The sequence below is a fragment of the Thermobia domestica genome, chromosome 13 (assembly GCF_964235325.1).
Source record: "Thermobia domestica chromosome 13, izTheDome1.hap1.1, whole genome shotgun sequence".
Classification (NCBI taxonomy): Eukaryota; Metazoa; Arthropoda; class Insecta; order Zygentoma; family Lepismatidae; genus Thermobia; species Thermobia domestica.
This window is the reverse complement of record NC_137466.1, coordinates 119,799,748-119,871,836: the sequence shown is the minus strand read 5'-3', so window position 1 is coordinate 119,871,836 and position 72,089 is coordinate 119,799,748. Positions and strand designations below refer to the sequence as shown.

The 72,089-nt window shown below is 37.9% G+C and overlaps 14 pseudogenes; all 14 read left to right on the top strand.

The window, feature by feature from the left end:
• The first annotated feature begins 13,568 nt into the window (after positions 1-13,568).
• Positions 13,569-13,982, top strand: LOC145667738 (piwi-like protein Siwi pseudogene; annotated as a pseudogene).
• Positions 13,983-18,411: 4,429 nt separating this feature from the next.
• Positions 18,412-18,825, top strand: LOC145667737 (piwi-like protein Siwi pseudogene; annotated as a pseudogene).
• A 2,793-nt stretch (positions 18,826-21,618) lies between these two features.
• Positions 21,619-22,056, top strand: LOC145667736 (piwi-like protein Siwi pseudogene; annotated as a pseudogene).
• A 1,202-nt stretch (positions 22,057-23,258) lies between these two features.
• On the top strand, positions 23,259-23,672 carry LOC145667735 (piwi-like protein Siwi pseudogene; annotated as a pseudogene).
• Positions 23,673-26,489: 2,817 nt separating this feature from the next.
• On the top strand, positions 26,490-26,903 carry LOC145667734 (piwi-like protein Siwi pseudogene; annotated as a pseudogene).
• Positions 26,904-29,722: 2,819 nt separating this feature from the next.
• On the top strand, positions 29,723-30,136 carry LOC145667733 (piwi-like protein Siwi pseudogene; annotated as a pseudogene).
• Positions 30,137-32,953: 2,817 nt separating this feature from the next.
• LOC145667732 (piwi-like protein Siwi pseudogene) lies at positions 32,954-33,367 on the top strand (annotated as a pseudogene).
• A 2,793-nt stretch (positions 33,368-36,160) lies between these two features.
• LOC145667731 (piwi-like protein Siwi pseudogene) lies at positions 36,161-36,598 on the top strand (annotated as a pseudogene).
• Positions 36,599-37,800: 1,202 nt separating this feature from the next.
• LOC145667730 (piwi-like protein Siwi pseudogene) lies at positions 37,801-38,214 on the top strand (annotated as a pseudogene).
• A 2,817-nt stretch (positions 38,215-41,031) lies between these two features.
• LOC145667729 (piwi-like protein Siwi pseudogene) lies at positions 41,032-41,445 on the top strand (annotated as a pseudogene).
• Positions 41,446-44,263: 2,818 nt separating this feature from the next.
• Positions 44,264-44,677, top strand: LOC145667727 (piwi-like protein Siwi pseudogene; annotated as a pseudogene).
• A 2,817-nt stretch (positions 44,678-47,494) lies between these two features.
• Positions 47,495-47,908, top strand: LOC145667726 (piwi-like protein Siwi pseudogene; annotated as a pseudogene).
• Positions 47,909-50,725: 2,817 nt separating this feature from the next.
• Positions 50,726-51,139, top strand: LOC145667725 (piwi-like protein Siwi pseudogene; annotated as a pseudogene).
• Positions 51,140-53,957: 2,818 nt separating this feature from the next.
• On the top strand, positions 53,958-54,371 carry LOC145667724 (piwi-like protein Siwi pseudogene; annotated as a pseudogene).
• The last annotated feature ends 17,718 nt before the right edge of the window (positions 54,372-72,089 follow it).

Sequence of the window (72,089 nt, the reverse complement as noted above, 5' to 3'; positions counted from 1 at the left end):
AACGTGACCTATAAAGAAAACATAATATAAAAAATATAAACGCATTACTGCATATCTTGATATCAAGATTTGTACCACATTCTCTCTGTAGAATGAAGCAAGCGTTTTAAACAGCCACTGTGCTACAGTTGTATTGGAATAAATCCATGTTATCCACCAACACCCCCACTCATGCCATTTTGTTCTCTATTCCGTTCTTACTCTGTCATATTATATCTTCTCCCTTTTTAAGGATATATCTCCTATCCGTATACCACATAGCATTTTTCAAGGTATATTTTAATTGTATACTCCTACCAGTGTGCGACTTACCATGGAGGAGATCCCCCTCTGAAGAATTGGATGTATCCCATAAATTGTTAACTTCCCCATGTTAAATTTCTCGGATGTGCACTTTTCCCCCCTTAAATGTTCTTTAATTCGCATACTGACTCCTACCGGCTCCGGTGTTACTTCAGAGAACGCATAACGTCACAATAGAACTATTTAGGAAGACATTTTTGCGACTTATCCCCAATTTCCTCTCCACATGTCACGGAAAGATATACGTGATAACTATTGAAACGCTTGCTTCATTCTACAGAGAATGTGGTATAATTCTTGATATCAGTATATGTAGTAATGCATTTATATTTCTATATTATGTTCTCTTTATAGGTCAGGTCATAGGTTCGGTTTTGTATATATAGAACGTATTGATATACAACTTTTCTCCTCACACCTATTCTGTCTATCAAAATAAAACTTGGTGCACTCATTTCTTATTCTCTATAGTATTTTTCGAAATACATTTGGATTTCTTTAGTCTTTCTAGCTTTGGGGACCAAAAGTCATCATATTTTTTTCTTTGTCTTGACTTCTGGAATTGATTCCTCTATAGATTTCTTTGTGTTATGCAGATATTGTGCATAACAACTTCACTAGATTAAATTATATTATGACGTGCATTTTTCATTAGTAATACAGAATTAATAGACGTTAGATCATAATAAACCACTGTAGTGAACACAACGACTCATGAAGCCTGAACTCTACACGGTTCGTTGAACTACTTTCCCTCACGTAATGGTTCGGAAGAATTTTGTACGATTCGTGGAGCTGCCTTCCAAACGCATACTTGTGGAAAAGTGAAATAGCAGAAGTACACCAACAACGTTGTCAAACTTAAAGGACATGGCAAACGAGGAACTATAAAGGTAACCAAGAAAGTTCTATCGCTTTTTCACCCACCACCTTCGAACATCGATACGTCAACTAAGACGTACCTGGCAGACCTAAAATTGTCCCCATCAGCATCGACGACGTTCTACCAACGTTCTGGAAGGCTATGGATTCCACCGCCGCAGAATTTGGAAGGTCGTGAAGGGAAGAAGGTATCAAGCGTATTTTGCACCTCTACTAGAGATTTGAACTGGCGTCCTCTAAGGTGATTGTCCAAGGAATGGAACAGGTGATAATCGGACGGTGCAGCGTCCGGAGAGTATGACGGATGCAATAGTATTTCCCATCCAAGAGATAGAATGGTGTTCCAGGTCATCCTAGTCACGTGAGGCTTATCATTGTACTGTAACAGGAGGACCCCTCTGCGATTCAGAAGTGCTGGCTCCAGTACACAGTTGCTTCGATGCTCTGACCAGCTGGTAGTAGTTCCCGATGCTCGATGCCGCAAACAGTCTACCAAACATACAGGAGAACCTTCTTCTGGTGCAGTGCTTCTTTCGGTTGGTTTGGAATCAGTTCATGGGATACTAACCAATGACGACGGCGCTGTGGAGCTTCGTACACGACTCACTTCTCATCACATGTCAACAACCTGTCCAGAAATGGCCCCTCTCTCAGACAAGACAGCAAAGAAACACAGGTGTCTGTTCGTGTTCCCTTCTGGCCCGGAATCTGATCATGTGGGAGTCATCGACCAAATTTGTAGTATTTCCTAAGTTAATGGATGTGCTGCCGAATGGCTTCTCCACTTAAATGGGATTGTAATCCCAGTTCTACACGTCTCTGGTCACAGTTCGCCTCAATCGCTGCCTGAACATCTCCATTTAGTACATGTGTTGATCTGCCCGCACGTGGTGCGTCTTCGAGTGTTTCATCACCGTCCTTAAACTTGTTAAGTCACCGCTGCACTGTCCGCGTAGATATGATACCCTCACCAAAGGCCTGACATATCTTTCACCCCACTGCAGCGGCGTTTGACCCCAGTTTGAACTCATATACGCTCTTCTGACGCTCTGTGAAGGTCGCACGTTCATTCTGTCCTTACGCAAGTCCACGATGTAACCGAACTGCCACAAGAAGGAAGTATGTTGGATATTCCAACACCAACAACTGACCTTCGTCATATCTCCATTCGCATTCAACTCTCGGTGTGAGGGCCAATTGAACACAGACCTCCACAAGAAGTGACAGAACTTTCTTGGTTATAAATTATTACAGATAAGATAACGCGCTAAATATCGAACATGCACGATATCTGTGCAAGAACTGCCGTTCTTTCACATTTAGTTCGAACTTTTACGTTATGAAAGTGGAGACTCAATATTGTCAAATACCTCAATTTTATAGTTTCCTAATTAATATGATACAATGCTATGTCAATATTTGTTCCTTCCTTCATCCACTACACAATCAAGAAGCGTTTTATTTACCTGTATCAATTGCATCAAGGAAGATGAAAGAGAATTGAAGACATCCATTTCATGAGAAGTTCACTATTGGTCGAAAGTGTTTTGTTAGCTTATTTTTTTCTTTCTGAAAAGAGCAGAAATTGAATCACACTCGACGAATCTATAGAACTCTTTTATGTTCTAATTGGGTTTATATCTGTCGAATATAATATGTGACCTTAGCCAGTCATACCAGACATTAACATGAATATTTGGTTTATCGCATGAGGTTCAAACTGCAAAATGGTACCCGTATCTTCCCCAACAAATACCAATAAACCTTTAGTCGTTACATTAATGGCTATTGCTGCTATAAAGATGTTTGCATCAGCAACTGGTTGGTACACTTAGCACTCAGAAGGATTTTCAGAAGGCGCTTAAGAAGATTTATGAGGTTTGCTTCATTTGCGTGGCTTGAAAGGAAATTATTTTCAGGCATGAAAATTAGATCATTGTCTTTGACATTCTCCTTACTAGAACTATGTAATTTCATTGTTTATGAGTTGGTCATATCTTTTATGCTAGATCCTCCACTGGCCAGTATCCAAGGGGGATTTTGGGGAGCGCCCCCCTAAATTTTTTACTGATTCCCCTAAAATTTTCTCTGTAGGTTTGCAAATGAACTAAATATGGTTGGATTGGGCCCTCCTAACTTCTACCGGGCCCCACTACATTTTTGGGTCGGCTATCGGACTGAGTCCTCTATCGCACCCATCAAATGCTATTTGGCACCTTCAACGGAGCTCAATATTGTATTTCACCTATCACGTTAATACTGTACGTTCTTCAGGTTTTTGAGTGACTTTCAAAAACTAACAATACGTTGCTTATAACAGAAAAATAATTTTATAATATATTAACGATAAAATGATTTATTGAGCTTTCTGCTCGAAATGTCATACATAATGGTGGGTTGTGCTGCCAACTCATAAGACAAAAGGTATTTTGATTCTTCACCACTATCTGTAATACACAATATTGTGAACATATTTGTTTACTGTAGCAAAAGTCTTGATCTTGCACCGGAAATGAACTGTACTTAAAAGCTTACCAACAGCGTTTTCAAGAGAAGAAAGTCAAATTTTTATGACGAAACATTCGTTCAGTACATGTAAAATTCAATAGATGCTACTACTACTACTACTATTACAACAACAACAACAACTACTACTACTACTAGTACTACTACTACTACTACTACTACTACTACTACTACTACTACTACTACTAGTACTACTACTACTACTACTACTACTACTACTACTACTACTACTACTACTACTACTACTACTACTACTACTAATAATAATAATAATAATAATAATAATAATAATAATGTCGATAGCAGTGAAGTACGTTCTACACATGCACAGAGGGAGATATACCTTATTTCGTAATACGAAACAAACTATTCTTCACAGAAAAAGGTATGCATTATAGATAGAGTTACAGCGGTGCTCAAGAGAGGGCAGGAATACCGACATGTGGTGAAAAGATTTTTGCAGTGTCAACTGTTACCGTGCGGAGGTCACTTAGGATGTTGGCGCACAAGGTAGAAAGCGGTTCTCAGTCAAGTGACGTTCGAAGCCAAATATTTTATGTGTGTGCACGGTGTCATTTTGTAGCTGTTGTTACAGACGTTTGCTCTAAAAGTACTCTGGTTATCATTTTGCGTATAACCTTGAAACAGTAATGCAAATGCAAAGCAAGGGACGCTTATCAAATTGCATCATATTCTTATGCAATTGTGTGCCAGCGTGTCTCTAGTACAACTTAAGTGTTTGAAAAAAGACAGGAAAGTACAACAGGAAACGGGGCATGTCAACAAAAGAAGGCAGACCTATTCCAGAGACAGTGTTATTTAAGAGTGCTGTGCAAAACGTGTTAGAAGAAAAATCTACAAAACTGCCAAACACTTCTGTATTCCGTGGAGCATACTGAAAGACTACTTGAACCCTTGTGATTGGGACGAGGACAATGTGAACAGTGGAAAAATGGGACGACCATTTGCATTTTCAGCGGAATTTGAAATAAAATTAGTGAACTTCATTATCCAAATGCAGAAAATCGGGCTTGGTTTAACAGTGAGTCGAATTCGACGTCTGGCGTACAAAATTGCAAGAGAACAGTATGGTGAGAAAAGAAAATGTTTTCATTCAGTGACGACAAAACAAGTGCAGGCTGGAAATGATAGCGCGATTTAAGTCGTCGTTATAACTTATGCCTTCGAATGCCAGAAAATTTGTCCCACTACCGAGCCAACAATGCTACGCGTGAGACTTTAGATGATTTTTACCAAAAATTGAAGAAGTGCTAGGATACAATAGGACAAACAATCAAATCAGATATGGAACTGCGATGAGACGGGGCTTTGCTACGTCGTGAAATCTAGCAAAATTGTAACCAGGGTCGGCAAAAAGTAAATATACAATTGTGTAGTTGCTGACAAAGCAGAAACCCACACCGCGTTGCCTTCTGTCGGTGAATTTGGTCCCCTTCTGATTATTTTCAAAGGAGCGCGCTTGATCTACACACTGAAGAATTTTACACTTCTAATGCGCTTGTACCTGTGTCTCAGACTGGATGAATTAATTCGCAACTATTTCTACAATAGTTAAGTCATTTGTTAAGAATCTTGGCACAGAACGGCCTGCAATTTTGATCATGGGTTTCCATGCTAGTCACATGACTCCCGAGGTACTGGACGTCGCATCTCGAAACAATGTAATCATCGTAACTATACCAGATCATACCAGCTACATTTTGCAACCTCTGGAGATTTCCGTTTACAAACCCCTGAAATGGGCATGGCAGGAAACACTATGGGAATTTCAAGAAGGTATTCCCCTTTCAGGGGACCTGGTCGTTATGAATTTCACTCTCTTCAATCCTTTCTTTGTTAAAACATTTTCCGTAAATAATATCATATATGGTTTAACTAAATCGGGAATATTTCCTCTGAATCCTCACACAGTATCCAGTAAAGCACTTACAACTGCCCCAAGACGTCTCTATTCCTCCATGGACGAAACTAGGTCTGTATGCTCTGAGAATGAATCACTCACTTCGACCACTAGTTCTACATCACCGATGGATAGTCTTCTCCATGTATACCGAATTTAACTCTGCCTCACAAAAACAATACTGTTTCTAGCTGAAAAGCTCGACGAGACATGAAGGTGACAGTTCATCTTCCTGATCAGGGCACAACGGTAAATGTCACTACAATGCAACGTAATTCTCCAGCAGCTAAAAAGTGTGTCAGAGTAAGCAAACTCATGACTTGTGCGCTAGTTATAACGAGAGCTAAAGTTCGGGAAAGAATCGTAGCCCCTAGATATAGTGCTGCTTCTGTTTACAATTGGTTTCGTGAAACGTGCCTGAATCTTAATTCATCTGACATAACCATTTTCATGTGTAGCATATGTGCAGTAACAAATTACAGTGATACAGACGGTGACAATTAATGTAACGTGAGTACATTCGCGTATCAGGAATTTAGGTATACACCCTTACGGAATAAGGTATGCTATCACGAAATTAGGTAGGTTTACTATATATATATATCTATATCTATATCTATATCTATCTATCTATCTATCTATCTATCTATCTATCTATCTATCTATATATATATATATATATATATATATATATATATATATATATATATATATATATATATATATATATATATATATATATGATTACTGGTGACTCCTCTCGATCGTTAGCTTAGTCTTTCATTTTTTAATGGACAGTACATTCATGCCACCATTGACTGCTAACAGAGGAGATTCCCTTCTCTCCTACAAGTCACAGTAAAAAGCAGAAGAGAGATCACAACACAGCGCTTCTTTGCTATATTATTCACTTACGTAGCGACTATGTCAGATAGTCCAGGAGTTATTCATGTATATCAAGTTTAGATTATGAGTCTATGCAAACAACGAGAGAAACAGTTATGAGCTGCATATTTCAACAACGCTTTAAGTATCGTTGCTTATCACAAAATATTGCTATTTAACGTAAAATAATTATCTTTACTTCAAAATATTGTTGAAAGAAATCCTCCTCTAATGACTAATGTTTGTTACTAAAAGTGTAGTTACATTAGTTATCTATGTACAGGACAAAATAGTTGCTCTTCTTTCCTAAAAACGAAATAAAAATAAAATATTGCTTGACAGTAATTCCTGTTTCTTTCGGCAGTTGTTCCCTCAGAATTTTAGAAATGATATTGTTCTAGTGTGATTTACATTGCAGATCCTAAATAGTCGGCTTTTAGAACGGAAACAATTAAATTTTCTTGTATGTCTTCTGGTTCAAGTTTACCGGTTTTCTGGATTAATCAACACTGTTAGTTCCAATAGATACAAGTGTGCTTGACGCCTACGATTATTAACAAGCGAATTGCGATCGGTTACAATCATATAGAGCATATCTGTTTTAATTATTGTAGCGTACCTCTTACATTGTCTCGTATCTCTTACACAACAGAAAAAAAAGCTTCATACACTCGCACTGTCTCGCTCACATTCACTGGGTCACCCTGACCCCCCCACTCAACTCTAGCACACTCACACACCCCATTAAATGTTGCCTTCACCCTCACTCGCCCTTACCCCGAAACATTCATGCCTTTATCCCTACTCACACTCGCTCTCAATCGATTTCGTTACAATCACTCACCTTCACCCTCAAATAATATTTATGCCTTTACCCTCACTCCTACTCAACTCTTTTCAACTCCAACACCGTCACCCTCAAATGTCAATGACTGCATCCCCACTAAAACTCACTCTCAGTTAACAACATCCACTCACCCCCAAATTTTAATGCCCTCACCTTCAAATGCTAGGTAATATATATGCTTTTATCCTCACACACATTCACTCTTAATTAACTATCTCACACGTTCCCTTTACCCCCTCATTCTTACTCACAGTCACCCCTATTTAACTCCATCATACTTACCCTCAAATGTTGATGCCTTCATCCGTACTCACCCTCACCCTTGATCAATTTAACACGTTTTCCGTGACCCACAAATGTGGATACCCTCAACCTCACTCATAGTCACTTGCCGTCACCCTCAAAGAATATTCATGTTTTCATCCTCACTCAAACTCGCCCTCAATCGACTCTCTGACATTCACTCGCCTTCACCTCTAACCACTCACCTTTAGTTAATTGTTTCACACACATTCACTTTATCCTCCCTCATTCTTACATCAGTCTCATTCAACTCCATTATACTCACGCTCAAATGTTGATGCCTTCAATTTGATCACTCGGATTTACAGTCACTCGCATTCAAATAATACTTACGTCTTCACCTTCACTCATGTTCACTCTCAATCAACTCTCTTAGACTCATATTCACTTGCCCGCCCTCATCTTCACTCACACTACCCCTCACTCAATTACAGTACACTCACCTTCACTTTCAAATGTTGATACACTTACCCTTACTTACACTCACTCATTCAACTCCATCACACTCACCCTCAAATGTTGATGCCCCATCCTCACTCACCCTAACTCAACGACACACACGCCTCACCCTGAAATAATATTTATCCCTTCTCCCTCGCACACTTACTCTCAATCAACTATCTCACACTGACACTCACTCATCCACCTTTATCTTCATTCAATTCTATTACACTCACCCTCACTCCCAAATGTTGACGTTCTCACCTTCACTCACATTCACTCTCATTCAATTCATTCACATTCACTCGCCCTCACCCTTAAATAATATTTGTTTTCGCCCTCACACTCATCCTCAATCAACTCTCTCAAACTCACTCGGGTTCATCCTCAAATAATATTCATGCCCTCACTCTTACTCACCCTCAACCTCAATTAACTCTCACACTCACTCTCTTGGCCTCAAATATTATTGATGCCCTTAACCTCACTCACTCATTTTGTCCTCATCTTCATTCGACTCCCTCAAACTCATTTTCACTCTCAAATAATATTGATGCACTTTGTTAGTCACAGTTCTCCAGAAGAGAGTGTCGATATTTTATAGACTTGCATACAGAGAAGATTATAGGTAACTCCTTAGAATATATTTAGTTCAATCCAACAGCATGTAAAGTTCTGGTTACAGGTGCTGTACAATTCTAAAATTTGTAATAATTTCTTTATAGTCATACACAGTATGTCGGAAAAGTAACGGAGCACCTATTAAAGCAACATATCATCGGAAAGCTGGATATCTACTGAACAAAACAAGACCACAATCATGAGAATCGACTAACGGAGTGTTAAGTTATACCAAGAAACATGAGTGTATCTGGTGTTACCTCGTCACAGAAACACGATGGAGCAAAGAGCCAATATTTAATTTTGTTTCAAGCTAGGTAAAACATTTACGCAAACATTGGAAACGGTAAAACAAGTGTATGGTGATGTGTGGTTATCTCGTACATGCGTGTTCGAGTGGTACACACGATTCCGGGACGGTCAGGAGTCCTTGAAAGACAACCTAAAGCCAGGCAGACCGGAAAACAAAAATCGTGATGGTGGAACAAGTGGTGAATATTATCTGGATTTTATGTATTATGGAGCATTTGTAGAAGCGAATCGTTCACGTAAAGCTCGAGTATCGAGCGGAAGGCAGTTAGTCTTAACTGCACGACAACGCACCATGTCACAGAACCGTCGCAGGTCGTGACTTTTTGGCAAAAAAGAAAATCCGTTGGCTTCCACATTCACTGTATTCGCCTGATTTATCGCCATGTGAGTATTTCCTATTCCCAAAATTAAAATTGGCTATGAAAGGAACATTTTATAACAATGTTACGCACGTCAAGTCTGCCGTGACGAGGGTCATTGAGGCGATTCCGAAAAGTACATTCAAAATTCTGTGCTAGGATTGGTTGAACGTGCTCAGCGATGTATTGATGCTGAATTGATGCATTTCGAATAAAAAGAACTACACCTGGTAAAATACCTAATTCCCTTTTTTAATTCAAAAAGTTCCGTTATTATAATACTGTGTATAACGACTCTATGATATAAATTTAATTCTATTGACATAATTATGTCTTTTTTAGAGCTTCAATTTTTATGTATATAACGGCATTAAATATAAGAATGAAAATTTATTCTTACTTCTTCGACTTTTTGCTTGCCTTTCTGAGTTATATTGTTAGCTACTGTAGCGGAGATGACCATATTTCGAAGGTACTCATTAATTTGAGTCATAATAATTTATTCAGTACTACGTCGTTACGGATTCCAATTTTCGATTTTCTCGTTTCGAAAATAAAAATAAGAACAGCAAGACCACAACAATTTGTTAATTGATTAAAGGGTAAGGAAGAATCCAAATATAACAATTTATACCTGAGTACTTTTACTTTAATTAGTTGCAAAAGAACGATATTGTTAAAATAATTTCATACATTTTGACTTACATATTTGGTTCACTTCAATAATCATACTCTACATACAAAGTACTTTCAAATATATACACAATAATACATATTTTTATGGCAAAATGTATTAATACAGGTATATTAAATAGTTTTAAAATAATGTAAGTTGCTCATAGTACAATCAAATACATAGTACAAAGTATCTAAAACTATCTTTTCAACAAAACATAAAGTATACATAACTCAATATAACTCTATAAAAGGCAGCAAATGTGCTTTCCTATACTTAATTTCTTTTTTCCATTAATTTCGGAGTAAATTGTCACGGATTGCAGTAGCTTTAATAACACTAAGTTCTTTGTATGTCAGACAGTATTTCAATTTATGCAGAAGTTTTAAAGATATAGTCAAACATGAATAGGTGGTCATGCACATTTGCTGAGTGCTATACAAAGTATAATTTTATACAGAAGTAAAATATTACTTATATTACCAATACTAATATTGCTAATACTAACATTATTATTAATAACATTACTTTTGTTTTTCTACATTTTACAAGAAATCAGAATATAAAATTATATCACAAATAATCCAAACAACAAACACAATACGCAATTCACTGCTTACTTACACTAAGATGTTTGCATGCAATACATAATTTATAACTGATTCATTTACACGATTTATTTTCTAGACTGAAATAATATACACTGATTTATGATAAGATTTGAAATATAGTGTTCAAAAGAGCATCAGATCAGATCCGCTTAAGTGAAACGCAGGCACTTTGGAAATCAGAAAGGGACTATACTTAACAATGCTATCGGGGCCGTGTGGCTCAGAGGTAGAGCGTTCATCTTCGGTGCATGAGGTCCTTAGTCCGCAGCACTCGCCAAGTGAATTTTGTGGTGGACAAACACCGTGTACGTGGTTTTCTCGGGGTTCTCGAGGCTCACTTTTCATTCCACCATTTCATTAATTTCTCATCATCACCGTTTCCTTTAGGCTAGCTGGCATAACCGTGGGAAGTAAAATTTAAAGATTTCATTTCATATATTTTTTAACAATATTATTCCAGAATTTGCATAGTAGAACTGAGGAACGTACATGGGGAAATATTTCAACTGCAATATACTTTTAACTGTATTTCGGCGGTAAGCCAAATAAAAAGTCCTTCAATTGTTGGTTAAATGACCTCACAGTCTTGTGCTTTTTCCGTGACATATAAATACTTATAATCATTACATCGTGCCACCGTTCCTTCAAGATGATGTACTATAATTTATCGTTTACAAAATTCGACTTCAGAATTGCCGACTAAAATTATTCCGAATGAAGTATAATGTCCTTTCTTAATGGAAGCTGGTTCTCCCGTAGAAAATAAGAACTATTATAAAGCTATTTCTTCTAGTCTTCTTAACTTTCTTTTCGCAAGTTATCTATATTGATTTTTCCTATGTCTTCTGTTAATATCTAAATACAAACAGGATCACAATGACTTTTATCATTATATACGACCGTACTCTAATCTTTCCGTTTGCTTTTTTCTTTAGTTTTCACTGAGCAGACCCACCTGGTAAACTGGTGTTGAATGTTTCTTAATTGTCACGTTGAATAATTGAGAAATAACGTATTATAGAAGATATGCTGTGTTTCAAGAAGTGTGACAGCAATTGAGTAAAAAATACATTTATTGAACGAATATATCCATCACCTAAATTTAAACAATAGCTATAAAGCAAACGATATTTAAAAATTTACAAAAGCAAATCGTACAGTATAATGGTGGGGGTCTACATCAAACAGTCTGTCCTAGATGACTCTCGTGTGTTCTTATGAGTTTATGCAGTCCCTTCTATACTGTAAAGGAATCTGTGTGTTTGTGTTGAGGCCCACATTGAAGACTGTTGTGATTCATTTATTATCGATTTATTAATTTTATACATATTTTTGTTTTACCAGCGAACAATGATGTGGGCTACCTATTTGATTTGTGTTATTCGTGTCTTGTTTGTCAAAGCGCATTTTGGAAAAGAGCAGAGACCTTTCATTAGTGTTAATATTACGCTTTGAGAAATAAACGTGTTGTGGACTAGTGGTCTGAAGAGATGGTGACTGACTGATTTACCTTTCCCTGAAGTGTTGCGTGAATCGGGCAGTTCCAACGCAAGTTATTTTTGCCAGAAATCTTGTTTCGAAGATAGACACGGGAGAATGGAAAATTTCGTATGTGTTCCAACATGAAGTAGAAATTCTTAAGCAAAGTCTAAACAAAATGTACGGAGGCCCAGGAATCATATAGATGGCATTTATTGTTGTAACTAAGAGAACACCATATTTTCATGCATAAAATAAATCAACCTCCGGGGACAATGGCAGATGACTGTGTCACATTGTCAAAGAGGTACGACTTGTACTTCGTATCACAGTCAGTTCGTCAATGCACAATTAGTCCAACATCATACAATGTGTTGGGGCCCACATTGAAGACTGTAGTGATTGTGATTGATTTATTATCGATTTATTAATTTTATACATATTTGTTTTACCAGCGAACAATGATATGGGCTACCTACTTTGTTTGCGTTATTCGTATCTTGTGTGTTATAGTACATTTTGGAAAAGGACAGAGACTTTTCATTATGTGTTTACATTATGCTTTGAGAAATAAACGTGTTGTGGATTAGTGCTCTGAAGGGACGGCGACCGACTCATTTACCTTTCACCGAATAAGCATTTTATAATTGAGATGTGATTCATATAATTGTAATTATTGTTTTGTAATAAAATCATGAGAGACACCATCCTGACTCCTCCTACAACCTATTACCACACCTTCTGTGACGTTTGGTACTCGCTCTAAGGCTCACTTGTAATAGTCGCCGAGCCTTGCGCCCGAGCTTAAATATTACCGAAAACTTCCGCTTTGGGAAGACGAAGTCGAAGTCACGGTCAAAGAAGTAGGGGAGTTGCTGATGGACTCCTACCAATAGACTGGAGCTTCAAATGAGAGAGAGAGGAGCTTGTCGACGATGAGAACAGAGACATCGAGGTAGCCAGAGGAGTCGAGCCTTTAATGGCGGGGATCTTCATTAAACAGTCTGTACTAAATGATTTTCGTGTGTTCTCATAAGTTTATGCAGTCCCTTCTATACTGTAAAGGAATCTGTGTGTTTGTGTTGGGGCCCACATTGAAGAGTGTACTGATTGATTTATTATCGATTTATTAATTTTATACATATATGTTCTACCAGCGAACAATGATGTGGGCTAACTATTTTGTTTGTGTTATTCGTGTCTTGTGTGTCAAAGCGCATTTTGGAAAAGGACAAAGACCTTTCATTATGTGTTAATATTACGCTTTGAGAAATAAACGTGTTGTGGAGAAGTGGTTTGAAGAGATGGTGACCGACTAATTTACCTTTCGCTGAAATGTTGCGTGAATCGGGCAGTTCCAACACAAATTAATGTTGCGAGGAATCTTGCTTCGAAGAGAGACATGTGGATTGCAACGAAAGTTGCCATTCAGATAAATTGTAAGATCGGTGTTGCACCATGGAGTGTAGAAGTACCTCTCAGTGGTTTAATGGTTGTGGGATTTGATTTGTGTCATGGTACCAACGAGATGGAAAGATCAGTTGGTGCGTTGGTTGCGTCGTGGAATAAGTCATGCAGCAGATACTTTTTTGCTGTGTCCCCATACAACAATAGAGAAAAACTTTCAAATGAGTTTTCAGCCAACTTAACAAAAGTGTTACATAAATACAGGAATCTAAACAATGCATTGTCTCAGAGGATCATCATTTACCATGATGCTCCGGGAGAATGTCAACTTTCGTATGCGTTCCAACATGAAGTAGAAATTCTTAAGCAAAGTCTAAACAAAATGTACGGAGGACCAGGAATCATATAGATGGCATTTATTGTTGTAACTAAGAGAATTAACACCAGACTTTTCATGGATAAAATAATTCAACCTCCGGGGACAATGGCAGATGGCTGTGTCACATTGTCAGAGAGGTATGACTTCTACTTCGTATCACAGTCAGTTTGTCAGGGCACAATTAGTCCAACATCATACAATGTGTTGGGGCCCACATTGAAGACTGTAGTGATTGTGATTGATTTATTATCGATTTATTAATTTTATACATATTTGTTTTACCAGCGAACAATGATATGGACTACCTACTTTGTTTGTGTTATTCGTATCTTGTGTGTCATAGTACATTTTGGAAAAGGACAGATACTTTTCATCATGTGTTTACATTATGCTTTGAGAAATAAACGTGTTGTGGATTAGTGCTCTGAAGGGACGGCGACCGACTCATTAACCTTTCACTGAATAAGCATTTTATAATTGAGATGTGATTCATATAATTGTAATTATTGTTTTGTAATAAAATCATGAGAGAAACCATCCTGACTCCTCCTACAACCTATTACCACACCTTGTGTGACGTCTGGTTCTCGCTCTAAGGCTCACTTGCAATTGTCGCGGAGCCTTGCGACCGAGCTTAAATATTACCGAAAACTTCCGCTTTGGGAAGTCGAGTTCGAGTCACGGTAAAAGAAGTAGGGGAGTTGCTGATGGACTCCTACCAATAGACTGGAGCTTCACATGAGAGAGAGAGGAGCTTGCCGACGATGAGAACAGAGCCATCGGGGTAGCAAGAGGAGTCGATACTTTAATGGCTGGGGTCTTAACAAGCAGTCTGTACTAGAAGATTTTCGTGTGTTCTCATAAGTTTATGCAGTCCCTTCTATACTGTAAAGGAATCTGTGTGTTTGTGTTGGGTCCCACATTGAAGATTGTAGTGATTGATTTATTATCGATTTATTAATTTTATACATATTTTTGTTTTACCACCGAACAATGATGTTGGCTACCTGTTTGATTTGTGTTATTCGTGTCTTGTGTGTCAAAGCGCATTTTGGAAAAGAGCAGAGACCTTTCATTTGTGTTAATATTACGCTTTGAGAAATAAACGTGTTGTGGACTAGTCGTCTGAAGAGATGGTGACTGACTGATTTACCTTTCCCTGAAGTGTTGCTTGAATTGGACAGTTCCAACGCAAGTTATTGTTGCCAGAAATCTTGTTTCCAAGAGAGACATGTGGATTGCAACGAAAGTTGCCATTCAGATAAATTGTAAGATCGGTGGTGCACCGTGAAGTGTAGAAATACCTCTGTGGTTTAATGATTATTGGATTTGATTTCTGTCATGATACCAAAGAGATGGGAAAATCATTTGGTGCGTTGGTTGCGTCGAGGAATAAGTCATGCAGCAGATACTTTTCTGCTGTGTCCCCATACAACAATAGAGAAAAACTTTCAAATGAGTTTTCAGCCAACTTAACAAAAGTGTTACATAAATACAGGAATCTAAACAATGCATTGTCTCAGAGGATCATCATTTACCGTGATGGTACGGGAGAATGTCAAATTTCGTATGCGTTCCAACATGAAGTAGAAATTCCTAAGCAAAGTCTAAACAAAATTTACGGAGGCCCAGGAATCATATAGATGGCATTTATTGTTGTAACTCAGTGAATTAACACCAGACTTTTCATGGATAAAATAAATCAACCTCCGGGGACAATGGCAGATGACTGTGTCACATTGTCAAAGAGGTACGACTTGTACTTCGTATCACAGTCAGTTCGTCAATGCACAATTAGTCCAACATCATACAATGTGTTGGGGCCCACATTGAAGACTGTAGTGATTGTGATTGATTTATTATCGATTTATTAATTTTATACATATTTGTTTTACCAGCGAACAATGATATGGGCTACCTACTTTGTTTGTGTTATTCGTATCTTGTGTGTCATAGTACATTTTGGAAAAGGACAGAGACTTTTCATTATGTGTTTACATTATGCTTTGAGAATTAAACGTGTTGTGGATTAGTGCTCTGAAGGGACGGCGACCGACTCATTTACCTTTCAGTGAATAAGCATTTTATAATTGAGATGTGATTCATATAATTGTAATTATTGTTTTGTAATAAAATCATGAGAGACACCATCCTGACTCCTCCTACAACCTATTACCACACCTTGTGTGACGTCTGGTTCTCGCTCTAAGGCTCACTTGCAATTGTCGCCGAGCCTTGCGACCGAGCTTAAATATTACCGAAAACTTCCGCTTTGGGAAGTCGAGTTCGAGTCACGGTAAAAGAAGTAGGGGAGTTGCTGATGGACTCCTACCAATAGACCGGAGCTTCACATGAGAGAGAGAGGAGCTTGCCGACGATGAGAACAGAGCCATCGGGGTAGCAAGAGGAGTCGATACTTTAATGGCTGGGGTCTTCACAGACAGTCTGTACTAGATGATTTTCGTGTGTTCTCATAAGTTTATGCAGTCCCTTCTATACTGTAAAGGAATCTGTGTGTTTGTGTTGGGGCCCACATTGAAGACTGTAGTGATTGATTTATTATCGATTTATTAATTTTTACATATTTTTGTTTTACCACCGAACAATGATGTTGGCTACCTGTTTGATTTGTGTTATTCGTGTCTTGTGTGTCAAAGCGCATTTTGGAAAAGAGCAGAGACCTTTCATTTGTGTTAATATTACGCTTTGAGAAATAAACGTGTTGTGGACTAGTCGTCTGAAGAGATGGTGACTGACTGATTTACCTTTCCCTGAAGTGTTGCTTGAATTGGACAGTTCCAACGCAAGTTATTGTTGCCAGAAATCTTGTTTCCAAGAGAGACATGTGGATTGCAACGAAAGTTGCCATTCAGATAAATTGTAAGATCGGTGGTGCACCGTGAAGTGTAGAAATACCTCTCAGTGGTTTAATGATTATTGGATTTGATTTCTGTCATGATACGAACGAGATGGGAAAATCATTTGGTGCGTTGGTTGCGTCGAGGAATAAGTCATGCAGCAGATACTTTTCTGCTGTGTCCCCATACAACAATACAGAAAAACTTTCAAATGAGTTTTCAGCCAACTTAACAAAAGTGTTACATAAATACAGGAATCTAAACAATGCATTGTTTCAGAGGATCATCATTTACCGTGATGGTACGGGAGAATGTCAAATTTCGTATGCGTTCCAACATGAAGTAGAAATTCTTAAGCAAAGTCTAAACAAAATTTACGAAGGCCCAGGAATCATATAGATGGCATTTATTGTTGTAACTCAGAGAATTAACACCAGACTTTACATGGATAAAATAAATCAACCTCCGGAGACAATGGCAGATGACTGTGTCACATTGTCAAAGAGGTACGACTTGTACTTCGTATCACAGTCAATTCGTCAATGCACAATTAGTCCAACATCATACAATGTGTTGGGGCCCACATTGAAGACTGTAGTGATTGTGATTGATTTATTATCGATTTATTAATTTTATACATATTTGTTTTACCAGCGAACAATAATATGGGCTACCTACTTTGTTTGTGTTATTCGTATCTTGTGTGTCATAGTACATTTTGGAAAAGGACAGATACTTTTCATTATGTGTTTACATTATGCTTTGAGAAATAAACGTGTTGTGGATTAGTGCTCTGAAGGGACGGCGACCGACTCAATTACCTTTCAGTGAATAAGCATTTTATAATTGAGATGTGATTCATATAATTGTAATTATTGTTTTGTAATAAAATCATGAAAGACACCATCCTGACTCCTCCTACAACCTATTACCACACCTTCTGTGACGTTTGGTACTCGCTCTAAGGCTCACTTGTAATAGTCGTCGAGCCTTGCGCCCGAGCTTAAATATTACCGAAAACTTCCGCTTTGTTAAGACGAAGTCGAAGTCACGGTCAAAGAAGTAGGGGAGTTGCTGATGGACTCCTACCAATAGACTGGAGCTTCAAATGAGAGAGAGAGGAGCTTGCCGACGATGAGAACAGAGACATCGAGGTAGCCAGAGGAGTCGAGCCTTTAATGGCGGGGATCTTCATCAAACAGTCTGTACTAGATGATTTTCGTGTGTTCTCATAAGTTTATGCAGTCCCTTCTATACTGTAAAGGTATCTGTGTGTTTGTGTTGGAGCCCACACTGAAGAGTGTACTGATTGATTTATTATCGATTTATTAATTTTATACATATATGTTCTACCAGCGAACAATGATGTGGGCTAACTATTTTGTTTGTGTTATTCGTGTCTTGTGTGTCAAAGCGCATTTTGGAAAAGGAGAGAGACCTTTCATTATGTGTTAATATTACGCTTTGAGAAATAAACGTGTTGTGGAGAAGTGGTTTGAAGAGATGGTGACCGACTAATTTACCTTTCGCTGAAATGTTGCGTGAATCGGGCAGTTCCAACACAAATTAATGTTGCGAGGAATCTTGCTTCGAAGAGAGACATGTGGATTGCAACGAAAGTTGCCATTCAGATAAATTGTAAGATCGGTGTTGCACCATGGAGTGTAGAAGTACCTCTCAGTGGTTTAATGGTTGTGGGATTTGATTTGTGTCATGGTACCAACGAGATGGAAAGATCAGTTGGTGCGTTGGTTGCGTCGTGGAATAAGTCATGCAGCAGATACTTTTTTGCTGTGTCCCCATACAACAATAGAGAAAAACTTTCAAATGAGTTTTCAGCCAACTTAACAAAAGTGTTACATAAATACAGGAATCTAAACAATGCATTGTCTCCGAGGATCATCATTTACCATGATGCTCCGGGAGAATGTCAACTTTCGTATGCGTTCCAACATGAAGTAGAAATTCTTAAGCAAAGTCTAAACACAATGTACGGAGGACGAGGAATCATATAGATGGCATTTATTGTTGTAACTAAGAGAATTAACACCAGACTTTTAATGGATAAAATAATTCAACCTCCGGGGACAATGGCTGATGACTGTGTCACATTGTCAGAGAGGTATGACTTCTACTTCGTATCACAGTCAGTTTGTCAGGGCACAATTAGTGCAACATCATACAATGTGTTGAGGCCCACATTAAAGACTGTAGTGATTGTGATTGATTTATTATCGATTTATTAATTTTATATATATTTGTTTTACCAGCGAACAATGATATGGGCTACCTATGTTGTTTGTGTTATTCGTATCTTGTGTGTCATAGTACATTTTGGAAAAGGACAGATACTTTTCATTATGTGTTTACATTATGCCTTGAGAAAAAACGTGTTGTGGATTAGTGCTCTGAAGGGACGGCGACCGACTCATTAACCTTTCGCTGAATAAGCATTTTATAATTGTGATGTGATTCATATAATTGTAATTATTGTTTTGTAATAAAATCATGAGAGACACCATCCTGACTCCTCCTACAACCTATTACCACACCTTGTGTGACGTCTGGTTCTCGCTCTAAGGCTCACTTGCAATTGTCGCCGAGCCTTGCGACCGAGCTTAAATATTACCGAAAACTTGCGCTTTGGGAAGTCGAGGTCGAGTCACGGTCAAAGAAGTAGGGGAGTTGCTGATGGACTCCTACCAATAGACTGGAGCTTCAAATGAGAGAGAGACGAGCTTGCCGACGATGAGACCAGAGACATCGAGGTAGCCAGAGGAGTCGAGCCTTTAATGACGGGGATCTTCATCAAACAGTCTGTACTAGATGATTTTCGTGTGTTCTCATAAGTTTATGCAGTCCCTTCTATTGTGTAAAGGAATCTGTGTGTTTGTATTGGGGCCCACATTGAAGACTGTAGTGATTGATTTATTATCGATTTATTAATTTTATACATATTTTTGTTTTACCACCGAACAATGATGTTGGCTACCTGTTTGATTTGTGTTATTCGTGTCTTGTGTGTCAAAGCGCATTTTGGAAAAGAGCAGAGACCTTTCATTTGTGTTAATATTACGCTTCGAGAAATAAACGTGTTGTGCACTAGTCGTCTGAAGAGATGGCAACTGACTGATTTACCTTTCCCTGAAGTGTTGCTTGAATTGGACAGTTCCAACGCAAGTTATTGTTTCCAGAAATCTTGTTTCCAAGAGAGACATGTGGATTGCAACGAAAGTTGCCATTCAGATAAATTGTAAGATCGGTGGTGCACCGTGAAGTGTAGAAATACCTCTCAGTGGTTTAATGATTATTGGATTTGATTTCTGTCATGATACGAACGAGATGGGAAAATCATTTGGTGCGTTGGTTGCGTCGAGGAATAAGTCATGCAGCAGATACTTTTCTGCTGTGTCCCCATACAACAATAGAGAAAAACTTTCAAATGAGTTTTCAGCCAACTTAACAAAAGTGTTACATAAATACAGGAATCTAAACAATGCATTGTCTCAGAGGATCATCATTTACCGTGATGGTACGGGAGAATGTCAAATTTCGTATGCGTTCCAACATGAAGTAGAAATTCTTAAGCAAAGTCTAAACAAAATTTACGGAGGCCCAGGAATCATATAGATGGCATTTATTATTGTAACTCAGTGAATTAACACCAGACTTTACATGGATAAAATAAATCAACCTCCGGGGACAATGGCAGATGACTGTGTCACATTGTCAAAGAGGTACGACTTGTACTTCGTATCACAGTCAGTTCGTCAATGCACAATTAGTCCAACATCATACAATGTGTTGGGGCCCACATTGAAGACTGTAGTGATTGTGATTGATTTATTATCGATTTATTAATTTTATACATATGTGTTTTACCAGCGAACAATGATATGGACTACCTACTTTGTTTGTGTTATTCGTATCTTGTGTGTCATAGTACATTTTGGAAAAGGACAGATACTTTTCATTATGTGTTTACATTATGCTTTGAGAAATAAACGTGTTGTGGATTAGTGCTCTGAAGGGACGGCGACCGACTCAATTACCTTTCAGTGAATAAGCATTTTATAATTGAGATGTGATTCATATAATTGTAATTATTGTTTTGTAATAAAATCATAAGAGACACCATCCTGACTCCTCCTACAACCTATTACCACACCTTCTGTGACGTTTGGTACTCGCTCTAAGGCTCACTTGTAATAGTCGTCGAGCCTTGCGCCCGAGCTTAAATATTACCGAAAACTTCCGCTTTGGGAAGACGAAGTCGAAGTCACGGTCAAAGAAGTAGGGGAGTTGCTGATGGACTCCTACCAATAGACTGGAGCTTCAAATGAGAGAGAGACGAGCTTGCCGACGATGAGACCAGAGACATCGAGGTAGCCAGAGGAGTCGAGCCTTTAATGGCGGGGATCTTCATCAAACAGTCTGTACTAGATGATTTTCGTGTGTTCTCATAAGTTTATGCAGTCCCTTCTATACTGTAAAGGTATCTGTGTGTTTGTGTTGGAGCCCACACTGAAGAGTGTACTGATTGATTTATTATCGATTTATTAATTTTATACATATATGTTCTACCAGCGAACAATGATGTGGGCTAACTATTTTGTTTGTGTTATTCGTGTCTTGTGTGTCAAAGCGCATTTTGGAAAAGGACAGAGACCTTTCATTATGTGTTAATATTACGCTTTGAGAAATAAACGTGTTGTGGAGAAGTGGCTAGAAGAGATGGTGACCGACTAATTTACCTTTCGCTGAAATGTTGCGTGAATCGGGCAGTTCCAACACAAATTAATGTTGCGATGAATCTTGCTTCGAAGAGAGACATGTGGAATGCAACGAAAGTTGCCATTCAGATAAATTGTAAGATCGGTGTTGCACCATGGAGTGTAGAAGTACCTCTCAGTGGTTTAATGGTTGTGGGATTTGATTTGTGTCATGGTACCAACGAGATGGAAAGATCAGTTGGTGCGTTGGTTGCGTCGTGGAATAAGTCATGCAGCAGATACTTTTTTGCTGTGTCCCCATACAACAATAGAGAAAAACTTTCAAATGAGTTTTCAGCCAACTTAACAAAAGTGTTACATAAATACAGGAATCTAAACAATGCATTGTCTCAGAGGATCATCATTTACCATGATGCTCCGGGAGAATGTCAACTTTCGTATGCGTTCCAACATGAAGTAGAAATTCTTAAGCAAAGTCTAAACACAATGTACGGAGGACCAGGAATCATATAGATGGCATTTATTGTTGTAACTCAGTGAATTAACACCAGACTTTACATGGATAAAATAAATCAACCTCCGGGGACAATGGCAGATGACTGTGTCACATTGTCAAAGAGGTACGACTTGTACTTCGTATCACAGTCAGTTCGTCAATGCACAATTAGTCCAACATCATACAATGTGTTGGGGCCCACATTGAAGACTGTAGTGATTGTGATTGATTTATTATCGATTTATTAATTTTATACATATTTGTTTTACCAGCGAACAATGATATGGGCTACCTACTTTGTTTGTGTTATTCGTATCTTGTGTGTCATAGTACATTTTGGAAAAGGACAGATACTTTTCATTATGTGTTTACATTATGCTTTGAGAAATAAACGTGTTGTGGATTAGTGCTCTGAAGGGACGGCAACCGACTCAATTACCTTTCAGTGAATAAGCATTTTATAATTGAGATGTGATTCATATAATTGTAATTATTGTTTTGTAATAAAATCATGAGAGACACCATCCTGACTCCTCCTACAACCTATTACCACACCTTCTGTGACGTTTGGTACTCGCTCTAAGGCTCACTTGTAATAGTCGTCGAGCCTTGCGCCCGAGCTTAAATATTACCGAAAACTTCCGCTTTGTTAAGACGAAGTCGAAGTCACGGTCAAAGAAGTAGGGGAGTTGCTGATGGACTCCTACCAATAGACTGGAGCTTCAAATGAGAGAGAGACGAGCTTGCCGACGATGAGACCAGAGACATCGAGGTAGCCAGAGGAGTCGAGCCTTTAATGGCGGGGATCTTCATCAAACAGTCTGTACTAGATGATTTTCGTGTGTTCTCATAAGTTTATGCAGTCCCTTCTATACTGTAAAGGTATCTGTGTGTTTGTGTTGGGGCCCACACTGAAGAGTGTACTGATTGATTTATTATCGATTTATTAATTTTATACATATATGTTCTACCAGCGAACAATGATGTGGGCTAACTATTTTGTTTGTGTTATTCGTGTCTTGTGTGTCAAAGCGCATTTTGGAAAAGGACAGAGACCTTTCATTATGTGTTAATATTACGCTTTGAGAAATAAACGTGTTGTGGAGAAGTGGTTTGAAGAGATGGTGACCGACTAATTTACCTTTCGCTGAAATGTTGCGTGAATCGGGCAGTTCCAACACAAATTAATGTTGCGAGGAATCTTGCTTCGAAGAGAGACATGTGGATTGCAACGAAAGTTGCCATTCAGATAAATTGTAAGATCGGTGTTGCACCATGGAGTGTAGAAGTACCTCTCAGTGGTTTAATGGTTGTGGGATTTGATTTGTGTCATGGTACCAACGAGATGGAAAGATCAGTTGGTGCGTTGGTTGCGTCGTGGAATAAGTCATGCAGCAGATACTTTTTTGCTGTGTCCCCATACAACAATAGAGAAAAACTTTCAAATGAGTTTTCAGCCAACTTAACAAAAGTGTTACATAAATACAGGAATCTAAACAATGCATTGTCTCAGAGGATCATCATTTACCATGATGCTCCGGGAGAATGTCAACTTTCGTATGCGTTCCAACATGAAGTAGAAATTCTTAAGCAAAGTCTAAACAAAATGTACGGAGGACCAGGAATCATATAGATGGCATTTATTGTTGTAACTCAGTGAATTAACACCAGACTTTTCATGGATAAAATAATTCAACATCCGGGGACAATGGCAGATGACTGTGTCACATTGTCAGAGAGGTATGACTTCTACTTCGCATCACAGTCAGTTTGTCAGGGCACAATTAGTGCAACATCATACAATGTGTTGGGGCCCACATTAAAGACTGTAGTGATTGTGATTGATTTATTATCGATTTATTAATTTTATACATATTTGTTTTACCAGCGAACAATGATATGGGCTACCTATGTTGTTTGTGTTATTCGTATCTTGTGTGTCATAGTACATTTTGGAAAAGGACAGATACTTTTCATTATGTGTTTACATTATGCCTTGAGAAAAAAACGTGTTGTGGATTAGTGCTCTGAAGGGACGGCGACCGACTCATTAACCTTTCGCTGAATAAGCATTTTATAATTGTGATGTGATTCATATAATTGTAATTATTGTTTTGTAATAAAATCATGAGAGACACCATCCTGACTCCTCCTACAACCTATTACCACACCTTGTGTGACGTCTGGTTCTCGCTCTAAGGCTCACTTGCAATTGTCGCCGAGCCTTGCGACCGAGCTTAAATATTACCGAAAACTTGCGCTTTGGGAAGTCGAGGTCGAGTCACGGTCAAAGAAGTAGGGGAGTTGCTGATGGACTCCTACCAATAGACTGGAGCTTCAAATGAGAGAGAGACGAGCTTGCCGACGATGAGACCAGAGACATCGAGGTAGCCAGAGGAGTCGAGCCTTTAATGGCGGGGATCTCATCAAACAGTCTGTACTAGATGATTTTCGTGTGTTCTCATAAGTTTATGCAGTCCCTTCTATACTGTAAAGGAATCTGTGTGTTTGTATTGGGGCCCACATTGAAAACTGTAGTGATTGATTTATTATCGATTTATTAATTTTATACATATTTTTGTTTTACCACCGAACAATGATGTTGGCTACCTGTTTGATTTGTGTTATTCGTGTCTTGTGTGTCAAAGCGCATTTTGGAAAAGAGCAGAGACCTTTCATTTGTGTTAATATTACGCTTCGAGAAATAAACGTGTTGTGGACTAGTCGTCTGAAGAGATGGCGACTGACTGATTTACCTTTCCCTGAAGTGTTGCTTGAATTGGACAGTTCCAACGCAAGTTATTGTTTCCAGAAATCTTGTTTCCAAGAGAGACATGTGGATTGCAACGAAAGTTGCCATTCAGATAAATTGTAAGATCGGTGGTGCACCGTGAAGTGTAGAAATACCTCTCAGTGGTTTAATGATTATTGGATTTGATTTCTGTCATGATACGAACGAGATGGGAAAATCATTTGGTGCGTTGGTTGCGTCGAGGAATAAGTCATGCAGCAGATACTTTTCTGCTGTGTCCCCATACAACAATAGAGAAAAACTTTCAAATGAGTTTTCAGCCAACTTAACAAAAGTGTTACATAAATACAGGAATCTAAACAATGCATTGTCTCAGAGGATCATCATTTACCGTGATGGTACGGGAGAATGTCAAATTTCGTATGCGTTCCAACATGAAGTAGAAATTCTTAAGCAAAGTCTAAACAAAATTTACGGAGGCCCAGGAATCATATAGATGGCATTTATTGTTGTAACTCAGTGAATTAACACCAGACTTTACATGGATAAAATAAATCAACCTCCGGGGACAATGGCAGATGACTGTGTCACATTGTCAAAGAGGTACGACTTGTACTTCGTATCACAGTCAGTTCGTCAATGCACAATTAGTCCAACATCATACAATGTGTTGGGGCCCACATTGAAGACTGTAGTGATTGTGATTGATTTATTATCGATTTATTAATTTTATACATATTTGTTTTACCAGCGAACAATGATATGGGCTACCTACTTTGTTTGTGTTATTCGTATCTTGTGTGTCATAGTACATTTTGGAAAAGGACAGATACTTTTCATTATGTGTTTACATTATGCTTTGAGAAATAAACGTGTTGTGGATTAGTGCTCTGAAGGGACGGCGACCGACTCAATTACCTTTCAGTGAATAAGCATTTTATAATTGAGATGTGATTCATATAATTGTAATTATTGTTTTGTAATAAAATCATGAGAGAAACCATCCTGACTCCTTTTACAACCTATTACCACACCTTCTGTGACGTTTTGTACTCGCTCTAAGGCTCACTTGTAATAGTCGTCGAGCCTTGCGCCCGAGCTTAAATATTACCGAAAACTTCCGCTTTGTTAAGACGAAGTCGAAGTCACGGTCAAAGAAGTAGGGGAGTTGCTGATGGACTCCTACCAATAGACTGGAGCTTCAAACGAGAGAGAGACGAGCTTGCCGACGATGAGACCAGAGACATCGAGGTAGCCAGAGGAGTCGAGCCTTTAATGGCGGGGATCTTCATCAAACAGTCTGTACTAGATGATTTTCGTGTGTTCTCATAAGTTTATGCAGTCCCTTCTATACTGTAAAGGTATCTGTGTGTTTGTGTTGGGGCCCACACTGAAGAGTGTACTGATTGATTTATTATCGATTTATTAATTTTATACATATATGTTCTACCAGCGAACAATGATGTGAGCTAACTATTTTGTTTGTGTTATTCGTGTCTTGTGTGTCAAAGCGCATTTTGGAAAAGGACAGAGACCTTTCATTATGTGTTAATATTACGCTTTGAGAAATAAACGTGTTGTGGAGAAGTGGTTAGAAGAGATGGTGACCGATTAATTTACCTTTCGCTGAAATGTTGCGTGAATCGGGCAGTTCCAACACAAATTAATGTTGCAAGGAATCTTGCTTCGAAGAGAGACATGTGGATTGCAACGAAAGTTGCCATTCAGATAAATTGTAAGATCGGTGTTGCACCATGGAGTTTAGAAGTACCTCTCAATGGTTTAATGGTTGTGGGATTTGATTTGTGTCATGGTACCAACGAGATGGAAAGATCAGTTGGTGCGTTGGTTGCGTCGTGGAATAAGTCATGCAGCAGATACTTTTTTGCTGTGTCCCCATACAACAATAGAGAAAAACTTTCAAATGAGTTTTCAGCCAACTTAACAAAAGTGTTACATAAATACAGGAATCTAAACAATGCATTGTCTCCGAGGATCATCATTTACCATGATGCTCCGGGAGAATGTCAACTTTCGTATGCGTTCCAACATGAAGTAGAAATTCTTAAGCAAAATCTAAACAAAATGTACGGAGGACCAGGAATCATATAGATGGCATTTATTTGGTTAACTAAGAGAATTAACACCAGACTTTTCATGGATAAAATAATTCAACCTTCGGGGACAATGGCAGATGACTGTGTCACATTGTCAGAGAGGTATGACTTCTACTTCGTATCACAGTCAGTTTGTCAGGGCACAATTAGTGCAACATCATACAATGTGTTGGGGCCCACATTAAAGACTGTAGTGATTGTGATTGATTTATTATCGATTTATTAATTTTATACATATTTGTTTTACCAGCGAACAATGATATGGGCTACCTATGTTGTTTGTGTTATTCGTATCTTGTGTGTCATAGTACATTTTGGAAAAGGACAGATACTTTTCATTATGTGTTTACATTATGCCATGCGAAAAAAACGTGTTGTGGATTAGTGCCCTGAAGGGACGGCGACCGACTCATTAACCTTTCGCTGAATAAGCATTTTATAATTGTGATGTGATTCATATAATTGTAATTATTGTTTTGTAATAAAATCATGAGAGACACCATCCTGACTCCTCCTACAACCTATTACCACACCTTGTGTGACGTCTGGTTCTCGCTCTAAGGCTCACTTGCAATTGTCGCCGAGCCTTGCGACCGAGCTTAAATATTACCGAAAACTTGCGCTTTGGGAAGTCGAGGTCGAGTCACGGTCAAAGAAGTAGGGGAGTTGCTGATGGACTCCTACCAATAGACTGGAGCTTCAAATGAGAGAGAGACGAGCTTGCCGACGATGAGACCAGAGACATCGAGGTAGCCAGAGGAGTCGAGCCTTTAATGGCGGGGATCTTCATCAAACAGTCTGTACTAGATGATTTTCGTGTGTTCTCATAAGTTTATGCAGTCCCTTCTGTACTGTAAAGGAATCTGTGTGTTTGTGTTGGGGCCCACATTGAAGACTGTAGTGATTGATTTATTATCGATTTATTAATTTTATACATATTTTTGTTTTACCACCGAACAATGATGTTGGCTACCTGTTTGATTTGTGTTATTCGTGTCTTGTGTGTCAAAGCGCATTTTGGAAAAGAGCAGAGACCTTTCATTTGTGTTAATATTACGCTTTGAGAAATAAACGTGTTGTGGACTAGTCGTCTGAAGAGATGGTGACTGACTGATTTACCTTCCCCTGAAGTGTTGCTTGAATTGGGCAGTTCCAACGCAAGTTATTGTTGCCAGAAATCTTGTTTCCAAGAGAGACATGTGGATTGCAACGAAAGTTGCCATTCAGATAAATTGTAAGATCGGTGGTGCACCGTGAAGTGTAGAAATACCTCTCAGTGGGTTAATGATTATTGGATTTGATTTCTGTCATGATACGAACGAGATGGGAAAATCATTTGGTGCGTTGGTTGCGTCGAGGAATAAGTCATGCAGCAGATACTTTTCTGCTGTGTCCCCATACAACAATAGAGAAAAACTTTCAAATGAGTTTTCAGCCAACTTAACAAAAGTGTTACATAAATACAGGAATCTAAACAATGCATTGTCTCAGAGGATCATCATTTACCGTGATGGTACGGGAGAATGTCAAATTTCGTATGCGTTCCAACATGAAGTAGAAATTCTTAAGCAAAGTCTAAACAAAATTTACGGAGGCCCAGGAATCATATAGATGGCATTTATTGTTGTAACTCAGTGAATTAACACCAGACTTTTCATGGATAAAATAAATCAACCTCCGGGGACAATGGCAGATGACTGTGTCACATTGTCAAAGAGGTACGACTTGTACTTCGTATCACAGTCAGTCCGTCAATGCACAATTAGTCCAACATCATACAATGTGTTGGGGCCCACATTGAAGACTGTAGTGATTGTGATTGATTTTTTTTATCGATTTATTAATTTTATACATATTTGTTTTACCAGCGAACAATGATATGGGCTACCTACTTTGTTTGCGTTATTCGTATCTTGTGTGTCATAGTACATTTTGGAAAAGGACAGATACTTTTCATTATGTTTTACATTATGCTTTGAGAAATAAACGTGTTGTGGATTAGTGCTCTGAAGGGACGGCGACCGACTCATTTACCTTTCACTGAATAAGCATTTTATAATTGAGATGTGGTTCATATAATTGTAATTATTGTTTTGTAATAAAATCATGAGAGACACCATCCTGACTCCTCCTACAACCTATTACCACACCTTCTGTGACGTTTGGTACTCGCTCTAAGGCTCACTTGTAATAGTCGTCGAGCCTTGCGCCCGAGCTTAAATATTACCGAAAACTTCCGCTTTGGGAAGACGAAGTCGAAGTCACGGTCAAAGAAGTAGGGGAGTTGCTGATGGACTCCTACCAATAGACTGGAGCTTCAAATGAGAGAGAGAGGAGCTTGCCGACGATGAGAACAGAGACATCGAGGTAGCCAGAGGAGTCGAGCCTTTAATGGCGGGGATCTTCATCAAACAGTCTGTACTAGATGATTTTCGTGTGTTCTCATAAGTTTATGCAGTCCGTTCTATACTGTAATGGTATCTGTGTGTTTGTGTTGGGGCCCACATTGAAGAGTGTACTGATTGATTTATTATCGATTTATTAATTTTATACATATATGTTCTACCAGCGAACAATGATGTGGGCTAACTATTTTGTTTGTGTTATTCGTGTCTTGTGTGTCAAAGCGCATTTTGGAAAAGGACAGAGACCTTTCATTATGTGTTAATATTACGCTTTGAGAAATAAACGTGTTGTGGAGAAGTGGTTTGAAGAGATGGTGACCGACTAATTTACCTTTCGCTGAAATGTTGCGTGAATCGGGCAGTTCCAACGCAAATTAATGTTGCAAGGAATCTTGCTTCGAAGAGAGACATGTGGATTGCAACGAAAGTTGCCATTCAGATAAATTGTAAGATCGGTGTTGCACCATGGAGTGTAGAAGTACCTCTCAGTGGTTTAATGGTTGTGGGTTTTGATTTGTGTCATGGTACCAACGAGATGGAAAGATCAGTTGGTGCGTTGGTTGCGTCGTGGAATAAGTCATGCAGCAGATACTTTTTTGCTGTGTCCCCATACAACAATAGAGAAAAACTTTCAAATGAGTTTTCAGCCAACTTAACAAAAGTGTTACATAAATACAGGAATCTAAACAATGCATTGTCTCAGAGGATCATCATTTACCATGATGCTCCGGGAGAATGTCAACTTTCGTATGCGTTCCAACATGAAGTAGAAATTCTTAAGCAAAGTCTAAACAAAATATACGGAGGACAAGGAATCATATAAATGGCATTTATTGTTGTAACTAAGAGAATTAACACCAGACTTTTAATGGATAAAATAAATCAACCTCCGGGGACAATGGCAGATGACTGTGTCACATTGTCAGAGAGGTATGACTTCTACTTCGTATCACAGTCAGTTTGTCAGGGCACAATTAGTCCAACATCATACAAAGTGTTGGGGCCCACATTGAAGACTGTAGTGATTGTGAATGATTTATTATCGATTTATTAATTTTATACATATTTGTTTTACCAGCGAACAATGATATGGGCTACCTATGTTGTTTGTGTTATTCGTATCTTGTGTGTCATAGTACATTTTGGAAAAGGACAGATACTTTTCATTATGTGTTTACATTATGCTTTGAGAAAAAAACGTGTTGTGGATTAGAGCTCTGAAGGGACGGCGACCGACTCATTAACCTTTCGCTGAATAAGCATTTTATAATTGTGATGTGATTCATATAATTGTAATTATTGTTTTGTAATAAAATCATGAGAGACACCATCCTGACTCCTCCTACAACCTATTACCACACCTTGTGTGACGTCTGGTTCTCGCTCTAAGGCTCACTTGCAATTGTCGCCGAGCCTTGCGACCGAGCTTAAATATTACCGAAAACTTCCGCTTTGGGAAGTCGAGGTCGAGTCACGGTCAAAGAAGTAGGGCAGTTGCTGATGGACTCCTACCAATAGACCGGAGCTTCACATGAGAGAGAGAGGAGCTTGCCGACGATGAGAACAGAGCCATCGGGGTAGCAAGAGGAGTCGATACTTTAATGGCTGGGGTCTTCACAAACAGTCTGTACTAGATGATTTTCGTGTGTTCTCATAAGTTTATGCAGTCCCTTCTATACTGTAAAGGAATCTGTGTGTTTGTGTTGGGGCCCACATTGAAGACTGTAGTGATTGATTTATTATCGATTTATTAATTTTATACATATTTTTTGTTTTACCACCGAACAATGATGTTGGCTACCTGTTTGATTTGTGTTATTCGTGTCTTGTGTGTCAAAGCGCATTTTGGAAAAGAGCAGAGACCTTTCATTTGTGTTAATATTACGCTTTGAGAAATAAACGTGTTGTGGACTAGTCGTCTGAAGAGATGGTGACTGACTGATTTACCTTTCCCTGAAGTGTTGCTTGAATTGGACAGTTCCAACGCAAGTTATTGTTGCCAGAAATCTTGTTTCCAAGAGAGACATGTGGATTGCAACGAAAGTTGCCATTCAGATAAATTGTAAGATCGGTGGTGCACCGTGAAGTGTAGAAATACCTCTCAGTGGTTTAATGATTATTGGATTTGATTTCTGTCATGATACCAACGAGAAGGGAAAATCATTTGGTGCGTTGGTTGCGTCGAGGAATAAGTCATGCAGCAGATACTTTTCTGCTGTGTCCCCATACAACAATAGAGAAAAACTTTCAAATGAGTTTTCAGCCAACTTAACAAAAGTGTTACATAAATACAGGAATCTAAACAATGCATTGTCTCAGAGGATCATCATTTACCGTGATGGTACGGGAGAATGTCAAATTTCGTATGCGTTCCAACATGAAGTAGAAATTCTTAAGCAAAGTCTAAACAAAATTTACGGAGGCCCAGGAATCATATAGATGGCATTTATTGTTGTAACTCAGTGAATTAACACCAGACTTTTCATGGATAAAATAAATCAACCTCCGGGGACAATGGCAGATGACTGTGTCACATTGTCAAAGAGGTACGACTTGTACTTCGTATCACAGTCAGTCCGTCAATGCACAATTAGTCCAACATCATACAATGTGTTGGGGCCCACATTGAAGACTGTAGTGATTGTGATTGATTTATTATCGATTTATTAATTTTATACATATTTGTTTTACCAGCGAACAATGATATGGGCTACCTACTTTGTTTGCGTTATTCGTATCTTGTGTGTCATAGTACATTTTGGAAAAGGACAGATACTTTTCATTATGTTTTACATTATGCTTTGAGAAATAAACGTGTTGTGGATTAGTGCTCTGAAGGGACGGCGACCGACTCATTTACCTTTCACTGAATAAGCATTTTATAATTGAGATGTGGTTCATATAATTGTAATTATTGTTTTGTAATAAAATCATGAGAGACACCATCCTGACTCCTCCTACAACCTATTACCACACCTTCTGTGACGTTTGGTACTCGCTCTAAGGCTCACTTGTAATAGTCGTCGAGCCTTGCGCCCGAGCTTAAATATTACCGAAAACTTCCGCTTTGTTAAGACGAAGTCGAAGTCACGGTCAAAGAAGTAGGGGAGTTGCTGATGGACTCCTACCAATAGACTGGAGCTTCAAATGAGAGAGAGAGGAGCTTGCCGACGATGAGACCAGAGACATCGAGGTAGCCAGAGGAGTCGAGCCTTTAATGGCGGGGATCTTCATCAAACAGTCTGTACTAGATGATTTTCGTGTGTTCTCATAAGTTTATGCAGTCCCTTCTATACTGTAAAGGTATCTGTGTGTTTGTGTTGGGTCCCACATTGAAGATTGTAGTGATTGATTTATTATCGATTTATTAATTTTATACATATATGTTCTACCAGCGAACAATGATGTGGGCTAACTATTTTGTTTGTGTTATTCGTGTCTTGTGTGTCAAAGCGCATTTTGGAAAAGGACAGAGACCTTTCATTATGTGTTAATATTACGCTTTGAGAAATAAACGTGTTGTGGAGAAGTGGTTTGAAGAGATGGTGACCGACTAATTTACCTTTCGCTGAAATGTTGCGTGAATCGGGCAGTTCCAACGCAAATTAATGTTGCAAGGAATCTTGCTTCGAAGAGAGACATGTGGATTGCAACGAAAGTTGCCATTCAGATAAATTGTAAGATCGGTGTTGCACCATGGAGTGTAGAAGTACCTCTCAGTAGTTTAATGGTTGTGGGTTTTGATTTGTGTCATGGTACCAACGAGATGGAAAGATCAGTTGGTGCGTTGGTTGCGTCGTGGAATAAGTCATGCAGCAGATACTTTTTTGCTGTGTCCCCATACAACAATAGAGAAAAACTTTCAAATGAGTTTTCAGCCAACTTAACAAAAGTGTTACATAAATACAGGAATCTAAACAATGCATTGTCTCAGAGGATCATCATTTACCATGATGCTCCGGGAGAATGTCAACTTTCGTATGCGTTCCAACATGAAGTAGAAATTCTTAAGCAAAGTCTAAACAAAATATACGGAGGACAAGGAATCATATAAATGGCATTTATTGTTGTAACTAAGAGAATTAACACCAGACTTTTAATGGATAAAATAAATCAACCTCCGGGGACAATGGCAGATGACTGTGTCACATTGTCAGAGAGGTATGACTTCTACTTCGTATCACAGTCAGTTTGTCAGGGCACAATTAGTCCAACATCATACAAAGTGTTGGGGCCCACATTGAAGACTGTAGTGATTGTGAATGATTTATTATCGATTTATTAATTTTATACATATTTGTTTTACCAGCGAACAATGATATGGGCTACCTATGTTGTTTGTGTTATTCGTATCTTGTGTGTCATAGTACATTTTGGAAAAGGACAGATACTTTTCATTATGTGTTTACATTATGCCTTGAGAAAAAAACGTGTTGTGGATTAGAGCTCTGAAGGGACGGCGACCGACTCATTAACCTTTCGCTGAATAAGCATTTTATAATTGTGATGTGATTCATATAATTGTAATTATTGTTTTGTAATAAAATCATGAGAGACACCATCCTGACTCCTCCTACAACCTATTACCACACCTTGTGTGACGTCTGGTTCTCGCTCTAAGGCTCACTTGCAATTGTCGCCGAGCCTTGCGACCGAGCTTAAATATTACCGAAAACTTCCGCTTTGGGAAGTCGAGGTCGAGTCACGGTCAAAGAAGTAGGGCAGTTGCTGATGGACTCCTACCAATAGACTGGAGCTTCACATGAGAGAGAGAGGAGCTTGCCGACGATGAGAACAGAGCCATCGGGGTAGCAAGAGGAGTCGATACTTTAATGGCTGGGGTCTTCACAAACAGTCTGTACTAGATGATTTTCGTGTGTTCTCATAAGTTTATGCAGTCCCTTCTATACTGTAAAGGAATCTGTGTGTTTGTGTTGGGGCCCACATTGAAGACTGTAGTGATTGATTTATTATCGATTTATTAATTTTATACACATTTTTGTTTTACCACCGAACAATGATGTTGGCTACCTGTTTGATTTGTGTTATTCGTGTCTTGTGTGTCAAAGCGCATTTTGGAAAAGAGCAGAGACCTTTCATTTGTGTTAATATTACGCTTTGAGAAATAAACGTGTTGTGGACTAGTCGTCTGAAGAGATGGTGACTGACTGATTTACCTTTCCCTGAAGTATGCTTGAATTGGACAGTTCCAACGCAAGTTATTGTTGCCAGAAATCTTGTTTCCAAGAGAGACATGTGGATTGCAACGAAAGTTGCCATTCAGGATAAATTGTAAGATCGGTGGTGCACCGTGAAGTGTAGAAATACCTCTCAGTGGTTTAATGATTATTGGATTTGATTTCTGTCATGATACCAACGAGAAGGGAAAATCATTTGGTGCGTTGGTTGCGTCGAGGAATAAGTCATGCAGCAGATACTTTTCTGCTGTGTCCCCATACAACAATAGAGAAAAACTTTCAAATGAGTTTTCAGCCAACTTAACAAAAGTGTTACATAAATACAGGAATCTAAACAATGCATTGTCTCAGAGGATCATCATTTACCGTGATGGTACGGGAGAATGTCAAATTTCGTATGCGTTCCAACATGAAGTAGAAATTCTTAAGCAAAGTCTAAACAAAATTTACGGAGGCCCAGGAATCATATAGATGGCATTTATTGTTGTAACTCAGTGAATTAACACCAGACTTTTCATGGATAAAATAAATCAACCTCCGGGGACAATGGCAGATGACTGTGCCACATTGTCAAAGAGGTACGACTTGTACTTCGTATCACAGTCAGTCCGTCAATGCACAATTAGTCCAACATCATACAATGTGTTGGGGCCCACATTGAAGACTGTAGTGATTGTGATTGATTTATTATCGATTTATTAATTTTATACATATGTGTTTTACCAGCGAACAATGATATGGACTACCTACTTTGTTTGTGTTATTCGTATCTTGTGTGTCATAGTACATTTTGGAAAAGGACAGATACTTTTCATTATGTGTTTACATTATGCTTTGAGAAATAAACGTGTTGTGGATTAGTGCTCTGAAGGGACGGCGACCGACTCAATTACCTTTCAGTGAATAAGCATTTTATAATTGAGATGTGATTCATATAATTGTAATTATTGTTTTGTAATAAAATCATAAGAGACACCATCCTGACTCCTCCTACAACCTATTACCACACCTTCTGTGACGTTTGGTACTCGCTCTAAGGCTCACTTGTAATAGTCGTCGAGCCTTGCGCCCGAGCTTAAATATTACCGAAAACTTCCGCTTTGGGAAGACGAAGTCGAAGTCACGGTCAAAGAAGTAGGGGAGTTGCTGATGGACTCCTACCAATAGACTGGAGCTTCAAATGAGAGAGAGACGAGCTTGCCGACGATGAGACCAGAGACATCGAGGTAGCCAGAGGAGTCGAGCCTTTAATGGCGGGGATCTTCATCAAACAGTCTGTACTAGATGATTTTCGTGTGTTCTCATAAGTTTATGCAGTCCCTTCTATACTGTAAAGGTATCTGTGTGTTTGTGTTGGAGCCCACACTGAAGAGTGTACTGATTGATTTATTATCGATTTATTAATTTTATACATATATGTTCTACCAGCGAACAATGATGTGGGCTAACTATTTTGTTTGTGTTATTCGTGTCTTGTGTGTCAAAGCGCATTTTGGAAAAGGACAGAGACCTTTCATTATGTGTTAATATTACGCTTTGAGAAATAAACGTGTTGTGGAGAAGTGGCTAGAAGAGATGGTGACCGACTAATTTACCTTTCGCTGAAATGTTGCGTGAATCGGGCAGTTCCAACACAAATTAATGTTGCGATGAATCTTGCTTCGAAGAGAGACATGTGGAATGCAACGAAAGTTGGCATTCAGATAAATTGTAAGATCGGTGTTGCACCATGGAGTGTAGAAGTACCTCTCAGTGGTTTAATGGTTGTGGGATTTGATTTGTGTCATGGTACCAACGAGATGGAAAGATCAGTTGGTGCGTTGGTTGCGTCGTGGAATAAGTCATGCAGCAGATACTTTTTTGCTGTGTCCCCATACAACAATAGAGAAAAACTTTCAAATGAGTTTTCAGCCAACTTAACAAAAGTGTTACATAAATACAGGAATCTAAACAATGCATTGTCTCAGAGGATCATCATTTACCATGATGCTCCGGGAGAATGTCAACTTTCGTATGCGTTCCAACATGAAGTAGAAATTCTTAAGCAAAGTCTAAACACAATGTACGGAGGACCAGGAATCATATAGATGGCATTTATTGTTGTAACTCAGTGAATTAACACCAGACTTTACATGGATAAAATAAATCAACCTCCGGGGACAATGGCAGATGACTGTGTCACATTGTCAAAGAGGTACGACTTGTACTTCGTATCACAGTCAGTTCGTCAATGCACAATTAGTCCAACATCATACAATGTGTTGGGGCCCACATTGAAGACTGTAGTGATTGTGATTGATTTATTATCGATTTATTAATTTTATACATATTTGTTTTACCAGCGAACAATGATATGGGCTACCTACTTTGTTTGTGTTATTCGTATCTTGTGTGTCATAGTACATTTTGGAAAAGGACAGATACTTTTCATTATGTGTTTACAATATGCTTTGAGAAATAAACGTGTTGTGGATTAGTGCTCTGAAGGGACGGCAACCGACTCAATTACCTTTCAGTGAATAAGCATTTTATAATTGAGATGTGATTCATATAATTGTAATTATTGTTTTGTAATAAAATCATGAGAGACACCATCCTGACTCCTCCTACAACCTATTACCACACCTTCTGTGACGTTTGGTACTCGCTCTAAGGCTCACTTGTAATAGTCGTCGAGCCTTGCGCCCGAGCTTAAATATTACCGAAAACTTCCGCTTTGTTAAGACGAAGTCGAAGTCACGGTCAAAGAAGTAGGGGAGTTGCTGATGGACTCCTACCAATAGACTGGAGCTTCAAATGAGAGAGAGACGAGCTTGCCGACGATGAGACCAGAGACATCGAGGTAGCCAGAGGAGTCGAGCCTTTAATGGCGGGGATCTTCATCAAACAGTCTGTACTAGATGATTTTCGTGTGTTCTCATAAGTTTATGCAGTCCCTTCTATACTGTAAAGGTATCTGTGTGTTTGTGTTGGGGCCCACACTGAAGAGTGTACTGATTGATTTATTATCGATTTATTAATTTTATACATATATGTTCTACCAGCGAACAATGATGTGGGCTAACTATTTTGTTTGTGTTATTCGTGTCTTGTGTGTCAAAGCGCATTTTGGAAAAGGACAGAGACCTTTCATTATGTGTTAATATTACGCTTTGAGAAATAAACGTGTTGTGGAGAAGTGGTTTGAAGAGATGGTGACCGACTAATTTACCTTTCGCTGAAATGTTGCGTGAATCGGGCAGTTCCAACACAAATTAATGTTGCGAGGAATCTTGCTTCGAAGAGAGACATGTGGATTGCAACGAAAGTTGCCATTCAGATAAATTGTAAGATCGGTGTTGCACCATGGAGTGTAGAAGTACCTCTCAGTGGTTTAATGGTTGTGGGATTTGATTTGTGTCATGGTACCAACGAGATGGAAAGATCAGTTGGTGCGTTGGTTGCGTCGTGGAATAAGTCATGCAGCAGATACTTTTTTGCTGTGTCCCCATACAACAATAGAGAAAAACTTTCAAATGAGTTTTCAGCCAACTTAACAAAAGTGTTACATAAATACAGGAATCTAAACAATGCATTGTCTCAGAGGATCATCATTTACCATGATGCTCCGGGAGAATGTCAACTTTCGTATGCGTTCCAACATGAAGTAGAAATTCTTAAGCAAAGTCTAAACAAAATGTACGGAGGACCAGGAATCATATAGATGGCATTTATTGTTGTAACTCAGTGAATTAACACCAGACTTTTCATGGATAAAATAATTCAACCTCCGGGGACAATGGCAGATGACTGTGTCACATTGTCAGAGAGGTATGACTTCTACTTCGTATCACAGTCAGTTTGTCAGGGCACAATTAGTGCAACATCATACAATGTGTTGGGGCCCACATTAAAGACTGTAGTGATTGTGATTGATTTATTATCGATTTATTAATTTTATACATATTTGTTTTACCAGCGAACAATGATATGGGCTACCTATGTTGTTTGTGTTATTCGTATCTTGTGTGTCATAGTACATTTTGGAAAAGGACAGATACTTTTCATTATGTGTTTACATTATGCCTTGAGAAAAAAACGTGTTGTGGATTAGTGCTCTGAAGGGACGGCGACCGACTCATTAACCTTTCGCTGAATAAGCATTTTATAATTGTGATGTGATTCATATAATTGTAATTATTGTTTTGTAATAAAATCATGAGAGACACCATCCTGACTCCTCCTACAACCTATTACCACACCTTGTGTGACGTCTGGTTCTCGCTCTAAGGCTCACTTGCAATTGTCGCCGAGCCTTGCGACCGAGCTTAAATATTACCGAAAACTTGCGCTTTGGGAAGTCGAGGTCGAGTCACGGTCAAAGAAGTAGGGGAGTTGCTGATGGACTCCTACCAATAGACTGGAGCTTCAAATGAGAGAGAGACGAGCTTGCCGACGATGAGACCAGAGACATCGGGGTAGCCAGAGGAGTCGAGCCTTTAATGGCGGGGATCTCATCAAACAGTCTGTACTAGATGATTTTCGTGTGTTCTCATAAGTTTATGCAGTCCCTTCTATACTGTAAAGGAATCTGTGTGTTTGTATTGGGGCCCACATTGAAAACTGTAGTGATTGATTTATTATCGATTTATTAATTTTATACATATTTTTGTTTTACCACCGAACAATGATGTTGGCTACCTGTTTGATTTGTGTTATTCGTGTCTTGTGTGTCAAAGCGCATTTTGGAAAAGAGCAGAGACCTTTCATTTGTGTTAATATTACGCTTCGAGAAATAAACGTGTTGTGGACTAGTCGTCTGAAGAGATGGCGACTGACTGATTTACCTTTCCCTGAAGTGTTGCTTGAATTGGACAGTTCCAACGCAAGTTATTGTTTCCAGAAATCTTGTTTCCAAGAGAGACATGTGGATTGCAACGAAAGTTGCCATTCAGATAAATTGTAAGATCGGTGGTGCACCGTGAAGTGTAGAAATACCTCTCAGTGGTTTAATGATTATTGGATTTGATTTCTGTCATGATACGAACGAGATGGGAAAATCATTTGGTGCGTTGGTTGCGTCGAGGAATAAGTCATGCAGCAGATACTTTTCTGCTGTGTCCCCATACAACAATAGAGAAAAACTTTCAAATGAGTTTTCAGCCAACTTAACAAAAGTGTTACATAAATACAGGAATCTAAACAATGCATTGTCTCAGAGGATCATCATTTACCGTGATGGTACGGGAGAATGTCAAATTTCGTATGCGTTCCAACATGAAGTAGAAATTCTTAAGCAAAGTCTAAACAAAATTTACGGAGGCCCAGGAATCATATAGATGGCATTTATTGTTGTAACTCAGTGAATTAACACCAGACTTTACATGGATAAAATAAATCAACCTCCGGGGACAATGGCAGATGACTGTGTCACATTGTCAAAGAGGTACGACTTGTACTTCGTATCACAGTCAGTTCGTCAATGCACAATTAGTCCAACATCATACAATGTGTTGGGGCCCACATTGAAGACTGTAGTGATTGTGATTGATTTATTATCGATTTATTAATTTTATACATATTTGTTTTACCAGCGAACAATGATATGGGCTACCTACTTTGTTTGTGTTATTCGTATCTTGTGTGTCATAGTACATTTTGGAAAAGGACAGATACTTTTCATTATGTGTTTACATTATGCTTTGAGAAATAAACGTGTTGTGGATTAGTGCTCTGAAGGGACGGCGACCGACTCAATTACCTTTCAGTGAATAAGCATTTTATAATTGAGATGTGATTCATATAATTGTAATTATTGTTTTGTAATAAAATCATGAGAGAAACCATCCTGACTCCTTTTACAACCTATTACCACACCTTCTGTGACGTTTTGTACTCGCTCTAAGGCTCACTTGTAATAGTCGTCGAGCCTTGCGCCCGAGCTTAAATATTACCGAAAACTTCCTCTTTGGGAAGACGAAGTCGAAGTCACGGTCAAAGAAGTAGGGGAGTTGCTGATGGACTCCTACCAATAGACTGGAGCTTCAAACGAGAGAGAGACGAGCTTGCCGACGATGAGACCAGAGACATCGAGGTAGCCAGAGGAGTCGAGCCTTTAATGGCGGGGATCTTCATCAAACAGTCTGTACTAGATGATTTTCGTGTGTTCTCATAAGTTTATGCAGTCCCTTCTATACTGTAAAGGTATCTGTGTGTTTGTGTTGGGGCCCACACTGAAGAGTGTACTGATTGATTTATTATCGATTTATTAATTTTATACATATATGTTCTACCAGCGAACAATGATGTGAGCTAACTATTTTGTTTGTGTTATTCGTGTCTTGTGTGTCAAAGCGCATTTTGGAAAAGGACAGAGACCTTTCATTATGTGTTAATATTACGCTTTGAGAAATAAACGTGTTGTGGAGAAGTGGTTAGAAGAGATGGTGACCGATTAATTTACCTTTCGCTGAAATGTTGCGTGAATCGGGCAGTTCCAACACAAATTAATGTTGCAAGGAATCTTGCTTCGAAGAGAGACATGTGGATTGCAACGAAAGTTGCCATTCAGATAAATTGTAAGATCGGTGTTGCACCATGGAGTTTAGAAGTACCTCTCAATGGTTTAATGGTTGTGGGATTTGATTTGTGTCATGGTACCAACGAGATGGAAAGATCAGTTGGTGCGTTGGTTGCGTCGTGGAATAAGTCATGCAGCAGATACTTTTTTGCTGTGTCCCCATACAACAATAGAGAAAAACTTTCAAATGAGTTTTCAGCCAACTTAACAAAAGTGTTACATAAATACAGGAATCTAAACAATGCATTGTCTCCGGGGATCATCATTTACCATGATGCTCCGGGAGAATGTCAACTTTCGTATGCGTTCCAACATGAAGTAGAAATTCTTAAGCAAAATCTAAACAAAATGTACGGAGGACCAGGAATCATATAGATGGCATTTATTTGGTTAACTAAGAGAATTAACACCAGACTTTTCATGGATAAAATAATTCAACCTTCGGGGACAATGGCAGATGACTGTGTCACATTGTCAGAGAGGTATGACTTCTACTTCGTATCACAGTCAGTTTGTCAGGGCACAATTAGTGCAACATCATACAATGTGTTGGGGCCCACATTAAAGACTGTAGTGATTGTGATTGATTTATTATCGATTTATTAATTTTATACATATTTGTTTTACCAGCGAACAATGATATGGGCTACCTATGTTGTTTGTGTTATTCGTATCTTGTGTGTCATAGTACATTTTGGAAAAGGACAGATACTTTTCATTATGTGTTTACATTATGCCATGCGAAAAAAACGTGTTGTGGATTAGTGCCCTGAAGGGACGGCGACCGACTCATTAACCTTTCGCTGAATAAGCATTTTATAATTGTGATGTGATTCATATAATTGTAATTATTGTTTTGTAATAAAATCATGAGAGACACCATCCTGACTCCTCCTACAACCTATTACCACACCTTGTGTGACGTCTGGTTCTCGCTCTAAGGCTCACTTGCAATTGTCGCCGAGCCTTGCGACCGAGCTTAAATATTACCGAAAACTTGCGCTTTGGGAAGTCGAGGTCGAGTCACGGTCAAAGAAGTAGGGGAGTTGCTGATGGACTCCTACCAATAGACTGGAGCTTCAAATGAGAGAGTGACGAGCTTGCCGACGATGAGACCAGAGACATCGAGGTAGCCAGAGGAGTCGAGCCTTTAATGGCGGGGATCTTCATCAAACAGTCTGTACTAGATGATTTTCGTGTGTTCTCATAAGTTTATGCAGTCCCTTCTGTACTGTAAAGGAATCTGTGTGTTTGTGTTGGGGCCCACATTGAAGACTGTAGTGATTGATTTATTATCGATTTATTAATTTTATACATATTTTTGTTTTACCACCGAACAATGATGTTGGCTACCTGTTTGATTTGTGTTATTCGTGTCTTGTGTGTCAAAGCGCATTTTGGAAAAGAGCAGAGACCTTTCATTTGTGTTAATATTACGCTTTGAGAAATAAACGTGTTGTGGACTAGTCGTCTGAAGAGATGGTGACTGACTGATTTACCTTCCCCTGAAGTGTTGCTTGAATTGGGCAGTTCCAACGCAAGTTATTGTTGCCAGAAATCTTGTTTCCAAGAGAGACATGTGGATTGCAACGAAAGTTGCCATTCAGATAAATTGTAAGATCGGTGGTGCACCGTGAAGTGTAGAAATACCTCTCAGTGGTTTAATGATTATTGGATTTGATTTCTGTCATGATACGAACGAGATGGGAAAATCATTTGGTGCGTTGGTTGCGTCGAGGAATAAGTCATGCAGCAGATACTTTTCTGCTGTGTCCCCATACAACAATAGAGAAAAACTTTCAAATGAGTTTTCAGCCAACTTAACAAAAGTGTTACATAAATACAGGAATCTAAACAATGCATTGTCTCAGAGGATCATCATTTACCGTGATGGTACGGGAGAATGTCAAATTTCGTATGCGTTCCAACATGAAGTAGAAATTCTTAAGCAAAGTCTAAACAAAATTTACGGAGGCCCAGGAATCATATAGATGGCATTTATTGTTGTAACTCAGTGAATTAACACCAGACTTTTCATGGATAAAATAAATCAACCTCCGGGGACAATGGCAGATGACTGTGTCACATTGTCAAAGAGGTACGACTTGTACTTCGTATCACAGTCAGTCCGTCAATGCACAATTAGTCCAACATCATACAATGTGTTGGGGCCCACATTGAAGACTGTAGTGATTGTGATTGATTTTTTTATCGATTTATTAATTTTATACATATTTGTTTTACCAGCGAACAATGATATGGGCTACCTACTTTGTTTGCGTTATTCGTATCTTGTGTGTCATAGTACATTTTGGAAAAGGACAGATACTTTTCATTATGTTTTACATTATGCTTTGAGAAATAAACGTGTTGTGGATTAGTGCTCTGAAGGGACGGCGACCGACTCATTTACCTTTCACTGAATAAGCATTTTATAATTGAGATGTGGTTCATATAATTGTAATTATTGTTTTGTAATAAAATCATGAGAGACACCATCCTGACTCCTCCTACAACCTATTACCACACCTTCTGTGACGTTTGGTACTCGCTCTAAGGCTCACTTGTAATAGTCGTCGAGCCTTGCGCCCGAGCTTAAATATTACCGAAAACTTCCGCTTTGGGAAGACGAAGTCGAAGTCACGGTCAAAGAAGTAGGGGAGTTGCTGATGGACTCCTACCAATAGACTGGAGCTTCAAATGAGAGAGAGAGGAGCTTGCCGACGATGAGAACAGAGACATCGAGGTAGCCAGAGGAGTCGAGCCTTTAATGGCGGGGATCTTCATCAAACAGTCTGTACTAGATGATTTTCGTGTGTTCTCATAAGTTTATGCAGTCCGTTCTATACTGTAATGGTATCTGTGTGTTTGTGTTGGGGCCCACATTGAAGAGTGTACTGATTGATTTATTATCGATTTATTAATTTTATACATATATGTTCTACCAGCGAACAATGATGTGGGCTAACTATTTTGTTTGTGTTATTCGTGTCTTGTGTGTCAAAGCGCATTTTGGAAAAGGACAGAGACCTTTCATTATGTGTTAATATTACGCTTTGAGAAATAAACGTGTTGTGGAGAAGTGGTTTGAAGAGATGGTGACCGACTAATTTACCTTTCGCTGAAATGTTGCGTGAATCGGGCAGTTCCAACGCAAATTAATGTTGCAAGGAATCTTGCTTCGAAGAGAGACATGTGGATTGCAACGAAAGTTGCCATTCAGATAAATTGTAAGATCGGTGTTGCACCATGGAGTGTAGAAGTACCTCTCAGTGGTTTAATGGTTGTGGGTTTTGATTTGTGTCATGGTACCAACGAGATGGAAAGATCAGTTGGTGCGTTGGTTGCGTCGTGGAATAAGTCATGCAGCAGATACTTTTTTGCTGTGTCCCCATACAACAATAGAGAAAAACTTTCAAATGAGTTTTCAGCCAACTTAACAAAAGTGTTACATAAATACAGGAATCTAAACAATGCATTGTCTCAGAGGATCATCATTTACCATGATGCTCCGGGAGAATGTCAACTTTCGTATGCGTTCCAACATGAAGTAGAAATTCTTAAGCAAAGTCTAAACAAAATATACGGAGGACAAGGAATCATATAAATGGCATTTATTGTTGTAACTAAGAGAATTAACACCAGACTTTTAATGGATAAAATAAATCAACCTCCGGGGACAATGGCAGATGACTGTGTCACATTGTCAGAGAGGTATGACTTCTACTTCGTATCACAGTCAGTTTGTCAGGGCACAATTAGTCCAACATCATACAAAGTGTTGGGGCCCACATTGAAGACTGTAGTGATTGTGAATGATTTATTATCGATTTATTAATTTTATACATATTTGTTTTACCAGCGAACAATGATATGGGCTACCTATGTTGTTTGTGTTATTCGTATCTTGTGTGTCATAGTACATTTTGGAAAAGGACAGATACTTTTCATTATGTGTTTACATTATGCCTTGAGAAAAAAACGTGTTGTGGATTAGAGCTCTGAAGGGACGGCGACCGACTCATTAACCTTTCGCTGAATAAGCATTTTATAATTGTGATGTGATTCATATAATTGTAATTATTGTTTTGTAATAAAATCATGAGAGACACCATCCTGACTCCTCCTACAACCTATTACCACACCTTGTGTGACGTCTGGTTCTCGCTCTAAGGCTCACTTGCAATTGTCGCCGAGCCTTGCGACCGAGCTTAAATATTACCGAAAACTTCCGCTTTGGGAAGTCGAGGTCGAGTCACGGTCAAAGAAGTAGGGCAGTTGCTGATGGACTCCTACCAATAGACCGGAGCTTCACATGAGAGAGAGAGGAGCTTGCCGACGATGAGAACAGAGCCATCGGGGTAGCCAGAGGAGTCGATACTTTAATGGCTGGGGTCTTCACAAACAGTCTGTACTAGATGATTTTCGTGTGTTCTCATAAGTTTATGCAGTCCCTTCTATACTGTAAAGGAATCTGTGTGTTTGTGTTGGGGCCCACATTGAAGACTGTAGTGATTGATTTATTATCGATTTATTAATTTTATACATATTTTTTGTTTTACCACCGAACAATGATGTTGGCTACCTGTTTGATTTGTGTTATTCGTGTCTTGTGTGTCAAAGCGCATTTTGGAAAAGAGCAGAGACCTTTCATTTGTGTTAATATTACGCTTTGAGAAATAAACGTGTTGTGGACTAGTCGTCTGAAGAGATGGTGACTGACTGATTTACCTTTCCCTGAAGTGTTGCTTGAATTGGACAGTTCCAACGCAAGTTATTGTTGCCAGAAATCTTGTTTCCAAGAGAGACATGTGGATTGCAACGAAAGTTGCCATTCAGATAAATTGTAAGATCGGTGGTGCACCGTGAAGTGTAGAAATACCTCTCAGTGGTTTAATGATTATTGGATTTGATTTCTGTCATGATACCAACGAGAAGGGAAAATCATTTGGTGCGTTGGTTGCGTCGAGGAATAAGTCATGCAGCAGATACTTTTCTGCTGTGTCCCCATACAACAATAGAGAAAAACTTTCAAATGAGTTTTCAGCCAACTTAACAAAAGTGTTACATAAATACAGGAATCTAAACAATGCATTGTCTCAGAGGATCATCATTTACCGTGATGGTACGGGAGAATGTCAAATTTCGTATGCGTTCCAACATGAAGTAGAAATTCTTAAGCAAAGTCTAAACAAAATTTACGGAGGCCCAGGAATCATATAGATGGCATTTATTGTTGTAACTCAGTGAATTAACACCAGACTTTTCATGGATAAAATAAATCAACCTCCGGGGACAATGGCAGATGACTGTGTCACATTGTCAAAGAGGTACGACTTGTACTTCGTATCACAGTCAGTCCGTCAATGCACAATTAGTCCAACATCATACAATGTGTTGGGGCCCACATTGAAGACTGTAGTGATTGTGATTGATTTATTATCGATTTATTAATTTTATACATATTTGTTTTACCAGCGAACAATGATATGGGCTACCTACTTTGTTTGCGTTATTCGTATCTTGTGTGTCATAGTACATTTTGGAAAAGGACAGATACTTTTCATTATGTTTTACATTATGCTTTGAGAAATAAACGTGTTGTGGATTAGTGCTCTGAAGGGACGGCGACCGACTCATTTACCTTTCACTGAATAAGCATTTTATAATTGAGATGTGGTTCATATAATTGTAATTATTGTTTTGTAATAAAATCATGAGAGACACCATCCTGACTCCTCCTACAACCTATTACCACACCTTCTGTGACGTTTGGTACTCGCTCTAAGGCTCACTTGTAATAGTCGTCGAGCCTTGCGCCCGAGCTTAAATATTACCGAAAACTTCCGCTTTGGGAAGACGAAGTCGAAGTCACGGTCAAAGAAGTAGGGGAGTTGCTGATGGACTCCTACCAATAGACTGGAGCTTCAAATGAGAGAGAGACGAGCTTGCCGACGATGAGACCAGAGACATCGAGGTAGCCAGAGGAGTCGAGCCTTTAATGGCGGGGATCTTCATCAAACAGTCTGTACTAGATGATTTTCGTGTGTTCTCATAAGTTTATGCAGTCCCTTCTATACTGTAAAGGTATCTGTGTGTTTGTGTTGGGTCCCACATTGAAGATTGTAGTGATTGATTTATTATCGATTTAATAATTTTATACATATATGTTCTACCAGCGAACAATGATGTGGGCTAACTATTTTGTTTGTGTTATTCGTGTCTTGTGTGTCAAAGCGCATTTTGGAAAAGGACAGAGACCTTTCATTATGTGTTAATATTACGCTTTGAGAAATAAACGTGTTGTGGAGAAGTGGTTTGAAGAGATGGTGACCGACTAATTTACCTTTCGCTGAAATGTTGCGTGAATCGGGCAGTTCCAACGCAAATTAATGTTGCAAGGAATCTTGCTTCGAAGAGAGACATGTGGATTGCAACGAAAGTTGCCATTCAGATAAATTGTAAGATCGGTGTTGCACCATGGAGTGTAGAAGTACCTCTCAGTGGTTTAATGGTTGTGGGTTTTGATTTGTGTCATGGTACCAACGAGATGGAAAGATCAGTTGGTGCGTTGGTTGCGTCGTGGAATAAGTCATGCAGCAGATACTTTTTTGCTGTGTCCCCATACAACAATAGAGAAAAACTTTCAAATGAGTTTTCAGCCAACTTAACAAAAGTGTTACATAAATACAGGAATCTAAACAATGCATTGTCTCAGAGGATCATCATTTACCATGATGCTCCGGGAGAATGTCAACTTTCGTATGCGTTCCAACATGAAGTAGAAATTCTTAAGCAAAGTCTAAACAAAATATACGGAGGACAAGGAATCATATAAATGGCATTTATTGTTGTAACTAAGAGAATTAACACCAGACTTTTAATGGATAAAATAAATCAACCTCCGGGGACAATGGCAGATGACTGTGTCACATTGTCAGAGAGGTATGACTTCTACTTCGTATCACAGTCAGTTTGTCAGGGCACAATTAGTCCAACATCATACAAAGTGTTGGGGCCCACATTGAAGACTGTAGTGATTGTGAATGATTTATTATCGATTTATTAATTTTATACATATTTGTTTTACCAGCGAACAATGATATGGGCTACCTATGTTGTTTGTGTTATTCGTATCTTGTGTGTCATAGTACATTTTGGAAAAGGACAGATACTTTTCATTATGTGTTTACATTATGCCTTGAGAAAAAAACGTGTTGTGGATTAGAGCTCTGAAGGGACGGCGACCGACTCATTAACCTTTCGCTGAATAAGCATTTTATAATTGTGATGTGATTCATATAATTGTAATTATTGTTTTGTAATAAAATCATGAGAGACACCATCCTGACTCCTCCTACAACCTATTACCACACCTTGTGTGACGTCTGGTTCTCGCTCTAAGGCTCACTTGCAATTGTCGCCGAGCCTTGCGACCGAGCTTAAATATTACCGAAAACTTCCGCTTTGGGAAGTCGAGGTCGAGTCACGGTCAAAGAAGTAGGGCAGTTGCTGATGGACTCCTACCAATAGACCGGAGCTTCACATGAGAGAGAGAGGAGCTTGCCGACGATGAGAACAGAGCCATCGGGGTAGCCAGAGGAGTCGATACTTTAATGGCTGGGGTCTTCACAAACAGTCTGTACTAGATGATTTTCGTGTGTTCTCATAAGTTTATGCAGTCCCTTCTATACTGTAAAGGAATCTGTGTGTTTGTGTTGGGGCCCACATTGAAGACTGTAGTGATTGATTTATTATCGATTTATTAATTTTATACATATTTTTTGTTTTACCACCGAACAATGATGTTGGCTACCTGTTTGATTTGTGTTATTCGTGTCTTGTGTGTCAAAGCGCATTTTGGAAAAGAGCAGAGACCTTTCATTTGTGTTAATATTACGCTTTGAGAAATAAACGTGTTGTGGACTAGTCGTCTGAAGAGATGGTGACTGACTGATTTACCTTTCCCTGAAGTGTTGCTTGAATTGGACAGTTCCAACGCAAGTTATTGTTGCCAGAAATCTTGTTTCCAAGAGAGACATGTGGATTGCAACGAAAGTTGCCATTCAGATAAATTGTAAGATCGGTGGTGCACCGTGAAGTGTAGAAATACCTCTCAGTGGTTTAATGATTATTGGATTTGATTTCTGTCATGATACCAACGAGAAGGGAAAATCATTTGGTGCGTTGGTTGCGTCGAGGAATAAGTCATGCAGCAGATACTTTTCTGCTGTGTCCCCATACAACAATAGAGAAAAACTTTCAAATGAGTTTTCAGCCAACTTAACAAAAGTGTTACATAAATACAGGAATCTAAACAATGCATTGTCTCAGAGGATCATCATTTACCGTGATGGTACGGGAGAATGTCAAATTTCGTATGCGTTCCAACATGAAGTAGAAATTCTTAAGCAAAGTCTAAACAAAATTTACGGAGGCCCAGGAATCATATAGATGGCATTTATTGTTGTAACTCAGTGAATTAACACCAGACTTTTCATGGATAAAATAAATCAACCTCCGGGGACAATGGCAGATGACTGTGTCACATTGTCAAAGAGGTACGACTTGTACTTCGTATCACAGTCAGTCCGTCAATGCACAATTAGTCCAACATCATACAATGTGTTGGGGCCCACATTGAAGACTGTAGTGATTGTGATTGATTTATTATCGATTTATTAATTTTATACATATTTGTTTTACCAGCGAACAATGATATGGGCTACCTACTTTGTTTGCGTTATTCGTATCTTGTGTGTCATAGTACATTTTGGAAAAGGACAGATACTTTTCATTATGTTTTACATTATGCTTTGAGAAATAAACGTGTTGTGGATTAGTGCTCTGAAGGGACGGCGACCGACTCATTTACCTTTCACTGAATAAGCATTTTATAATTGAGATGTGGTTCATATAATTGTAATTATTGTTTTGTAATAAAATCATGAGAGACACCATCCTGACTCCTCCTACAACCTATTACCACACCTTCTGTGACGTTTGGTACTCGCTCTAAGGCTCACTTGTAATAGTCGTCGAGCCTTGCGCCCGAGCTTAAATATTACCGAAAACTTCCGCTTTGGGAAGACGAAGTCGAAGTCACGGTCAAAGAAGTAGGGGAGTTGCTGATGGACTCCTACCAATAGACTGGAGCTTCAAATGAGAGAGAGACGAGCTTGCCGACGATGAGACCAGAGACATCGAGGTAGCCAGAGGAGTCGAGCCTTTAATGGCGGGGATCTTCATCAAACAGTCTGTACTAGATGATTTTCGTGTGTTCTCATAAGTTTATGCAGTCCCTTCTATACTGTAAAGGTATCTGTGTGTTTGTGTTGGGTCCCACATTGAAGATTGTAGTGATTGATTTATTATCGATTTATTAATTTTATACATATATGTTCTACCAGCGAACAATGATGTGGGCTAACTATTTTGTTTGTGTTATTCGTGTCTTGTGTGTCAAAGCGCATTTTGGAAAAGGACAGAGACCTTTCATTATGTGTTAATATTACGCTTTGAGAAATAAACGTGTTGTGGAGAAGTGGTTTGAAGAGATGGTGACCGACTAATTTACCTTTCGCTGAAATGTTGCGTGAATCGGGCAGTTCCAACGCAAATTAATGTTGCAAGGAATCTTGCTTCGAAGAGAGACATGTGGATTGCAACGAAAGTTGCCATTCAGATAAATTGTAAGATCGGTGTTGCACCATGGAGTGTAGAAGTACCTCTCAGTGGTTTAATGGTTGTGGGTTTTGATTTGTGTCATGGTACCAACGAGATGGAAAGATCAGTTGGTGCGTTGGTTGCGTCGTGGAATAAGTCATGCAGCAGATACTTTTTTGCTGTGTCCCCATACAACAATAGAGAAAAACTTTCAAATGAGTTTTCAGCCAACTTAACAAAAGTGTTACATAAATACAGGAATCTAAACAATGCATTGTCTCAGAGGATCATCATTTACCATGATGCTCCGGGAGAATGTCAACTTTCGTATGCGTTCCAACATGAAGTAGAAATTCTTAAGCAAAGTCTAAACAAAATATACGGAGGACAAGGAATCATATAAATGGCATTTATTGTTGTAACTAAGAGAATTAACACCAGACTTTTAATGGATAAAATAAATCAACCTCCGGGGACAATGGCAGATGACTGTGTCACATTGTCAGAGAGGTATGACTTCTACTTCGTATCACAGTCAGTTTGTCAGGGCACAATTAGTCCAACATCATACAAAGTGTTGGGGCCCACATTGAAGACTGTAGTGATTGTGAATGATTTATTATCGATTTATTAATTTTATACATATTTGTTTTACCAGCGAACAATGATATGGGCTACCTATGTTGTTTGTGTTATTCGTATCTTGTGTGTCATAGTACATTTTGGAAAAGGACAGATACTTTTCATTATGTGTTTACATTATGCCTTGAGAAAAAAACGTGTTGTGGATTAGAGCTCTGAAGGGACGGCGACCGACTCATTAACCTTTCGCTGAATAAGCATTTTATAATTGTGATGTGATTCATATAATTGTAATTATTGTTTTGTAATAAAATCATGAGAGACACCATCCTGACTCCTCCTACAACCTATTACCACACCTTGTGTGACGTCTGGTTCTCGCTCTAAGGCTCACTTGCAATTGTCGCCGAGCCTTGCGACCGAGCTTAAATATTACCGAAAACTTCCGCTTTGGGAAGTCGAGGTCGAGTCACGGTCAAAGAAGTAGGGCAGTTGCTGATGGACTCCTACCAATAGACTGGAGCTTCACATGAGAGAGAGAGGAGCTTGCCGACGATGAGAACAGAGCCATCGGGGTAGCAAGAGGAGTCGATACTTTAATGGCTGGGGTCTTCACAAACAGTCTGTACTAGATGATTTTCGTGTGTTCTCATAAGTTTATGCAGTCCCTTCTATACTGTAAAGGAATCTGTGTGTTTGTGTTGGGGCCCACATTGAAGACTGTAGTGATTGATTTATTATCGATTTATTAATTTTATACACATTTTTGTTTTACCACCGAACAATGATGTTGGCTACCTGTTTGATTTGTGTTATTCGTGTCTTGTGTGTCAAAGCGCATTTTGGAAAAGAGCAGAGACCTTTCATTTGTGTTAATATTACGCTTTGAGAAATAAACGTGTTGTGGACTAGTCGTCTGAAGAGATGGTGACTGACTGATTTACCTTTCCCTGAAGTGTTGCTTGAATTGGACAGTTCCAACGCAAGTTATTGTTGCCAGAAATCTTGTTTCCAAGAGAGACATGTGGATTGCAACGAAAGTTGCCATTCAGGATAAATTGTAAGATCGGTGGTGCACCGTGAAGTGTAGAAATACCTCTCAGTGTTTTAATGATTATTGGATTTGATTTCTGTCATGATACCAACGAGAAGGGAAAATCATTTGGTGCGTTGGTTGCGTCGAGGAATAAGTCATGCAGCAGATACTTTTCTGCTGTGTCCCCATACAACAATAGAGAAAAACTTTCAAATGAGTTTTCAGCCAACTTAACAAAAGTGTTACATAAATACAGGAATCTAAACAATGCATTGTCTCAGAGGATCATCATTTACCGTGATGGTACGGGAGAATGTCAAATTTCGTATGCGTTCCAACATGAAGTAGAAATTCTTAAGCAAAGTCTAAACAAAATGTACGGAGGACCAGGAATCATATAGATGGCATTTATTGTTGTAACTCAGTGAATTAACACCAGACTTTTCATGGATAAAATAAATCAACCTCCGGGGACAATGGCAGATGACTGTGTCACATTGTCAAAGAGGTACGACTTGTACTTCGTATCACAGTCAGTCCGTCAATGCACAATTAGTCCAACATCATACAATGTGTTGGGGCCCACATTGAAGACTGTAGTGATTGGGATTGATTTATTATCGATTTATTAATTTTATACATATTTGTTTTACCAGCGAACAATGATATGGGCTACCTACTTTGTTTGCGTTATTCGTATCTTGTATGTCATAGTACATTTTGGAAAAGGACAGATACTTTTCATTATGTGTTTACATTATGCTTTGAGAAATAAACGTGTTGTGGATTAGTGCTCTGAAGGGACGGCGACCGACTGATTTACCTATCACTGAATAAGCATTTTATAATTGTGATGTGATTCATATAATTGTAATTATTGTTTTGTAATAAAATCATAAGAGACACCATCCTGACTCCTCCTACAACCTATTACCACACCTTCTGTGACGTTTGGTACTCGCTCTAAGGCTCACTTGTAATAGTCGTCGAGCCTTGCGCCCGAGCTTAAATATTACCGAAAACTTCCGCTTTGGGAAGACGAAGTCGAAGTCACGGTCAAAGAAGTAGGGGAGTTGCTGATGGACTCCTACCAATAGACTGGAGCTTCAAATGAGAGAGAGAGGAGCTTGCCGACGATGAGAACAGAGACATCGAGGTAGCCAGAGGAGTCGAGCCTTTAATGGCGGGGATCTTCATCAAACAGTCTGTACTAGATGATTTTCGTGTGTTCTCATAAGTTTATGCAGTCCCTTCTATACTGTAAAGGTATCTGTGTGTTTGTGTTGGAGCCCACACTGAAGAGTGTACTGATTGATTTATTATCGATTTATTAATTTTATACATATATGTTCTACCAGCGAACAATGATGTGGGCTAACTATTTTGTTTGTGTTATTCGTGTCTTGTGTGTCAAAGCGCATTTTGGAAAAGGAGAGAGACCTTTCATTATGTGTTAATATTACGCTTTGAGAAATAAACGTGTTGTGGGGAAGTGGTTTGAAGAGATGGTGACCGACTAATTTACCTTTCGCTGAAATGTTGCGTGAATCGGGCAGTTCCAACGCAAATTAATGTTGCAAGGAATCTTGCTTCGAAGAGAGACATGTGGATTGCAACGAAAGTTGCCATTCAGATAAATTGTAAGATCGGTGTTGCACCATGGAGTGTAGAAGTACCTCTCAGTGGTTTAATGGTTGTGGGATTTGATTTGTGTCATGGTACCAACGAGATGGAAAGATCAGTTGGTGCGTTGGTTGCGTCGTGGAATAAGTCATGCAGCAGATACTTTTTTGCTGTGTCCCCATACAACAATAGAGAAAAACTTTCAAATGAGTTTTCAGCCAACTTAACAAAAGTGTTACATAAATACAGGAATCTAAACAATGCATTGTCTCAGAGGATCATCATTTACCATGATGCTCCGGGAGAATGTCAACTTTCGTATGCGTTCCAACATGAAGTAGAAATTCTTAAGCAAAGTCTAAACAAAATTTACGGAGGCCCAGGAATCATATAGATGGCATTTATTGTTGTAACTAAGAGAATTAACACCAGACTTTTCATGGATAAAATAATTCAACCTCCGGGGACAATGGCAGATGACTGTGTCACATTGTAAGAGAGGTATGACTTCTACTTCGTATCAGTCAGTTCGTCAGGGCATAATTAGTCCAACATCATACAATGTGTTGGGGCCCACATTGAAGACTGTAGTGATTGTGATTGATTTATTATCGATTTATTAATTTTATACATATTTGTTTTACCAGCGAACAATGATATGGGCTATCTATTTGATTTGTGTTATTCGTATCTTGTGTGTCATAGCACAATTTTGGAAACGGACAGAGACTTTTCATTATGTTTTTATATTATGCTTCGAGAAATAAACGTGTTGTGGATTAGTGCTCTGAAGGGACGGCGACCGACTGATTTACCTTTCGCTGAATAAGCATTTTATAATTGTGGTGTGATTCATATAATTGTAATTATTGTTTTGTAATAAAATCATAAGAGACACCATCCTGACTCCTCCTACAACCTTTTACCACACCTTGTGTGACGTCTGGTTCTCGCTTTAAGGCAACTTGTAATAGTCGCCGAGCCTGGCGCCCGAGCTTAAATATTACCGAAAACTTCCGCTTTGGGAAGTCGAAGTAGAAGTCGCGGTCAAAGAAGTAGAGGAGTTGCTGTTGGACTCCCATCAATAGACTGGAGCTTCACATGAGAGAAAGGATTTTGCCGACGTTGTTAGACAAGAGCCAGAGGAGCGGAGTTTTTAGTGGCTGGGGTCTTCATCAAACAGTCTGTACTAGATGATTGTCGTGTGTTCTCATAATTTAATGCCATCCCTTTTATACTGTTAAGGAATCTGTGTGTTTGTGTTGGGACCCATATTGAAGACTGTAGTGATTGATTTATTATCGATTTATTAATTTTATACATATTTGTTTTACCACCTAACAATGATGTGGGCTACCTATTTGATTTGTGTTATTCGTGTCTTGTGTGTGGAAGCGCAGTTTGGAAAAGGATAGAGACATTTCAAACCGTATCTTAATTTTCTACATATTTGTTTTACCAGCGAACAATGATGTGGGCTACCTATGTGTTTGTTTGTGTGTGTGATGTGTTTGTTTGTGTGTTTGTTTGTGTGTTGTGTCAAAGCGCATTTTCGAAAAGGACAGAGACTTTTCATTATGTGTTAACATTACGCTTTGAGAAATAAACGTGTTGTTGACTAGTACTCTGAAGAGACGGTGACCGATTGATTTACCTTTCGCTGAATCTACATTTTATAATTGTGCTTTCAGTTTCAGTTTTTCAGTTTCTACTCCAAAGCCTATGAAATATATTTTGAACCACTCTTAAGTTTCCGATACTACCCGACTCTATTCTAAATACATTCGTGAATATACGTCAGATTGGTAAAAAATTACAAAGTTACAAAGTGCAAAATTAAATTGGCTATAAATTTAAAGGAATTAAGTTACCTACAATATTGCGATAAAGGTACACTCATGTCCAAAATTTTTGTCGCATGTCTATAAATATGTTTGTTGAAAGAATATAATTTGAAAACAAATTCACCCGGTATTTCTTACAATGTTTGCATGTGTATAATTAGTAAAGACATGTATGTGGCTAATGTCATGTCAAAAGAGCAGTAAATATGAACAATAAAACGAAAATAAAACTTTCTTGTCCATTTAACAACATTTTGTTTTACTCATTCTAATTTTCTTATTTATATATTTTTCCAATGAAATTTGCCACAAATATACATTTCCCGATTATACACATGGTATCAGTATTAAAAGTACTCAGCAAAACCATTATCAAATTATATTCTTACAAGAAGGCAATTATAGATATGCGACAATAATTTTGGACATTATTATGGACATTTTGGGCCTTTTTTCACTGCAACATGTAAACATGTACCAATATCCTTAAACTTACTGACTAATATTTTATGTGGATAACCACCAAAACTCTCTATGACTGCAAACATATAATTAATCAACTCAAAATGGCCGTTAAAAGCTGCAATACGTATTGGTGTACCACCATTGACATCTGTTTGAGTAATAAAGCTTTTAATATTTTGTCCCACACATTGACTCAATTATTCCAGTTTTGAACAAACTTTCCTCTTTGATCTTCACTGTTCTTAAATAAAATTTACTTACCTCTTCCAAGTATTTTTCGTTGGGAAATAACATTATTACTGCTTCGTAAGCAAGATTCATGTTCATGTTATGTTTTAAAACTAGTAAATGGTCTCCGTATCCAGGATGATCTTTAGTTATTTCACATATTTCTTCATATAACAACGAATATTTCTTGTCCACAAACTGTTGATGCAAGGGAAATGTGTTAATGGAAGGATCAATGGATAAACACTCACATTTGGTTTCTCACAAAACCATTTACAATTAATCGCATTAATTTCAGCCAACATTTTTAAGTGAAGTGGATTTCGCATTAGTGCTGAAATATTTTCATTCTTCTTGTCACTAAAACTTTTAATTAATAATTCAGTATATTTATCAATATATTCTTCTTCCTTTATCTGAAATTCTTCTTTCCAAATTGTTTCTAAAAAAAAACTTTTTGATCACTTTTTGTTAAATCTTTAAGTTTGAAGGAAGGCATGCCAAAGAGCTTCTCCAAGTTGCTTTTCAGATGAGGCCGTGTAGTCACTTATAATACTACCGAAGGTTTAGTAGCAAGTAACTGTAGCTTACACCCCATGCGCTCTCTGTCTTTTTCAGTTAATTCATCAAGGCTATCTACTAATATTACAACCTGCTTATGTAAGCACAAATAATCGAAAAGTTCTCTACTGAATCTATCATTAATATTTTGCATTTGATACAAAATTTCAATACATTTTTCAAAACTATCAATGCCTATAAAACGTCCTATTACCCTGCGTATATCTGAGGAATTCAAGAATACAGTCCAATGTTTAGGATACGATTCAGACCCTTTTTCAGCAATAAATTTCAAAACTGTCATCTTACCCATACCAGGTTCGTATGCAATTATTATAGGCATTCTTGCTGTTTTTATATCATTGCATTTAGGAAGTGAATTAATAGTGTAATTTCGATTTTCACATGATGAGTCGGAATCATAATAGTCCATTGTTGGATATTGAAATATTTTAGAGGAGTTACCATTTCTTTCGTTTATCGATTGCGATTTGAGTGATTGTTTGAGTTACCGCTTGATCAAACATACTTGTAAAATGAGTTAACGGGCGAATTTGTGGAGTCAAAGTTGACAAGAAAGGTGGAAAGATTAATGGAGCATGAATCACTTCTCTTCCACTAGAAACTAATGCAAGATTGACAGTTGCATTCTCACTCTTTCTTTTAGTTTTGTCTTCAGATGAAACTTGTTGAACTTTCAGGAAACCTGTGTTTGGCTGAAAAAGAGACATCACATTTTTATTGAGCATGATAACAACATCCCCAGAAACATGATCTGAGATACTTTGGAAATGTCTACTTGTAAATTCTGATTTACTAACTTCTTTATCTTCTTCGTCTTCTTCAAGAAGTATTCGGACTGGGTCCACAAAAATACGTTTCCACTGATTGAATTCCACTGATTGATCGAATGAGCGTTACGAGTAACACTAGTAATACTGTTAATTTGATACTCATAAGTGTTCATTTCGACGTATTTTAATATTCCTTCAGGTGATTTGAAAGACTTTTCCCAATACAAGTCTCCTTGTTCAACATGAATCAAATGTATATTAAAATCTTTACATCTTTCGGTCAACTTTTCAAATTGTTCCTCAACTGGATGTTGGTCGAGAATAAATATCTCCGTACCACTTATTTGAGGATTAACGCAATTCTCAATATCGCCTAATTTGCGAATATTCTTATTGATTAGTTTCAAAATATTTTCAAGTAAAACAAAATCACCACTCAGTGCAATAACGTTACCTTCCATTATCTCCGTTTAATATTTGGGATTGACCATATTCTTTAACAAGAGTTTCCGCTCAAAATAGCTATTGTTAGTTCTCATTATTGGCCTTCCAATTTTGAGAGGTTCGTTACTATCAGTCAATGTAAGCAAAGTATCTTCATTGATGAGCTCACACTGTTCATCAACAAGTTCATTTAATTTGCTTCTTCTTGAGAGTCCTGGAAAATAAATAAAAGTATTATCAATAAAAAGAAAGAAATCTTAAGTTACACAACAATTGTGTAAGGTATGAATGAAAAACGAACTTATATCCATTGATTCAACAGGGAATTATGCTCATCTATATGTTTCATGATAGCTTTAGTAAAAATAATAATATTTTAATGAATCTCAGTACGTGCTTTCTTCCATTAGAAAATCAACCAGTCGTTTCTGGTTGAATTCCGTTTAGAAAAACAGGCTAAAAGAGGGGAATTCATCTAATGTTGCAAGTTTGCACATAAATGTGATGTGACAAAAGACTCTTCTGGCTTATCCTATATAGATATTATTGCCGTATTGATTAAATTGTCTTATTTTCCTTCTATCAATAAGATAAATATAATTTCCTCTTTATTAGAATGACTTATACATATTACATTATTATGGAAAAAGGAACCGCTCATATATTTTACAACTTCCTCTCCTTTAGCTATAAAGTGTTTCTACATTTAACTTAGGAAAGTTGGCATACCATAATATAGTTTGATCATTCTTATTGTTTACGGTTAAAATTGGTCATGAGTAAGTGGGTAAAAACAGTAAGTTTTCCCAAACTTCATATTCCTTTTGTTAAATAATATATTTAAATGAGTTTCGTCGAAGTTTTTCGATTTTAATGCAATATGGCGTAAGTCCATTCTCAGAGCCTCGCAGGAACTGGGAATACCTAAATCAATTGTCCATAGAGTTGTGCGTAAACGTCTGAAGTTGTACTTACAAAGTGCAAAAACTGCAAGCACTGAAGCCCACTGATAAAAGCACAACGAGCGGCCTTTGCTACAGATATGTTGGAACTCATTGACAATGGTCCCCACTTTCTGTCAAAGATTATGTTTTCTGATGAGACCACATTTCATGTGTCAGATCACGTCAATAGACATAATGTACGAATCTGGGGGTCAGAACCTCCTCGCGTGGTCATCGGGTTCGAGAGACATAGCCCTAAATTTAATGTGTAGTGTGGATTCATGCAAGATGGTACAGTGTTAGGACCGTTCTTCTTTGCTGAAGGTACTCTAACGGGTATTACTGACCTTGATATGTTGGAACAGTTTGTCTTCGCACAACTTCGGCATAGGTATCCGCATATCCTTTTTCAACACAATGGTGCACCTCCTCACTGGTTTACAGAGGTGAGGGAAGCACTAGATACTGATTTTCCTGGGAGAGAGGGACCAATTTCATGATCACCGTGATCGCCTGACATAATACCTCTGGACCTTTTTGTTGGGGTATGTCAAGGACAGGGTGTATGCAACAAAAGTAGCGAATATTCGCGAACTTCGTGCGCGCATTCAGGACGCTTTTGCGACAGTCACTCCTGAAATGCTTTAACACACATACCTGGAGCTCGACCATCGCCTGGATATCCTTCGTGTGACTGGTGGGGCGCATGTTGAAGTGTTCTGACTTTCTTGATATCTGTATACTAACTTAATGAGTGCACCTTTTTAGTGCATTTTAGTTCATTTGAATATCTCAAATAGTGTGGGAGAAATACAGAAATGAAAATAGGAAGATTCAATTGGGACATCCTGTATATACCTATGTAGACCAATATATAAAAAGAAGAAAATAGTGTAACTAGTTCTGCATACATTATTAATTATAAAACAATTAGCATCAGCACGTTCCATTTAGGTGGTCTCTGGTTTTAAATTTGAAGCATGGCGACTTCAGACATAAAATAACCAGGAGCAATTAGTTGTAACCAGGGTCGGATTTATGGGGGGTGCAAAAATGCTCGTGCACCCCCCTCCCTTCGTTGTAAATATATACTACGTAAAGTGAAAAGTTAGCAGTGAGTTTTGCAAATCAATAGTTTCAGTCAATTTTCTGAAGGTTGAAGGAAAATAATACATCGAGAGCAGATACTTAGCATTTCCATGGCAACTCCTCATTCACACCACAGATGCGTAAAGGCATTTAAAGAACTCAAATTTAATCCAAATGTACTGACTGTTATTTGGTGCACACCCCCCCCCCCCTCAGAAAATCCTGGATCTGGCCCTGGGTGTAACTGAAACCTTATGGTACTCGTACGAACCACGATGGAAAACCCCGGGGAGGATTTCTCTACTTAATATTTTTGGATTAAAATTTCCCGTTACTAACCACTTGCTAGGGGTGGTGAATAGAGTGGCAATTTTATCAGAATTTTCAGCGGTACTGATAGTCCTACTACTATCCAACGTCCTACTCAGAAATGAATGTTCTTCATATTATATGAATTTGAATTTTTTTATTGGTAGCATTCAGATTTTTAACGTTATCTATGGTAAATTTTGAAATAAAATATCTGGTTTTACTGTTGACTATTGCATTTCCGAGAGGATATGTTTGGATCTCACAGATACTTGATGATGATAAGAAATATATAAACATCCCATCGAAAACCTACTTCATATCGTCTGTATCTAGAATCTGTTTTGCATGTTCCAAAACTTCTCTAATATTGTGAATGATTTTTCAAATCCTTTCAGCTCGTAAAATGTTCGAAATATCTAATAGGTGAGAAACAATTCATCTCTTATTTTGTATTTAATCCTGAGTCTTACATTTTTAGTGAACAGATTCAACAGATGTTTGCTAATACGAAATGTAGAAATGAATGAGAGATTCAGTTACCATTAAACTTCAGCACGAAGACAAACATGTGAAATCCTCAGAATCACTTTAATCTCAGATGGAACAAAAAAAAATCAGTTGTTTCTTTCTAATAGATGATGAAAGTATAATTAAATATATTTCTCACAAACCTTTAAGTATTGTACAACTTCCTCATATAAGGTAATGATTCTTATCCTCAGGAACCACATCTAAATTGATTATCCTGTTTGTTGATTTTCTGTTAGTGAAGTCTTCGGAAATACGATATCCCTGGTGTATGGTATACTGTTGCAAAATTAATAGAACATATAAATATTAGTAACAACAAATGTAAAACAATGACGTTCGGAAATTGTAAACTATAATTTTATTTCAAATACGAGTACACTATCAACAAACCAATTTTACCAGTTCTATTACTATACGATAGCGGTTCTTAAACTTGTTAATTTTGAGAACTCCTTTAATGCGATGTGTCTTTTGACAGACATGTAACTATCTCTTTAATAGAAAATAATTAAATATTTTCGTGTAAACGATCTATTACCTTTGAGTACAAACTACAAGGTTTTACTATGTCAGGCTTACTGCTTATGTTACGGTGATAGCCAAAATCAGCCTCTTTAATAACAAACAATGGATAACATGATTATAATACTCGTACTTTCCATTACTGAATCGTATATAATTTAGTTTATGTACAGTTTTAGTTTAAAAATACCCTCGAAAACTTTCGAAAGTCTGTGGACCACAGTTTAAGAATCACTGCTTTAGGACATATAAAGAGTTAAATTTTATACACAGTAACATAAACGTTTGAAATGCATAAATAACAAAATAAATGAAGCAATCAGGAATCTTGGGTCCATATTAGAAATTAAAAGTGAAACTTTTTTTATGGGACCTGCACAGAAAACTTAATGATAAAAAAAACAATATATCTCTCTCTCTTCCTATATATATATATATATATGAGACAAACTTATAACATGTCTCACTTACAAGTAATCAAATATTATTTCAAAATAGAATATTACTACATAGAATATCATTCATAGTTAAAAAGCAATTCCTACTTCTTTTGGCTTCAGATAACACAATCTTTATTTTATTCTAACGGTGAAGTTTTTTTTTTATTATCTGCAACTGATTTGAAGGGAAATGTTGTATATCAATACGCTCTGTACATACAAAACAAACCTGACCTATAAAGAAAACATAATATAAAAAATATAAACGCATTATTGCATATCTTGATATCAAGATTTGTACCACATTCTCTCTGTAGAATGAAACAAGCGTTTTAAACAGCCACTGTGCTACAGTTGTATTGGAGTAAATCCATGTTATCCACCAACACCCACACCCATGCCCTTTTGTTCTCTATTCCGTTCTTACTCTGTCATATTATATCTTCTCCCTTTTTAACGATATATATCTCCTATCCGTATACCACATAGCATTTTTCAAGGTATATTTTAATTGTATACTCCTACCAGTGTGCGACTTACCATGGAGGAGATCCCCTTCTGAAGAATTGGATGTATCTCATAAATTGTGAACTTCCCCATGTTAAATTTCTCGGATGTGCACTTTTCCCCCTTAAATGTTCTTTAATTCGCATACTGACTCCTACCGGCTCCGGTGTTACTTCAGAGAACGCAGAACTTCACAATAGAACTATTTAGGAAGACATTTTTGCGACTTATCCCCAATTTCCCTCTCCACATGTCACGGAAAAATATACGTGATAACTATTGAAACGCTTGCTTCATTCTACAGAGAATGTGGTATAATTCTTGATATCAGTATATGTAGTAATGCATTTATATTTTTATATTATGTTCTCTTTAGTGCTCTCAAACGGGTCGGGTTACGGGTCGGGTCGGGTCGGGTCAACTCGGGTCGGGTTATCGGGTCGGGTCAGTCGGGTCAGTTCGGGTCAGGTTGTCGGGTCAGGTCAGTCGGGTCAGTTCGGGTCGTGTTGTCGGGTCGGGTTTTTCGGGTCGAGTCAATCGGGTCAGCTCGGGTCGGGTCAGGTCGGGTCGGGTTGGGTTATCGGGTCGGGTTGTCGGGTCGGGTTATCGGGTCGGGTTGTCGGGTCGGGTTAGTCGGGTCAGTTCACTTTGGTCAACTGAGTTTAGGTTGAGTTTAAACTCGGCTAGAGTCGAAAGCTGCTGTTTTTCACTAGCTGCCTAATTAAAAATAGCAATTTTCAATTGATTTTATAGAAACCATAAATCTATTTTGAACACTTGCAGGTAGTGTTTTTATGATAAATGCTTATTTTTCTACTTGTGTGTACTTTAATTTTTAAATGTGGAAGATTGATTTTACCAATCGACTGTAATATTAATATCTACGCCAATATGGAGTCTGGATTTAGAAGAAAACTAGAAGTTGTTTAAGCAACGCCAAAAGAGATATTGCATATGGACGACCAAGCCCAAGCAGGGCCGCGGTGGCTCAGTGGTAGAGAATTCGTCTCTGGTGCATGGTGTCCAGTAGCGTAGCTAGAGTTTTTTTAGGGGGGGCCAATGAAGGGCCCAAGAGGATTTTGAGGGGGACATCTCCAATATATATATATATATATATATATATATATATATATGTGTGTGTGTGTGTGTGTGTGTGTGTATTCAAGGTGAATGTTTCCATCTTTATTGTTCATGATTTTACTATTTGGAAAACAGTGAAAATATAAGAATTTAGTACCTCAAACAACTAGGATTCATTAATGCAATTGATTTCTAATATAAGTAAATAGTTATTTAATCATGGCGTTTAAAATATGTGTAGCTGGTTGACTTAAGTGGAAGCAAATACACTTTTACAGGTAAAGAAAATAACTTATAGGTTCATGCCTCTACTTGAAGAGGATCTTTCTATTCGTGTGGGCAGCAGCAAACATATCCACAACTTGTTAAAGATCTAACGATTTAGAAATTTTCTTCTCAAAATAAAGTAACACTAAGTTTTTCAACCTATCATGAGTCATTGAATTGCGTATACAAGTGTTTAATCTTTTCAAAGAAGAGAATGACCTTTCATATGTAGCACTAGAAACTGATATAATCACAGAGATGATACCTAGCTTGTAGGTTTCTAGGAATGCGTTTTTGTAGACACAAAGAAGATCAACGAAATTCATTAAGGAACCAGCTTTCGTTTTCTTCTCATCTTCATACAACTTAATTGTTAGAGCAACCCACATTATGCTTTATTTCTTGTTTAATTATGCTTTTTTTTTTAAATTATGCTTTATTGTTAATTTCAATGATTATTTTACATTAATCGTGTATAATGTATATTTATTATACATTAAATATTCTAAATATCTTGATCTATTTATTGATATTTTTTGCAACTAGTTTCTCTCATATTTAATGAACTTTCTACTTAATTCATTGTAAAGAGATGTGCTTTGCTCGAATAAATTTTTTCTATCATTTGTGTGCGCCTTACAGATAGGCCTACATATATACGGAAAGGGAAAGTAAAAGATGCCACCAAAAAGTACAGAAAGTGTTTAAGTTCAAAAAGTAAACATAATAATACAGTGACGACGCCAGAGGGAGGCAAGGGGGGCGAGCGCCCCCCTAGTAGCTACTTCTGCCCCCCTGACTGCCACTTAGACTGCCCCTCCAGACTCGTACAATCTTTAAACATTCTTCACGTAGTATTTTATATCAGTATCATAACCAATCTCATTGACAAATTGTAGTCTACTTTCCATGAATTTACTATGTGGCAGATTAATCCTCAAGCTTTCTTCTTTGAGCGTCTGGGTATGCACGCATATTTCTGTTTTCTAATTTAGCCCCTTTTGAGGTAAATTTTAGTTATACTTCTTTCTTATGATTTTTAATAATTGTGCCTAGCGAACAATAGTAGATTTGGTCGACTTGTTTTCTTCTCATTGGATCAACTTCAATTGGAAACAAAAGAAAGGTAAAACCAGTTACGTAACTTGTTTGTATTTATCCAGGTTTGAAGTTTTCAGTTTCATATTTTGTTTTATTTAAAACTTCTTTTTTCTGAAACATTATTCTCGGCTTCCAATATTCAGAGGATGTGCTTATAACAGCTTAGTTTGCAACTACCAGGGCTTAGTTTTTTGAAGGAGATAAAAAGAGTTGTGTTTTCCCTTCCTGCAAATTATGGAAGAAATTGATTCCCAATAAAATGTATTGTCAGAGTGCTGATCTTTAGTTAGTAATTGGTTTATACTAGTGCTCCTTTACTTATTTTGTTTCAAAGTACTGACGTGACGTCTACCATATTGACTAGGAACTGCTGAAAAATTCGTAGCCCAACCCAGAAGGAGTGCACGTGGATTGGTGAAGTTTTACTTCTTCTTCTCTTCCCCCGAGAGTCAATATACTACCTTGTACAGTGCTCCAGCTTTCAAATGGCGTCTTTCAAGTGTTATTTAAGTTTGGGAAATAAGTACACGTAATAGTTAGACGGAGCTAAATCTGCGGAATAAGAATGATGATCTAGACATTGAAATCCTAGATTATGCAATGTCAGTTATGTTCGCAGGGACTTGATGGACAGATGTATTCTCCTGAAGGAACAGAATTCCTTTCTTTTCATTTTCCGCAGCGTTGAACTTTGAATTTTTCTTTCAGTTTTGTAAGTAATGTATAGATTCTGGATTAAATATCTGACCATTGAGGAGGTAGTCTACCACTCCATACTTATACCAGAAGAATGTTCCAAACAGTTTCTCAACCTACTTCTGTGTCTTGAACTTTTTGGGGCGATGGAGAAATGAGTGCTACTACTCCATTGACTGTTGTTCCGATTCAGGATCATAGTGGTACAACCATATTTCATCTATGGTTACTATTCGTCAGCGAAATTGATCAGCATTACGGTCAAACTGGAAGAAGACTTCTCTTAATGCCGTTACCCCTTTATTCTCCTGACATATATTTTGGGAATCCATTATGCCGAGAACTTGCGCATACCCAAGCCATTCTGAATTATGCTACCGACGAGTTCCAAAGAAAAGCCCAGAATCTCTGACACAAGTTTTGCTGAGAAGGTAAAAACTGAGAAAGCGGGGTGCAGACCTCAGAGTATAATAAATATGTCGTGAGTTTACTATACACTTTAAAAACTATATAAATAATAGCTTAAATTATTTTTGTCACACAAAAACTGGGGTTGCCTAGGCCCTCCGGCCCCGGGCTATATCCACCACTGGCTGAAATGCTGCAATTTTCAAGAATAATGTCACAAATTGCATCCATGATTCCAGGAAGAGTCATTGCTTTTAATCATCCTGGATGTAAAGCATAATTTGTTGAGAAATTGCTACGTTTATACTAAGCAGGGGCGGATCCAGGGGGGGGCAATCGGGGCGATCGCCCCCCCCCCCCAGAAGAGGAAACTTTCTTATTTTATATATACAAATAAAATCCATCCCAGAGTTTGGAGTCCTTAAAAGTAGCATTATGACAACCCACCGCCCCCTCCCAGAAGTCGGCCCTGGATCCGCCCCTGATACTTAGATGTCCCACTTTTATCAGGCTTGGGTTAGTCTACCAAAAGACCCATTTCAGTTTTGATTTTTGCACAAATCATTTCCTTTCTTATTGGGAATATTTGTTTATCTGCTTCCCGAGCTTGCCATTTCTTGATATCAAGCTAATACAAGACGTGTACAAGGCATTCAAAACAGCGAATACATGCGTACAGATTCGGTAATCCAAACTTAAAGGTATCAGTATTAATGGGCCTCTTCCTAACTTTATCAATATCGTTTGTTTGGGTTGGTGAAGCACCGCATACATAACATTTCATAGAAAAAGCTTTGAGGAAAGCAACCTTATTGTAGATGAATTTTTGTTCTTAATTTCTTTATCAGCTTCTCCTACGACTAGTACTTCGATCACACGACTTTCAAGGTACTTTGTCTTAGGAGACTGAAAATGACTCGATTTCTCAAAGAGTTTGTTGAACAGGTCTCTATATGTTGGATTTTATTCCATGTTTACATCTCTAAAGATAAGAAACAAAATTAATTCCAAACTTACAAATCATATTATCTTTACACAGTGCATTACTATCACGTTATTTGTATATTTGTCATCATCATGTCGTTTGTAAATGTGTAAGACTTGTCACTTCCACAATGTACAGCATTACTTATTATTATTATTATTATTATTATTATTATTATTATTATTATTATTATTATTATTATTATTATTATTATTATTATTATTATTATTATTATTATTATTATTATTATTATTATTATTATTATTGAAATAGAATAAACCTTTCACAAATCACAAATAAGATGTTCTTATTTAGACCTTAAGAAATGAAAGGAACTTTGAAAAAAACTGAAAACTTGTGTAAGTCGTTAAGAAAGAACAAACTAAGAGAAAAAAGTAAATGCATTACCTTCAGAATCTCCGAGATTCTTCTCGATAGTTTGCTTGGAAATACTTGACCATGAACGAATGCCGGGAGCCGGGTTAGTAACTAAAATGTAAACGACAGAGTTATTAACCTGTTAAGTTGTTAATCTATCAGAATTCTTATTATGATATTTATCATAAGCTACGTACACTTAGCACATGTTTAAGTTAAGATAAATAAAATCTAAAAGGGTTAGAAAGTTATTTAACAAACTTACTACAGGTTGACATCTAGAAATCTGGCTATCAATAATCCGGTTTCTACAGGTTCCGGCGTAATCTTCAGAGAATTTCCAAAATGTACTGCTTTGGCGAGACACTATTCATCATAATGAAAACATCAGTTTACTATCCCTGTAGAGGGAGAGAGGTATTTAGCTTTCACTAGGCACAGGTAGTAACGCACGGTGGGAACATATTAAACGTTGCTTACAGCAGGCTGCAGAAGAAACAGTAGGTTACCGCGAACACAAAACGGCTGAGAAACCATGGGTTACAGAGCAGATGTTGCAGAAAATGAGGGAGAGGAAGACGTGGGAACAGATTGATACAGAAGAGGACAGAAAGATATACAGAAAGTTAAATAATGAATTACGAAGAGAAACAGACAGAGCAAGGGAAGAGATTTACAAAAGAAAATGCGAGGACATAGAAGAATTAGAAAGAGTTGGGCAATATGAGGAAATGTACAAGGAGGTGAAATCTATGGAATTTCGGAGGAAGCAAGGGGGTATTACGATGGCAGTAGAAAGTAAGAATGGAAATGTAGTCAGCGAGGGAAATGAGGTCATAGGAAGGTGGAAAGAGTACGTTGAAGACCTATATGAGACTAGGAATAGACCGTGAAGCCTGAATGTTGAAGTAGAAAATGAAGTAGGCGAGGATGATAAAGGATTTAGTATTCTTCGGGATGAGTTTGAAAAGGCTATATTCGAAATTAGAAATGGAAAGGCAACCGGAATAATTAACATACCAATCGAATTCTTTAAAAATATGGGAGACAAGGGAAAGAAAGAATTGTTCCGACTATTCAATGAAATATATGAGACAGGGGAGTGGCCAAAATACTTTCTGAAGACGGTCATAATACCGATGGCTATGAAATCGAACCCAAAGAGATGTGAAGATTATAGAACTATTAGTCTCATGTCTCATGCAGCTAAAATTCTGCTCCGAATACTGAACAGAAGGTTATGAAATGAAATTTATGAGTTTTACGTCCCACGATTATGCCGGCTAGGCTAAAGGAGATGGTGAGTAATGAATGAAATGGTGAAATGAAGAAAGTGGGAGGAAACGAGAGAACCCCGAGGAAACCCACGCACACGGTGATTGCCAACCACAAAGATCACTTGGCGGAAGCAGGGTTTGAACCCGGGACCCCAAGCACCAGATATGAACGCTCTACATACAAATGAACGTACATTAACATATAGCTGACGAAGGTAACAAGTATATACATGTGATATACGGAAAACTGTTAGATGTCAGACATCCTGCAATGGCATGATGTAACATCTAAGGGCAGTGCCTATGTAGCATACGGATAACGCATGTTCCGTATTGATTTCTATAGTAAGCAAGAGGATACCGTATATTTGTACAATATACCGTTGTCCGGAGAACGGGTTTTCCTCTGTGTGATACTGCAAGGATGCGATGACGAAAAATTATGATAAAAAATGTCCACGCTGTTACAGAACGGCAGTATGCTTTCCGAAGCTTGAAATCTCCCTGATTAGAAATTCTTAAAAATCGGTAACTTTTCTAGAAATCTCAAATTCCCTGACTTCCAGGATATCTCGCTCACTTCGCTACCATGTATTGCAAGCAATACAAATCTCCTCATAAAAAGAGTAACCAAAAACTTCCTGTAGTTTATTTTTACCTCTAATTCTTTTTTTCTCATTTCATTTTGTTTCATCTTTCTTTAATTTTTTTCATTTCTGGTCTCGAAGCGGGCTTGGCTACGTGCCTGGATATACTTAACATTATCATCTGACGTGCGAGGATGACCAGTGCTTTTCTCTTTGAATACGTATGCAACTGTCTCTATGTATTTATTGTACCAATTGTAAATCTCTTTATGACGAGGCGGTTCTCTGTTGAACTTACAACGAAACGCATGCTGCACTGCAACAATAAATTCACTCTTTGCGTACTGCAGGACCCAAAACGACTTCTCTTGTGAGGGGTGCTATTTTCTCGGTAAACAGACACCAGCACCGCTTAGATACTGAATGCAACTATTATATGGGAGTTTAAAAAATTAAACTTTCCTCTATCCAATGATAGTATAAGTCTACATGTTGTCGTTCATTAGAAGTAAGTAGGCTATTTTAAATCTGCTCCTTCTTTTTGAATAACTCGGTATTTCACGATAGTTTTGAGTATTCTCAATTACATGGGGGTGAGTTAAGAATTGGGAAACACACCTGTTACCAGACAGACTTATACAAAAAATACTCTTATTTATGGCATGTTCTATCCAAAAGCAAAATACTGTAGGTGGTACTTTCTAGGATAGAACAAAATTAACACGATTTTGATCCTGCTAAAAGTAGCAAATCTTTTTTTAAAAATATCTTGTTTCTAAGGATTTTCAGTACAAGGAAAAAAACAGAAACACATAGTAAAGAAACAAACAAAAATTGTTTGTTTTTCTTAACTTGTAACTATTGCTGATGGAAAGATCAATCGTCATCACCTCAGCTGAATTTTTGAATTTGTATTTTTCCTGAGACTTGCGATTGCGATACACATTGCCATTCCGTAGTTGAAAAATTGAATTTTATTTATTTACTTGTTATTATTTTTATAACCAATTTATAATTATTCATAAGATGAAAATCGACTTTCAGGATTTTAATTGTCCAGTGAACGAAGAATTTCCTCTGGGACAAGATGCAGAATTCTTGGTTAGTCTGGCCTAAACCGGGACAGGCGAAAACCCTAGAATTTTAACATACCAACTGAATGTGACAAATGAGGGTGACAAGCAATACTTATAAGGAACTGAGATATCCACAATGCAGACGCAAGGTGCAGAAGATGTAAAACAGAAGAATTTCAAGTCAGTTTCATGGTGGTAAATACACTCTCAAACAAATACAGTATGTACTGTATTATCAAATACTGATACCCATCTGACCAGAATCACGAAAGTTAGAACGTTCGTTAAAAAGTAACCTAAAAAATCTGGGCCTTTCTCTATTCCTGTCTGAAAGAATGGGCAACTTAAAGGTCACAGAGTTCTGCTAAAGTTTATAGGTTGTTCTTCAATGTTCGTTGTCAATGAATTGTTAAACATCTTTACTTTGTCAAAATCCGAGAATCTTGAATTAAATTCATTTATGGTACTGTCAATGTCTCTAGAAAATTCAGTGTCTTCCCCACTGGTCTAGTTGCTAGGGCATGTGTCTTTAGTGCATGTGGTTCCGGGTTTGATTCCCGGTGGTAAAGCACAGAAATTGAATTTTACAATCATCCACTTTCGCTAATCATCGTAGTCTAAATGTCATAATTGTGGAATGTTTAACCAAAAAAGAAAAGAAAAGTCAAATGATTCTTGTTCTAAACATATTGTAAGACATTTAGACTCGCAACTTGAATAGTGTAATAAGTTAGTTTTCCTCAAAGGAAAATGGAGAAACTTTAGCTTGTTCCAAAATCTATTGATATGTGTCATAAGATCGATAATTAATTGGCCTCTTTCCTATAGTTATATGTTTAACTCATTTAGATGCCCTATTATATCTGTAAAAGAGTCAAGAAAAAATCAATACTTGGAAGTTCTTCTTGGTATGCACAGTGTCTGATAGAACAAACAGGTTACGAAAATTAGGGATTTTCAGTTTCGAAAAAAGAAAAAGAAAAAAGAAAATATCTGAAGACCAGTTTTTCCACTTCACAACCTAATGTGCTTGTAAAGAAGTAGATCTCCATATTCCGATTCCATGTTCTCTAAAAATTGACGGAACTTGCAATGCAAGAGTTCTATTTGCGCACCTTATCACGTTGGTAGTTGTGATAACATTTTTGAGAATTTTGTCTTTCTTTAATTATTGTCAGCTAACTGTAAGAGCAAAATGTAGAGCAGTTTATAGGGTAAACTATTTTTTTTTAAACACCTATTAATCCAGACACTCCCCTTCCATCACTAGTGTACCGTTTGAAATTGATGAACATTTCTCAGAACCTCCTAATTTATAAACATAACTGCTTCACTAAATTTCATCTTCATTAAATTTCATAAATTCATTTAAACATATCTTAATTAATCTAATTAGCTTTTTCGGTATTCCAAATTTAGTAAGAATGTTCAAAATTATGACATTTCCGGAAAGCTTCATCCGAAGAAAATTCAGCCCAAAACTTAGCTACCCCTTCTCGATTTTTCCAGGGTGTTATTTATTAGGGTTATTAAGGAAATATTTGTGTACAAACAATCAACAAAATTACAGGAGTCG